The sequence below is a fragment of the Dermacentor silvarum genome, chromosome 8 (genome assembly GCF_013339745.2).
Source record: "Dermacentor silvarum isolate Dsil-2018 chromosome 8, BIME_Dsil_1.4, whole genome shotgun sequence".
Classification (NCBI taxonomy): domain Eukaryota; kingdom Metazoa; phylum Arthropoda; class Arachnida; order Ixodida; family Ixodidae; genus Dermacentor; species Dermacentor silvarum.
The window spans coordinates 21272846-21344402 of record NC_051161.1 but is presented as its reverse complement, the minus strand read 5'-3'; the positions used below and the strand labels follow the sequence as shown (position 1 = coordinate 21344402).

The 71557-nt window shown below is 47.1% G+C and overlaps 4 protein-coding genes and 1 non-coding gene across 5 annotated transcripts in view; 3 read left to right on the top strand and 2 right to left on the bottom strand.

Moving 5' to 3' along the window:
- The first annotated feature begins 9182 nt into the window (after positions 1-9182).
- Positions 9183-14146, top strand: LOC119460772 (cuticle protein 10.9-like). The gene is made up of 3 exons (XM_037721859.2): positions 9183-9357; positions 10886-10918; positions 13058-14146. The coding sequence occupies exons 1-3, from the start codon at positions 9349-9351 to the stop codon at positions 13385-13387; spliced, it is 372 nt and encodes a 123-aa protein (XP_037577787.1). The 5' UTR covers positions 9183-9348; the 3' UTR covers positions 13388-14146.
- Positions 14147-25777: 11631 nt separating this feature from the next.
- Positions 25778-32117, top strand: LOC119460771 (cuticle protein 10.9). The gene is made up of 3 exons (XM_037721858.2): positions 25778-25899; positions 27678-27710; positions 31046-32117. The coding sequence occupies exons 1-3, from the start codon at positions 25891-25893 to the stop codon at positions 31373-31375; spliced, it is 372 nt and encodes a 123-aa protein (XP_037577786.1). The 5' UTR covers positions 25778-25890; the 3' UTR covers positions 31376-32117.
- A 13358-nt stretch (positions 32118-45475) lies between these two features.
- LOC119462972 (U2 spliceosomal RNA) lies at positions 45476-45657 on the top strand. Its single transcript, XR_005194321.1, has one exon. It is a non-coding gene; the product is annotated as a U2 spliceosomal RNA (small nuclear RNA).
- A 5420-nt stretch (positions 45658-51077) lies between these two features.
- LOC125939624 (cuticle protein 10.9-like) lies at positions 51078-53216 on the bottom strand. Its single transcript, XM_049671807.1, has 2 exons — positions 53074-53216; positions 51078-52192 (listed from the first exon to the last, which is right to left on the bottom strand). The coding sequence occupies exons 1-2, from the start codon at positions 53080-53082 to the stop codon at positions 51818-51820; spliced, it is 384 nt and encodes a 127-aa protein (XP_049527764.1). The 5' UTR covers positions 53083-53216; the 3' UTR covers positions 51078-51817.
- A 15549-nt stretch (positions 53217-68765) lies between these two features.
- LOC119460770 (cuticle protein 10.9) overlaps positions 68766-71557 on the bottom strand; it is a 3140-nt gene continuing 348 nt past the window's right edge. The window contains exons 2-3 of the mRNA XM_049671805.1: positions 70980-71057; positions 68766-70202 (exon numbers count right to left, since the gene is read on the bottom strand). Of these exons, the coding sequence (XP_049527762.1) occupies positions 69828-70202; positions 70980-71057 (453 nt within the window). The 3' untranslated portion in view covers positions 68766-69827. The remainder of the gene's footprint in view (positions 70203-70979; positions 71058-71557) is intronic.

Below are 71557 nucleotides of genomic sequence, written 5' to 3'. Positions count from 1 at the left end.
TTAGGGACATCGAAATAAACGGAACATTACATTTTGGCGCAGTCGCACAGTTTTGGACTATGTGGGTGTTGTTCACGATCGCCCAACGCGAAGACGGCCATCTACTCGCCAATACATGCCAGGAAGACGGAGACGTTGCCATCGACCTTCGAGAACAGGTCAGCACTCCGGAGTTCTTGACGTTCCTAGCTCACAACGCTAACATCACCCTTGAAGAAATGGGCTCCAAGGGTTCAGTCAGAGTTGATCTACAGGCGGCCGAGCTTCAACAGTGGGACCATAGATCAAGTAGCCATGACGCAGTGACAACCAAGGAGCTAGGAGTTAGCCTAGTTCTGCAACACCTTTGCGTACACAGGAGCAGCAGATGCAGCAAAGTGAACAACTGTTGAGAGTTTTAAAGTCAGCGTGCAACTCTCCAAGGCATGCAAAGCGAGAAGTGGTTGTTCCTGATTTTTTTGACGATACGCAATCGAGACCCTCGATCTGGCTTCAGTTTTTTGAATATGCATGCTCGGAGGATAAGTGGAATGGTGACTGTTATCGCATCAAGAACATGCGTCGTTTTCTTACGGGAAACGCTAGGAAGCGGTTCGATTTGAGGATACCAAGCCATGCATCGGAGCCATGGGTCGAATGGAAAAACTGTTTAGTTCGTGCATTTGACCACAATTTTGTTGAATGTTGGGACAAGACTATTTTTTTCGAGCATCGAGAAGGAACAGCTGTCGATTACTACTTTGAAAAACGACTACTCTTGCAACTTGCCGACCCGAACCTATCTGAACCATCTGTAGTCGCGCTAATAATTCATGGGATGACGAAGACGTCTCAGCGCGAAGTTATTACTAGACCACATGCGGCATTAGAGCAACTGTTGCATTCCTTGAGGAATATATCCGGCGATGTGTTCTCACCCCACAACCAGTCAAGTAACGCCAATAGTAGATCCTCCACCACGAGCTTAACGTGTAATCAGAGGTGCTCTTGCTGCAACGATTCTTGTGGCCACGCCCCAGAGAAGAATCAGCCTTCAATGGAAATCACGAGCAAAACGACAGGGAAAATCAGGGCGCTTTATTTTACCCGGCAGCGCCGAAAGAAATAGTTCATTTTGGCAAAGTCAGCCGAAGCCGAATTGCTTTATGCCCGAATGACCGTCAACGGAAGGCCAACTGAAGTCTTAGTTGACACCGGGGCGTCGGTCAGCATTGTTAATCCCCGACTGATTTCTCCGGAGAAGAAATTAATCGGCAAGGTTGTTAACGTGTGCAGCTATGATGGCAGTTCTCGAATACTTGATAGATGGGCTAGGATATGCGTCGGATACCTAGGCACCGAGATGGATGTCGAGGCACTCATTGTACAGTATGTCGCATACAGTTTTCTCTTGGCTCGTCCTGACATGAAGAGGACGAAAATAAATATATCGTGACGCGACGATGTAGAAGTGGAGCAATCGGTTGAAACAATACATACAGGTGCTGGAGTGAAAGCGAAGTTGGTAATTGCTTGGGTTGCTTGCCTGGTCTGACTCGTTTTTTTTTTCTTTTTCTTTTTCGTTTTTTTTTTTTTATGTGAGTGCGGTGACGCCGAACCTTTCCGAGGACGCTTCTTACAAGCCAGGATCATGGTCCAACGCGGTGCAGTATCTTCCCTTCAATCTAGTTTGGTTTATCTAAAAACTGTCGGATAAGCACTTTCTCCCCTACTAAGAAGCGGCGTGATTGTCTGAGTGTGTCCTGTCACTCAGGGATCTGTGTCTCCGTCTCCGGCTTGAGTAGGTCGAGAGGGCACAAAAGTTCTCGTCCAAACATCGCTCTCGCAGGTGTCATTTCTGTAGCCGTGTGAACCGTGGTGTGTTGTCGATACAGGAACCTCGCAAGTCGACACTGTATGGACCACAGTGTATCCATGAGGAGCGCTCTCTTTAGTTCTGCCGCATAGCGTTCTGCCTGGCCATTTGTTGCAGGGTGATACGCTGGTGATGTGGTGGCCTGTATGCCGTTTGACGCATAGAACTGCTTTATCTCGCTAGAAATAAAGGTTCTTCCGTTGTCGGAGATGACTTTTCGGGGTATGCCTAACGTAGCTAAGAGACGTCGGAGTACATCGATGACCACTGCGGATGTTGGTTGTGTCACGTGACGGATTTCCACCCACTTTGTGTACGCGTCCACAGCAACTAAGTAGGTATGCCCGTATAGTGGCCCCGCGACATCAATGTGCTCTGTGTTCCATGGTGTCTCGGGACGGTCGCAGGTGGGAATAGGAACGTTGGGTAGACTCTATATACTGCGTTGACTGGCATTCACGGCACTGTCGCACCGTTTCTTTGATAACCGGCCTTGTCAATTCCGGGCCACCATACGTAGCTTCTTGCGCACTTCTTCATGGTTGCCATGCCTCTGTGACCAGCATGTAGAAGTTCCAAAACGTGAGGCCATGCTGAGCTTGGTATAATCACCCGTGATCCACGCGTGAGGCACTCACGATGCCAGTGCATTCGCTCTTTGTCGGTAAGGAGTGAACTCATCTCCAGTGAGTTTCTCCACTGTGCCATCCTGTACTGATTTGTACAGCCTTTGCAGGATCTTGTCTTGCTGAGTCAGACGTGCTATCTCTGTAGCGGTAAACTGAGGTCTCGACAATGCTTCAAACAATAGTACGTCGCCTGGTGGCTCGGCTCGTCGGTACGTTCTGGTAATGGCAATCGGCTCAGCGCATCTGCGTTTGGATGGTTCTTATCATTCCTGTAGACAATGATGTAGTCATACGCAGATAACTGATGCACCATCTGGTCATTCGCAGTGAGAGGACTTGAGCCGTTGGTTTCTCCGGACCCAGGATGCCGAGCAGCGGTTGATGGTCAATGACGAAAATTACCTTTCGTCCCGCAATATATTTGCTGCAAACACTACAGCAAGGCTTCTCTGTCCAACTGTGCATAGTTTCGTACCGCAGGCCCTAGTGTCCTAAATGCAAAAGCGATCGGTGCCTCTCTATTCTGGTCATCACATTGAGACAGAACAGCTCATATGCCCTATGGTGAAGCGTCACAAGAAACAAGCTCCTTCCGTTCGTCGTAGTGTGCCAGTACGGTCTGACTGAGAAGCAATCTCTTAAGTTCGTCAAAAGCTTCTTGATGCTGGATTTCCCATCTCCACGTGGCGTCCTTCTGAAGGAGCTGGTAAAGACAGCTGGCAATTGTTGCCTTGTTTCTCAGGAATCTGTCGTAGAAAGCCAGCATTCCGAAAAATGACAGTAGCGCTTGCTTGCAGTTTGGTGCTGGAGCCTCCGTAATAGCTCCAACTTTCTCTTCACTGGTGTGAACTCCTTTTTCATCAATTCGGTGTCCCAGAAAAGAAACTTGTCTCACTGCAAAACAGCACTTTTTTTTGCCGAGGCGCAGATTTCACTTGCGCAGCCTCTGAAGGACTTCTACCAATCTGTCGGCATGTTCCGCGGCGTCCTTTCCACTGATGATCATGTCATCTAAGTACGCACAAACGCCTGTGATGCCAGACAGTATAGTCTCCATGAAGCGTTGAAAAATAGCTGGCGCTGCAGAGATTCCAAAGGGTAACCGTTTGACCTTGTAGAGTACTCAGCATGTTCAGGGTCAATATCTCGGCTGTCTCCGGTCTTACGTGCAGTTGCTGGTAAGCCTGTGCTAAATCCAGTGTGCTGAAGACCTTGCAGCGCATTAAGTGGCTGAGAACCTCATCTGTTGTGGGAAGTGGATAATCTGCCTTCTTCGATACTTGATTCACTGTACAACGGTAGTCGCCACATATTCGTAACGAGCCGTTCTTCTTTCTAATGAATACGAGAGGTGTGGCCCAATCCGAATGCTGCGCAGGCTCGATTATGTCTTGATTTTCGAGTCGATCCAGTTCAGCCTCTACAGCTGACCGCAGGGCGAAGGGAACCAGCCGTGCTTTTATAAACTTTCGCTTTGCTCCTTCCGCAAGTTCGATTTGTACCGCAGGACCAACGTGTCCTGAGATGTCGTCATCGAACACATACTGATACTTGTCCAGAAGATTGGAAACGAGTTCGCCGTCTGATACGTCATTGATGCCTGTTATCTGTATACCCAGATGAGGAAACCAATTTCGTCCGAGGAGGTTACGCCCAGTTCCCTCGATAACGACAAGCGGTAACGTAAACGTATTGTCCCTGTACGTTACTTCCACCGTTGCACAACCAAGAACTCGAAGGACCTGACCTGACCATGTGAATAGGAGAATGTTGTTCGTATGAAGTCGTGGTGGGTCATGTGTCCACGTGGCTTCGAACGTGGCCTCACTGATCAGAGTGCAGGCTGCACCTGAGTCGACCTCGAAATCCAAGGGATTGCCATGTATGCGTAGCTGAATGATGAGCTTCTGCGTGCTAGACGCGTCCCCTAAGGAGTTGAGCTCGTAAAGTGCCACGTCTGGTGTTGAGGCAGCTGGCGAAATTCCTTGTCGTGGATTTTCGATATTGTTGTTCCTCTTCGTTCTTGCTTCTTTACGCTTCTTTATGCACGCTTTTTCAATGTGTCCGCGTTTCTTGCAGTAGTTGCAGAAGGCTGTCTGAAACTCACAAGTGTCCGGACTATGTAGCGCGTCACAACGCCAATAGCGTTGATTCTTCTTTGGGGCATAGGTATTGGAGCTACCTTGATTTTCTGTCTTGAAGATGCTTGTACTGGCTCCGTGAATGTCTTTAAATTCCGCCTTCACGTTTTTCTGATCTTCAACGGCGTTTTCAGCTCGCAGTGCAAAGTCAAACGCTTTCTTGAGCGTTAAGTCCTTTGCTGCGAACTACGGTTGCTGCCCTTGCTTGTTCCGGAGACCACAAACAAAATCATCCGGCAACATTACGTCAATAGGCAGCATTGCCGGATTCGCATCCATGTCTGCGCTGGTTCCGAAAATTACAATCAGCTGCTAGTTTCTTAAGCGCTGTCGCGTAATCACTGACCGTTTCGCCGTGCAGTTGGTCACGTCGTTGAAACGGTCCCCTGCTGAAGACTTCAGAAGGTCATGGTTTAAAATGAGCCGTGAGCCTCTCTATTATGTCCTCGTAGCTAACTTGGCAGGGCTGCTTGGTTTGAACGAGAGCGCACACAATGTCATAAGTCTGTTCCCCGCACAACGTGAGCAGATGAGCATGTTTCTTGGAAGTGCCCGAAATTTCATTAGCTTCGAAAAAATTGAAGCCTCCCATACCAGGATCTCCATGAGTCGGAGCTGCCATTGAATTCGGGTAGCCGACCAAAGCCCGCCGTCGCCATGTTGTTCCTTCGGCGAAGTGCCGGTGAGTCCAGGGTCTTCCTCGTCGCCAATTGTTGCGTCTCTACAGCCGTAGTTGGCTGCCGACGACTTATTAAACGCAAGGAAACAGAAACACACTAGGAGACAGTAGTCCAGGCGTAGGAGAAAACACTGGCGAGGCGTTGCGCCAAGCACTGCCAAGCAGATGCGTGTGACGTCGCTCGAAACTTTGAATTCCGATCGATTATTTCTGTTTCAAATAAAAATACGCGATTGGAGAATTAAATATATTTCTTCGGATACTCAGCTGTTCACAACAAATTTAGGCCTTAAGTTTAGCACAGAGAAATCGGAAATTATGATCTTTAATGAAGAGACGAGTAATTACGTCGTGTCAGTTCAACAGCAAGTCATACCCATAGTCAAGCTATATAAATACCTCGGCGTATACATAAACGAAGGAAATACTTATTCAAGCACCCACCAATACAATCTGAAAATAAAGGGACGCGGAATACAAAGGGATGCGGAATATAAAGGAATGCGGAATATAAAGGAATGCGGAATATAAAGGGAAGCACAATTAGGTGGTGCGTGTAATCTGGGAAGGATTGCTCCTTTCCAGATTACACGCACCACCAGATTACAGTGCCAGCGCTAACGTTCGAAAATGCCATTCTGTGCTTAAAATCAGATATCTTGTCGGGGTTAGAATTTAACCATAGATGGGGAAGCCGGTTGGCTTTGGGAGCCCACGGTAAAACCACAAATGAGGCAGTGCCGTATGACATGGGTTGGGCCTCTTTTGAAGTCAGAGAAGCGCAGAGAAAAATTAGTGTTGAAGAAGGCATGAGGAACATGGATCAAAATAAAAGCGTGGACAGAGAATAGAGGAAGAGAACAAGAAAATTGGCAGCAAAGTACAGGGTAAATGAAAGCTTAAATAGACAACCAGGAGTCATCAGAAACGAAGTGAGAGAAACAGAGACAGCGAATTGGATGCAAACCATGGAACCAAAAAAGCCCATGAACATTTACAAGAATGGGAAGGATGGAATTAGAAGGAAAATCTGTACGACAACATAAAGGGCAGTGCCTCGCTTATTGAGGCTCGAGCCGGTTGCCTATAAGGACAAAAACATACCGGAGCAAATATTCGCAACAAGACGATGCATGTGTATACTGCAGCAAAAATCCGGAGACTACTCAGCACATCCTAATGGAATGCGAAGAGATTCACCCAGAGAGATCCGCAGGTAACGTGCAGCTTCCAGAAGCGCTTGGACTTAAAGTGGAGGGAAGCACCAACCGCTGAGCAGTCGAGATAAGCGAGAGATGTTTACAGTACTGGTGGAAGAAAAGCATTGAAGAGATTGATACGACCGGATCCATTACGGGCGTAGGTAGCGTTGCAAGATAGATAACTTTTAGGAAGAGAAAAAAAAATATCAAGGAGATGCATACAAAAATGCTAGAATGAAAAAAAAATGCTGCATAAATTAAGAGAATTGTCTATTAATGCGTAAGCATTCTTTGGCCCGGCTGTTACTTCACTTTTGCTCACTTATATTGCTAGCTTATGCATGTCTACCCATCTCTTTTTTCCGGAGCGAAATAATGCTTACGCATGAGTGGACAATTCTCAGAAGTTCTGTACCATGTTTTTTTTTTTTTTTTTTTGCTTATCATTTCTATCCTGCTTAGACCATATCATAACGTTCCAAGCACAATTTCATTCCATACAATCGCGGCAATTATAACGTTCTTTTGCTGCGTTCTGCACAAAGTCTTAATCTGATTCTGACAATCTGATTCTTCTCTGGAGGCTGGGAACCAGTTTCTCCGTCGATTTGAATATCTTGTTGTTCCAGGCATCGCCGTAGCTGCTTGTTCTTCATCTGCGTCATCTTCTTTCTTTCACTTCTCGATTCTAGGCTGAGCTAGGCATCCGCGTACTGAACGGTGTGGAGATGAGTTGCCAGGAAGCTGCATAGATTCTACTTTCTGAACACGTGTCTCTGTGCAGTCGCGAAGACATCTTTCTTCATTGATTCCTTCATTCCTGGTGAGGTGACCAGTTTTCTTTTTAATATTTTTGTTACATCAAATCACTACATCGAGGCGAAGGTGGCGTGACCACTTTTCGTTTAATCGATTCTAAAGCTACCAGTCAGCTACAGTTACACTATTATAACCATCAAAAGTCTTAACTTGACCAATTAAGCACTTATTTCCCAGTTACAATGCATTACGGGACAGACACGGTTTCTCCAAGGCAATCGCCAAGGAATGCTTATGCATTAAAACATGTTAGAATACCTGATTAAATGAAGCGGGCTAGGTGAAAATTTGTCACCACCCCGTTTAAAAGAGGATGCCAATAACTCATCATCATATTGTTCTTCTTTTTCTTGGCCATTCCTTGTCAATCCAATCCCACTGTGACGCAAAAAGCACAGAATCGCTAAATATTGCTTTATATGCGCTGTAGTTTTATGCGCATACACCCGTCATCCGCATTTTCCTCTCGACAAGCATTTTAGATCGCCTTCGTCCTTGTAACATCGCTGCTTATGCATGTCGCATTGTGCATTTGTATTTCGGCATAGCTTGTGAGCGATGTAGTGCATAAACATAAAAGATTGCTTGAGAATAAAGTTGTGAACATTGTGATGGATGAATATTACCCTCCATGAGATTACGCGTTGCATATAGCATAAAAGAAAACAAAATAGTACGCATCGCCGTTAGTTGAAAGAGAGAGAGAAAGAGAGGTAAGCCAGTGATGACAGACTGGCTACTCTGTGCTGGGGTGAGGGGGTAAAGGGAATTAAAGATGATAGAAAGAGAGAAAAAGTAATAATATTATAAAGTATTCAATTGACCTCTTCACTAAATCTTCGCTTCACATATATTCCATGGAACATGTGTTGGATATGCATATTTTTTCGTGTATATCTATCTTTTGAATCTTCTACATTGATTTCAATAGCGATATGGGAGGGGTGGCATCAGAGCTGAACCAGCTTGGCGAAGATATCTAAGGGCTCCTTTAAGGGTCGAGAGGGGCCCGACCCCTGCAGTTCTGAAGCGAGCGACGCACTGTAGTATGCCGCGAGGAGGTAATCGTGCCAATGAGTTACAGCGAAGCTTAAACCCAAAGTTGTCGTGGCACAGATTAAAACATTCCGCGCGATAAAAAAGGAAAGAGAATGAACGCGGTGTAAGCTGCACATAAGGATAAACTGTGCCCGAGTGGATCGGATTGCCGATAGTGTAAATATTACACTTCTGCCCTAGCTAGGGTTGCATCCTTGACCATGCTCTGACATGATGAGTTACCCGCCCCAGGCTGCGCACCGGGGCAGAAGAAGACGCCGCCGCTCTGGTTAGCACTCCGCGTCCATCCGCAACCTCCTCTCCCTTCCTCCGTGGCGGCGCGGCTGGAATCAGGTAAGCACCGTGCGATCGCGTCGAAAGCAAGACGCAAAAGCTGCAGTGAGCGGAGGTTGTTTAAGCGGGAGGAGGGATTGCATCGGAGGAACGGTCAATGATGGAGCGTCCCTCGGCTAGCCTTGTCGGCTACTCGCCAGCAATACGTCGAAGCAGCCGCTGGCTGTTGCGACGGCCGCAGAAGAAGAAACGCGTTTATAGTGGATGGTGGCGGTATGTCGCTTCGCTCGCCGCCGAAAGGAGGATGAGTTGCGGCAGCGGCGGAGAAAGGGCTTTTCCGCGGAGAAAGGTGAAGTGAGCGCAGCGGGCGTGAGGGAGGAAGCGAGGGGTGGTGGTTTGTGGTGGCGGGTGGAGGGAGGGGGTGGGGGGGACGCCTAAGGTTAGCGGCTCTCTGCACGCGGTCGTGTAACGTCTGTGCTGGCTTGCGCGCTCGGTCTAAGGCCGGCGACGCAGGTGTAGCGCGATGTAGGACAGCGGAAGCTGATTGGCGGTGGAAAGGGCGACGGCTGGCCGGCTGAGAGTGCTATAAGAACGGAGATGAGCCAGGCTGGGAGACCCATCCGCGACTTGCGTCCCAGCAGTAGTGCCCGCCAACAAGTGCTCCGGACAACTTCACCCACTAACCACCATCATGCAAAAGGTGAGTGCATGCTGGGCAGGACACCACACTACACTCGTGGCGGCTTCAGGCACGGTTCCATGGATTTCCCGCGCCTTGCGTCTTGTGATTCCACTTTTCTGCGTGACCGGCCGGATATGTTTGGGAGTGCGGACCAACTTTTCTTGCCAGCCCAATCCTCCTCTCCCTCTCAATATCCTCACGTGCCCATTGTCACGAGCCGCGCAAGAGAAGCTGCCGGTCAATTAAGCCCTTTGTCATGAAATTCGCTTACGGTTGTATTCGCTTCTAATTGTCTCTAACCCCCACGCCTCTTTTGACCTCCGTGTTTAATTAACTCATTCCGAACACTTCGGTTCAAGTGTCAATACAGCAATGTCTCAGAGTATTTCTTTTTACCCGATTCAGCTTCCCATCTCGCCATCGGCAATATAAAGCACTGTAGTTTACTATGCGTTACGTCCTCTATTTTATTAGTCAGTCTTTTGAACTCAATTTTACAGTAGGGATAGACCCAATGCCTAAAGCTTCGCTTTTATAACCCCAGTTATGATGAAATTGAATGAGTTGAGTTCCAGTTTATCATCTGTTTATTTTCCTGGCATATATTCTTCTTTTTTTTTGGAATAGGAAAGTTCTCACGTTGTCTCTTACATTTGCAACGTGCTATATCTATTGACGACACCGTCTACCCTCTTTATAACGACTGCGGTGCTACATTTAACTACTGTGGCACACCTCTTGTGGATATTGTGGCTTCATATTTTCCTTCAATAGCAATTTGCAATGGTACGATTCTCGGCATCTCGTTTTCTTGCTATTATATTACCCGCTCAGAACTTGCCCATTATCGAGAACCGCTTTGGAGAGTTAGACGTATGCTCATTACAAGTTATGTAAGCATTATTAAATGCTAAGAAAAGTCAATTCAAACCTCAATGTTCTTTGAAGAAGCACTACAGTGGATTATGAAGATATTTGTTTTAGTTAATTACTCTTTTGTAGGTAGTAAAATAGGGAAAGGAGGTTTGTTGAGCTAGAAAAGGAAGCAAAAACGATACACGGATGGCCGCGCGGCTCCGAAGTTTTCTCAACAACTCATCGTGACGTCTTAAATTTTAGCATCGTCTACTCAGGTCTAGACAACTTCCTATCGGTAAAGAAGGACTATATTGCATGCTAAAGGAACGTAGAAAATTAGGAGAACTTTTGTTATGCCAAAACGCCCCAAGTACAAGAAAATACCTTGAAATCGGTGACATAACACTGACGTGCCGCGGCGTAGATATTGGCGCGAAATTCAAGGTGCTGAATAGCGGCCTTCCTTTTGTCCGGGAGTAATCAAACTTTCTGCGTCAAACGTACAAATACAGGGCCCAAGTTAAATAGTTTACATCTACGAAATAATTTAGCATCTGTTTAACACTTTGGCGTTAAACTTTTCTAGCATAAAGAATTTAGTGTCCCTTTGACGCTCTAGGGACATTCTTGTGCGAAAATTCGTGCACGTGTTTTTCTAACATTCTCACCCTTTCTTTCTTTTTTTCAGTTCGTTATCCTTCTGGCCTGCATCTGCGTTGCCGTAAGTTCTCTCTCAATGCTCTTCGTGATGCGCTCATCCCAGAAAGCCATGAGATTCAATGAAACTGAAATATGCCATAAAACAATTGACACACACACACAAAAATTACACCCTTCAAGCGAATGCGAAGTCTATAAGCCCAACAGTTTAGAGTATGCGGCGGTACAGTTCAAGAAACATAAGCTGAAGCCGATGATAATATATTTTTCAGCAAGAGGGCTGGTGCACTTTGCTGCTATACTTTTCAATTCTCTAAATGCGCAGCTTGATACAAGGAATGCACCACTGCGGCTTGTTATGAGCAAGCTTTAACTCAGTGGAAACTAATATTTCTATATTAATTTAGAAGTGAAACAACAAACAGAGGTTACCTAGGCAGCAGATGAACCAGTTTAACCTAAATTTGTTGCCTTTAACGGAGAATTCGAACTTCTGTGGTCTTTTGTGAGCAGACTTATGTTTTACTACTCGAACTGCTCTCTAAAAATTTGCTGTTATTTCGTGAATTCTAAGAACGTTGAACCACCTGGTTTAGAAGTCCACGTCGAAAACGATATCGCGATTCTCTAAGATTTATCAGTTAGATCGCTTGAAGCGCACAACTATGATATTCTACAGCTCACGTGAAAACGTTACACTGCTTACACACGTTTTGCAAAAGCCCAACTCACAAATTGGTGGCATGTTTAATTGCAGTGCATAATATTCTCATGTTGTGGGCTTGTACGTCCTCATTGGCACATCCTACAGTATCCTGATGTATGTTATCATTACAGAGTTACGGAGTTACAGGCTGATGCTTCATATTTATAAAATGTTCTGACTTTCAGCATTTCTTTTGAAACTTCGAAGGCTTCATTAAATAATCTGCTCCCAACAGTCGATAGACACTAACTTTACTTTTAAATTGAAGTAAGCTCACGGAAAACAGCTCGTTAGAATCCACGAAATCCTTTTTTTTTTCTTTTTCCATAAGCTTAAATAGGGTCTGGTGCGGTCCGTTTTCCCCTTTTTTTGAGGTACACTTCAACGTATGCCACTTTTTGACATTAAACTGTGTTAAACGATGGGTGTATAAACTCAATAGATAGGAGTTTCAAATAAAGGCGTGTAAAAGAAGAATAGACCGAGACGATGCTCAGCAGGAACGACACAACGTATAAGCAGTGGCACCCACTTAAATAATAGTGCGAAGCTGTTCGAAAGCAACCAATATGATTTCGCTTTGCCACGCCCCAATTAGTGAAACCTTGCTAGTCAGTGCAGCAACGTCTTATTGAGCAATGCTGAGAATTATTCCGATCTCATTTCTATACTCTACAGTACATGCGCCTCAAACTAGGCGCAAAAGCCTAATACGAAGACAAGAAAGCGAAAGACTTACGTCAGCAGTAAATCTGGGAAGTTATGCGCTTTCTAGCAGTAACAGTCTCACGCATGCCATACCAGTGACTGCCGCGGCATTAATATGGAACAGCGTGAATATGCAAGAGTCATGAAACCGGCTGCAGCATTCGTGACGGTATTAACCAGTGGATTTTCTCGGTTACGGCATGTAAGACGGCGCCGCCTTGTGTATGCAATCATGGCCGAAGAACTGGAAAAAAAGGAGTTGCAAGCTACGTAAAGCTTATAACCGTATAATGAAACTGCGCGTCATTACAGAAACCAAGCAAATTTCGGCGTCGGCTTTCAACACCAAGTAACTTCAGAATAAACCGGATCTAACACAAGCTTGATCATATACTCAGTTGAGAATACTGTGCTTATAAACGAGCTCGAACGTGGTTGTCTTGTCATCTGCTGAACTATATACAAGAACTTCTCAGAAATTATAATTTCAGGGCTCTGGCCAAAACCGGTGTCCACGTAAGCGACACTAAAGGTGCGGCTGCATTCTTTTAGGGCTTTATCCTTCTTCCCCATCTCCGTTTTTTTTTCTCCTCACCTTTCTTACCCTTTCCCACAGTACAAGGCAGTCAACCGAGCCACTTGTTCTGGCTAACCTCTCCGCCATTCTCGTACCGCATTATATATCTCTCCTAAACAAGACGAAGCGAGGATTCGGTTCGATGCGAGCGCGATGTTAACGAATCCTGTAAGGGGCTCTTCGCCTCACACTTCCTCCTCTGAACGCAGGCCGCACAGCGGGGCTTCACGCCGGTGGAGAACTACCCGCCGATCCCGTACTCCTTCAACTACGCCAACCAGGACGCCGAGGGCTCGCATACGCACGAAGAGAGCGGCGACGGCAACGGACGAGTCCAGGGCCGCTACACCCTCTCGCTGGCCGACGGCCGCACACGTACCGTCACCTACACGGCCGACGAGAACGGCTACCGCGCCGAGGTCGTCACCAACGAGCAGGGCACCGAGTCCAAGAACCCCGCCGACGTCGTGATCCAGTCGAGCGCCCTGCCGGGACCCGAGGCCGCCATCGCCAACGAGCCCAACCGCCTGAGGGGCTAGGCTGCCTCGAGCGAGCTTCCCCGCTGACCACCACTGCTTCCTGTGTGTGACTGCGTGTACAACGGTTACGGAAAAAAAGAAAAAAAAAAGATACCCCGACGCCCGTGTTCTGGCTTGCACGCGGCGCGCCGAGCGGGCGTTGTAAATTTTTCTTCCTCCTTCCCTGTCGACCCCCTCCTGCTGTGTCTCTTCGTCTCTGTGCTTTGTTCGTGTTCGTTGTGGTCGTCTATGTGTGTCTGTTGCGTCGGGTCGGTATTCGTCATGTCCCTGTTGGTCCCTCTGTTTCCCACTGTTGCGTCTCTCCTTGTGCGAGTCGATACCGCCTCGTTGAGATTAAAGTTGCCGCTGCCTCAAGTGACACCACAGGGTAATCGTCTTCTGTGATGGGTGCCTTGCTTTTTTTATGTTTTTTATTTCTCCTTCGCTATGGAAGCTGGTCGCTGCAGCCGCTGGTCTACGGCTTCTCGTCTGGGAAGTGTATCTGCTCTTCTTAGCGAGATCTCTTGTAGCATCTCCCTTCCGTTCCTAGTTCAGAACCTCATCAGCTCGCATGCTTGGCGCACTCAATGCTGCGCCCGCGAGTCGCCCATGAGTGTTTGTCCCGACTTGCCGAGTCACCTTGTCATCGCCACCCACTAAGCGCCTTGCTCCAACTAAGCGCTCTTGCTATGGAAAAAAGCAACAGCTTTCCGGTGTTGTGGACCTTGGTTGTATTTTTGTTTTGTTTTGACGTGTGCTCAATAAACAACGTCATTCGTACATGAGTTATGGTTTCCTCAATAGGAAAATGAGTGGTTGTTTTTTACACAACTACCGATGCCTCTTCTCAGACACAACATGGGAGGTGACAACTAGAGCGTTCTATCAAGAACAGAGGTACACAATTTACGCAGAGTGAGGATGAGACAGTTAACTACAACCTTATTCGGTGGGAATATCTAATATCAATGAAAAGAAGCAGCATGATTATAACATGCGGCACAAAGTACACCGAATTTATTACTGTTTAAGCACATAATCTACAAAAAAGCACGAAGGGACACAAACGGGATAGCATCTGTCCCGTTCGTGTCGCTTTGTGCTTTCTTGTAGATTATGCGCTAAAACAGTAATATGTATGGATTACCAACTAGCCCAAATCAACGCTTTTGTCTGGTAAACAGAATGATCTAAGGCCATTTGTATTTATGCATACCATGGCTGCCGATTTCTTAGTTGTTGTTTTTTTCCGCTAGTGGTTTCCAACCCCTCAAAAGACATTTCAGTGCGGCATGACCTACACGTACGATTCACAGTTATCAAATAGTGATTTCGGATTTTGCGGTAATAAGCGGAGGGCAACAACGCGAAACTAAGCTCGTATCTGAAAGTGTTGTCAAGCGTTCTTCCATAGATGCTTTCCGATCAGTGACAGTTTTTGCGCGTAATGTGGAAACAACCGTTCATGAGCGAATAGCTCTCGTTCTTTCTCCGTCGCCAGTTTCTGCTCGCTACGCAGTTTTGTGTGATATTCCTAAGCTCTTTTTCACATTTTATTTTCATTCTTTCTGCATATTTCACAGGCTTAAACGCTTGAAACTGGGTCACTGTCACTTTAGTTACGCCATGATTGTCCGTTCACCTCCTAATTTTCGAGCTCACTTTCAGCATATCATTACCTGGTGAAGAAAAAGAAAAAAAATCATTTTCCACTACTGTCACTACTGGGCCTTGTGCAGACAAAGCACCGCGTCACTAACTTCGGCAATGTGTAGCTCCGTTCCGGAGGTGCTGTCCACTGAGCCACTTCGCAACAGGCGCGCGAAGTTTTGTGCGCCATGCAGGCTCTGAGAGTGGCGCCGCCTGTGCGTGTATTAAGGCGAAAGTGGGCGCATTGAAAGGAAGTTGATCATGAGAAGCTGGCATTGTGTTCTGCGAGAACCTGCTGCTGTTCACAGCCGGATGGTCAGTTGAAGTCTGCTCGTTTTTGCGTCACTGCTCTAGCGTACACCCGCTCAGGCGGCTCCTCTAGATAAGTGTCACAGCTACCTCAACAGCCTCAAGTAAGACTGGAAAGGATAGATGGGAGAATAGGAGAGTTTGTGTGCACAGAGTGAATTCGTACAGGATAATGGTGAGGAGATTGCTTGGTTACACGTCTAACATATTATTCTAACAGATAAGGATGAAACATAGTTGACTTGCTGCTTTTACAAGATCGGCATCTGTGAAACGAGGTAGGCTTCGGTAGTAGTGTAACCACGCATGCAAGCAAATAAATTATTCTAGCGGACATTTCGCTTCCCACGGGCCCATGAAAGGAAGCGTGATTCATTCACGATCAAAGAGGCTATGGGCATCATTATGTGCGTTGTTGTTGATGGACCCGCGATAGGAAGGGAGCCAATGCCGGGGTATTGTTTTCCTCTAGAAGGTTATAAATGTGCGCTGCTAAAAGTCAGCGGCTTACATATTTGCTTGCCGGTAGCAGTGGTGAATGACTGTGCACGGCGAGGTATCGGGACTACACTGTCAGTGTGCAATGCACACATGTCATCGTGACTGTGCGGGACGCGAGAGGCGGTCAAATGATTGTGGCATGATTTAAACAACGACAGAGTTGCCTACGTCAATGGAAAGACATTGCGACTTGATAACCTTATGCATGATTATTTACAATTCATAGATTGATTAAGAGCAAAGGCATCATTTTCTAATTAATTACTAAATATATAAATGTCACCTTAATTGTTGTACGCGTTAAGAAGCAGTGATATACAAGATCGACGAGCTAATGTTAGCGCAATTCTCTCCTTAGGCTATTATAGAACCAGACCCGGAAACCAAAGAAAAAAAATTTACCTTACAATGTTATGGCGTGCTGTACCGAATGATCGAATTCCCTTGCTTGCAATGCAGCGAACTTGAAAAACATATACGCGCTTCGTGCCAAAATTCCCTTTATTATAGCTACTATTATCATTTTCCAAAAGCTTTTTGCTGTAGTACACAAAGAAACGCAGTAGCTGAGGTACATTACTTCAATCTTTTCATACAAACCCAATTATGACAGAACAGAAAAGAACAGCATGGAAAATTAAATCAGCCTCGAACACTCGACTAGACCATATTGTTCATAAGCTGGTGAACTATAAGCAAATAAATTATTCTGTATAAGCAAACCTTAGGCCCAGTAGTAAAAGCGACAAGTATGATATGCAAATTGTCGCAACGCGCATGCTTCTGGTGTACTTGTTACATTTGTTTATATCAGTACGACGCTCTACGTTAACTCATTCTGCAACAAACATCTATAATTGGTAGCGTGCAGCGATAATGGCGATGGTTTTCCTTCCTCCTTACTTTTAAGTATTGTGGACACTCAGCTTATCTATCAACCTGTACAGACAACAGACATGAAAGTGATGCGCCACCGCAAATCCTAGCTCCCCTGCCAATCTTAATGCAGTATGCGTTTTAAGCCTACACTCACGATAGCTGTCAAACGTCCATTGTGTATCGAGCGTAATGCACACCGTGGTGGCCACAGGAAGAATCCTTTATTCACAACAACGTAACATATTTATAGCCGCGCTTGCGCGCAGCGCTCTCTTAGTTGCGCACAGTGTTGCTCTCTTGGTTGCTCAGAGAGTGTTGCTCTCTTGGTTGCTCAGAGTGTTGCTCCCTGGGTTGCCCATTGCACATTGACACCTCGGTACTGCCCGCAAATAATGCAGCGCATCTGAAGAAAAAATAAATACTCGAATCACAAAAAAACGTGGATTTGTAATAATGTTACGGGAAGGAAGAAGCGTACTAGTATTTACAGATGGGTTTTAATGGCTGCGTCGAGAAGCGAAAAACCAGAATCTTCTTCGTCGTCCCCCAGGGCACCAACCATGTCCTCTTCTTTCCACATTACATACTGTGACATTACCCCCGTCGGAAGAAGCAGGCTGCGGGTGCGACTCACTGGTTCCATAAAGGGACGGTTTGAGGCGGCTGACGTGGATGATGTCAGATAGAGGTAAAGGCACGGTAGCATCCAGTGGAGACACTTGATATGTGACAGGCGTCACCTGGCGGAGGATGCGATAAGGGCCGAAGTATCGCGAGAGGAGTTTCTCCGAAAGACTGACACAGGGCACCAACCATGTCCTCTTCTTTCCACATTACATACTGTGACAATATGAAACCGCTTTTCGGTACCCCTAGCTCCGCACGGTACTGCTTTGGTTGCCATGCGATCATACTGATATATTTCGCAAGCAATTTCTCGCGCCTCGCTGTGGGATGTAGCGCACGGTTCCACGAACTCTAGGATATGTCGCAATGGGAAATCTATTTGATAGCAAGCAAATAGGCGATTGCCTTTTTTCTAACCTTCTACGTTATAAAGTGATTTGAGGGGATAAATAAATTATGTGAAGACGCCGTATAGTTTACCAAGCGCCAGAGAACGTCCTAATCACGACTAAAGAAAAGAAACTAGAAAATAGCATGACGTCACAGAGCCAGCCTTCGCAAACAATTTCACTGCGAAGACCCCGCTTTGCTTCTCTCCCGTGCTTCCAAAATACATGACCTCCGAGTCTCGGCTGTGCTCGGCCGAATATGTTTGGTTCCCGGTAGGTTTCAATCGACGCGTACTTGTTCGGGTGCTTTGCCAGTCGCTCTGTGCACATTTTCGCCCCATAGGCTTCCGCAACTTGAGTCGTTTCTTGCAACGTTACATGTTTATATTCGTTGTTGAAACAGTCACAAAGTGCCGTGGCACCCGTTGTCTTTTCGGAAGTACGCGCGCAAAGCGCGACGGTGGGAGACACTAGTGATTACGTGCTAGGCCGACTTTCTTTCGCAGCAGTCTTTATACCGTGACGCTCCCTCCTAGTCTCCCGTAGCCTACAGACACCTGGAGCGAAAGCGACGCTGCCCACCTTGCGCCTGTCCGTGTCTGTCACTTGGCTCGCTGATGTCTATGTTGCGCTATCTCTTTCCTCCAGCCTAATGAACCGATTATAGCTTAACAAGAAGACTTATCAAGTTGCCAGCTGCGTACTTCTCCGATACTTCGTTTGAGCACCCTTTCTCGGCACTAAGAGGGATCAGGATCGATGCCCTCTGATGAGCCTTTGTTCATAGACCATTAAAAAAAGGCGCAGTTTCGCCCGAAAGGCGAAGCATCGATTGCGATAGCAAATTAGTAGACAACTATACGAAGCAAGAATAGTAGTTTTATCGGCCGTGTAAATTTGGAAATATACGCATACTAACTAAAGTAAGAAGCATGGTGTCAGCGCGCACAGGAAACATGAACACAACACATTCGATGATCGCGGACACTCGCTGTCAAAACGCTGGCGTCAGGAAGCGCGGCTGCAGCAGCGAGCGAAGTGACCTTCATGTTGTTTATCGCTTCAACACAAACTGAGCGACGAGAACACCGCACGCACAAAGGTATGAACCGCCTGCAGACCACTTTGAAGATGAGGCGTGCGCGACCGTGCTAAGTGCGCAGCTGGTGCCGGAGTAGAACGCCACCCCGACGATCGTGGTTCATTCTCGCGCGCGCGAAGGAGGAAGGCGGGGTAGAAGCGCGCTGTCTTCTTTCGCGCACGAGGCCCAGGGGGATGGAGGGGGACGAGGGAGAGGGGAGCGTTCCTACCGGCCGCTGCTGCTTACAGCGCGGCCGCGCGGGCGCCATATCTTGAAAGCGATCTGCGATGTAGACAAAGTGCATGCTCCGAGTGCCGGTAGCCTCGTATGCGCTGTGCTTTCGACGCTTAGTTCGCGTTGAAGTGAGAGACAGCACGAACGTCAATTCCCTCTCTGCTTCTGCCGCGCTTTTTGACTCCAGCGTTTTGGCAGCGAGTTTCCGCGGTCGTCGAGCGAGATGTATTCATGTTTACCAGATCGTGCTTGACACCGTGCTTGTTTAATTTGTTAGTAAGCGAATATTTACATCTTTACACGACCGATAAAACTACTATCCTTACCTCGCATAGCTGTCTACTAATTTGCCATCGAAATCAATGCTTTGCCTTTCGGCCGAAATTTCGACTATTCTTTAAGCTCTGAATCGGCTGGAACACGGCAATAGATCACTACTTATTATCATGCCGACGATATTCAAACCAGAGAAAGATATTACTCGAAGCTTCACTCTGCAAAATTGGATTAGGTATACCGTATTTTCTCGCATATAACCCGCACCAAAAATTTAAATAAAGTGCTTAAAAAGTGGGGGTGTGGGTTATCTGCGAATATTCGCGAAGGGAGAAGTGCACCGGTTTAAGAGACCGCCTATAGTGTCCCTGTACATCGTCCCACGTGTACTCAGTGCTCATTCTCTGCCTATTTTTCTCTTTGTATTTCCCCTTTCCCTTACCCCTTGTGCAGGGTGGCAAACCGGATGCTCTTCTGGTTGACCTCCCTGCCTTTCCTCTCCTTGCTCTCTCTCTCTCGCGCGCGAAGTGAGGGGGTGGCGGTTGGCTTCACTGCAACGCGCGGCCTGCCATGCAGAGTCCGCATTGTCCGCATGCCTATCGACATCGGCGTGTGTTAAGCCAATAAGAGGCCAACACAGGCTATTGCCTGATCCACATTCATAGTCTGGTTATAGAGGCTAGAAGGGTCCTTCTAGCCTCTATAGTCTGGTTAGACGCTTTTCGGCACGGAGGAAGAAAAAATGCTTTTCGGTATGGGTGTTCTGTGCTTTTCGCACGCGTTTCGCACGAGTCAGGTGCTGTTTCTTGTACGCCCAGTTTGCACAGTTGGCCAACCTTAGGCATCATGAATGTGTCTCGGCGGCAGTCTGTCACTGTGAAACTGAAGATGATAGCTGCTGCTGAAGAAATCGGCAACAGAGCTGCTGCGAGATGGTTCCGAAGACGATTACGTCTTCGAGAGCGGCGACGAAGCCTCGGATGGCAGCAGTGAATCGGACGACACCGCTGACAACGTTGCGGCGGTCGTTTTGAAATATATTTGTTTTGAAAACGAAATGATGGCTGCGCATAGTTGTAACTTCGTAGTCCTCATTTTTTCGGATATGCGTGCGGGTTATACGCGAGGTTATTTTTTTCTTTTTCGTGGAGTTCAAAGTTAGGGGTGCGGGTTATATGGAAGGGTGGGTTATATGCGCGAAAATACGGAAAGTTTACCGGCTAATATTATCATTTGGGGCCTCGACCCTGGGCTACAGTAACAGAGACGTTCGTTGCGCAGTGTTTGATTTTTTAACTGAAACAACACGAATAGCCTGCTAATTATTGCAGCTTCATTCTATGTATCAGATCAGCATTCATTTAACTGAAATTGGATTCTCCAAAATCGTTATTACATTGTATTTATTCTCTCCTTGACGGAAACCTCTTAAAATTCACCCTTCAGTTAGTCTGACTGCTCGCTCGCATACTAGTCCAGTTATTCCAATATCTTCTTTGGCTTTTTCTTTTACATTGCGTTTCTCATTTTAAAATAAGCATTTTGTTGACCTACCTGAACCGCCCAATTGTTGGCTTATCCCTCTTAGTGGATACGAACCATGACAGAGGTTCATCATCATGATCATCAATTGAACTTCTCCCCATAACGCCCGTTAATGTGGAGAAGCCAACTTTGACGGACACTTTCTTTTGTATGAAGCGAAGGAAACACTGCAATTGGGCTTCTCCCCGTGAAGACCCTTAGTGCGGAAAAGCCTACTTTGACGAACCGCTTTTCTTTGTATGAAGTGAAGGGAACGCAAGTATAATGACTTCTCCCCACATGGCCTACTAATGTGGAGAAGCCAGCTTTGACGAGCACTCTTTAGCGCACGATGCATGTACATACCCGCGTAAGTGCACGGGTAAAAATCCTAAGGCGCTTCGCAAGTACTATATGGGGTGTCCCACGTAACTTGAGCTAAACTTCAAAAATATGCATGCGCCACGTAGCTGGACAGAACCAAGGTAATGGTTGTTTGCCATTGCCCCGAGATACTCAGATTATATTTTGCATTCCGCCTAATTACATAATTAGTCTTAATTAATTAATCAACTTCTAAAATATTGTATTTAGATGATAAGTGTCAATGAGGAAATTGTAGAGCAACATGAAAAAGTCCCGATACAGCTTTCAGGTGCTCAATACGTGCTAGATAAAAGTGTTTTTCCAAGCATGATATTATTATTATTATTTGATTTGTACACATATACACACAAGGACACAAAGGGATTACGGAGGGAGCAAGCTGACAACTGCCACCGAGAGGGTCACAACGCCTGCCTACTCCTATAGGAGGAGGGAATACAGGAAATGGAAATATGAGAAAAGAAAAGAGGAAATAAAGAAATGATGGAGACACAGACAGAACAAAACAAAACAAAACAAAAACAAAACAAAAATACAAATAATGTCTATAAACGGGAGGCCAAGTCAGTGCCCTTCAGAAAACTTAGCAGGGCTCGATGGGCCTGGTCCCGTCTTGCAGCGCTCCCCCTTGGAAACAGACAATCGTCAAGGGTCGCACATTGCAGCCCCATAAGTCTATACTCCTTAATTAGTAATGCGCGCTGCGCAACGAATGCGGGACACTCTAAAATGATATGTTCAAGTGTCTTACAGGAGCCACAAAACGTACACGACGGGCGGTCCACACGTCCTTGTCGGTATAGGCGTTCGCGCACCAACACAGACCCAACCCTTAACTTGTATAACAGTGCTCTAGCACGACGGGGCAAGCCTCGACCACGAACGCGGGGAGGGAACGATCCGTCTGCCACACGCCGGTCTGGGTACTGCTTTAGGAGGTGTCGGCGTATCAGGAGACGGGCATTTTCAAAAGTGCACGAAATATCAGGGCAGTCACATTCATGGTGGGCACAGCTTGAAGCGAGGCGATCAGCCTCTTCATTTCCAGCGATGCCCACGTGCGAGGGTACCCACTGGGCAATGAGCCAAGCATGATAGAAGCCCGCGAATGCAAGCAAGATTGCCACGCAACTGGCCGCTCGAGGCACACGTCAGAAAATGCTAGGATTGATGTCACAGTTGTTAGGGAAGCTCCTGTAAACAAAGTGAGTGAATGGACTTGAAAAGAAAATTTGGTACATTTCGGTCTGGGTAGAGTCGAACCCGGGCCTTCGGGGTTGCGAGACGAGCACGCTTACCCGATGCCACTGCGGCTCTACGGTTCTGGCCTACTAAAGGTGTACCTAGTGCGTGCGTGATTGCACACGTCATGTCGCAGCCATCTCGCTGACTAAAGGTATGGCCTAGTGCACGCATCATTGGGCACGTGATGGAGCAGACGATAGGGGAGGAAGTCGCCCCACTTCACGAGTGTATAAAATGAGCGCGTTCATGACGTTCCGAGGTCTACAAACGGTATGATGCTTTCGCATTCCCACACGTAAGCAGTCTAAGTGTCTCTGCTGAATTTCTTCTATATTTGGTGTATATTTGTTTTATGTGAAAATGAGTAGCGGCAACGTCTAAAGGTGTCAACATCTCTTAAATATTATAGATTTAAAAAAAAGTAATTTATACGCGTGAGCCATGGTGCAGTCACCACCATCGTCGGTCAACATCACGGTAGTACCATTGTCTCAGTCATAAGGTTGTCCTCATCATCATCGTCGTATGGTGCTCTCTTTCCTCCCGCCTCTCTCTATTCGTCCCTATATCCCCTTCCCCCCAGCGCAGGGCAGCAAACTGAACAAGCGTCTGGTTATCCTCTCTGCATTTCCTCTCCTCTCCCTCGTCGTAGTCGTTCTCATCGAAAATGCCGTGCTCAGTCCTCTGAACGGCTTTCCTTTCGTTACCGCTCTAACTGTTACTACCATGTTCATTTAGTCCGTTCACCGTGGACTCACAAAGGTATGAACCTTGTGAATGAAGAGAGTAAGGAGCTTGATTTTAGCACTCTACAGTTTAAATAAAAGAGGGACTTGGTACTAACGAGCTACGGTAGCTCAGTGGCCATACGAAGTTGTGCTGCTGAGCACTAGGTGGCACGCTCGACGCCGGCCGCAGGCGGCCGCATTCCTATGGGAGCGGAATGTAAGAACGCTCGAGTACCATTGGATGGCTCGGAGTCCTCCATTAAGGCGTGCCTCATAATCAGATCGTGGTTTAGGCCCGTAATAACACTAGAATATAAAACTTATTGTTAGCCCTGGCAGCGTGAATCATAGGGTCATTAGGTTCCTCCGATCAGCTGGCACAAAACAATTCTTGCGGTAAAGAAATAAGCCGTAAGTGAGCGAGACCGAAGCTAAAAGTCAGTGCAAGAGTCACGTGTGAAAAAGATAAAGAAAAAATCCTCGGGGCGCTAAGGGCAATGACTGGCTTCCAAACGGACTCGGAGACTAAGCCATCCCAAGAGTGCAACAGGCAGTCGGACAAGCTGCCTGTACACCTGCCGCCAATCGTGGTGCATTGTTCGCGTTCGTGCCTGTTCTTTTGCAAACGTAGGTTTGTCAGCGGTGACACCATAGGAAATGTAAGACCGTGTAATAGAACGGGGGCATCCTATTAAGCTAATTCGCGAAGGTCCACTGTGTGAACTGTAAATACATCAAGGCCACTCGTGTATGAGTATGTTTCGAAGAACGTCATGCAGAATGTGAGCGCCTTAATACAATGTTCAGAGAAAGACCGAATTCATAAAAACCGTTCTTATTGTTGCACGGAAGTTCGTTTACAGAAGGCGCATTTGCTATAAAGAACTTTACAGCGTGTTGGTAGACTCCCGTTTTGAATTCTCTAAGCTATTGCATATTGGTTTTTACCTCTGTCCGCTGAATGTGAATCGCTAATGCGTCTGCGCCTTCCGCGAGAGAAAATGGTAGTGCGCTACGTGTCACGAAAGAAGATATAGAGCATTTTATTGCCATTATTACTTCCACAGTGCCCTGTGAGATTTTGTAACACGCAAAGTGAGAAAGTAGAAAGAGGCAAGACAGGGATCTGGACCAGAAAAAGCATCTTGCTAACAAATGGTCAGACATCTACATGGGAACATTCCCATTTATCAACGTTACGCAGAACTCGACGAAAGGAATAGCGCCAGGATGATATGGAGAAATTCAAGCCAGCTATCTGATTTTTATATGGCACCGTCCGCTTATTTAGAATCACGCGGCGGCAAGCATTCTTTTCTTGGCTCTCGGTAGTCCCGCCAGGACTAGGTAATTATGGGAACGTAACCAAGAAATTACCATAGACATATGGATGAAACACGTGACAACAAGTGAACACAACTCGTAAAGCGAAAGGGAGGAAACTCTGGCTGTCTGTAATTATGCGCTTTAAGCAGTGTTTTTTTTTTTTTTTTTTTGCTTTCGATGTTGCATAAGCATATGGTTTTCTTATCTGAAGACAGGCGTCGCTAATGAGCGGACATATCATACGTATGTAATCCTTGTGTCTTGCTTACGTCATAACTTTCAGACATGCTTTCATTAGAGCCGTCACACTTTTTCTTCGTCTCCTTTTGAAAAGAGCAAGTACTAGCTCGCAGGTGCGCACGATCTTGATCAGGATAATTCATCACACCTTTCGTGGAAGCGCGAGAGACTTCACAACGTTTCTAAGTACACGAGGGAGCGCGGACGAGTGAAGCAGGAAAGAGAGTGGCACTTGTGAGTAGATGGCTGATACAACATCCCGTCCAAGTACAATCCGTCTCCCATTGTGTTTCACCCAGGACTTCTCGGCCGTGGACAAGGACAAGCGAAAATGTGCCCGAGGCAGGAGATTCCCGTCAACGCCAGCGGAGAGCCGGCGGATAATGTGAAAATCACGGCCGTGCGTCTCGCGGTCTCCCATGCGTGATCGCTCTCCGCTCCAACGGGTTGCGTGTATACCGGTGGGACTCACGTTCGTCAACGCCTCCAGCGATGACCCTCGCCCCCCACCGATTTTACCCGCTCCCTCCCGCGCGACCAACGGCGGCCGTGGCCATCTGCGCCGGAACGAAGCATGTGCCGTGATCACTTAGAACACGAGTACACCGAGGTAAGAGGGGGGAGGGCTTGCCGTCGTTTGAATCTGGAGCATTCCTCTGCTAAAGCCGCGCGTGCGTGCATGCCGCATGCCGTTCCCGTAGTATCTCGCCACTGGTCCGCACAGCCGCTCTCTCTCACGTGGTAGTGGTGGCCGGACCTCGTTGTTTTCGGCTCGCCGAGAAAACGAGAGTGAAACGGAGAAAGGGCACTCGAGCGGTGAAAGGTGAAGCGAAATCACCGCCCGGCCGAGAGGAGGAAGGGCGGCCAGGGTTAGAGGCCCTCCACACACGATTGTCCGCGAGCGCGCTTGCTGCTCGTGTGCACGGTCTAACGCTGGCGACGCCGAGGCGTTGCGCAATGTAGGTCGGCTGCACCTGATTGGCGGTGGAAGAGCGCGTCGATGCCCGGGCGTAGCTCTATAAAAACGGAGATGAGTCGCGGACGGAACTCATCCTCCGACACTTGCCCGAAGTGCCCAACCGGTCATCACCAAGTGCGAGTGCCAACCGACGCCCGACCCGTAACACCATGCACAAGGTGAGTTCGCGATGGGCCGAAAGGGGCGGCCGTGGTGGAGGCGGAGGCGGTGGCACGCTCCCTGGATTTGTGCCCCGTCTTCAGACTCCGTGGTTCGGGCCTGCTTCTCAGTCCGCGGATATAAGGGATTACAGCAGCGGACCACCCGTCGCGTTCGGCGAATGCTGCAAAGGCGCACTGGCTTAGTTGATTTAGCCCGTTTGTTCCTTCGATGGTGCTGAATTAATTCCGCATTTGTTCCTTTCATCCGTCGGCGTTCAATGCTAACGACGTACACGTCTGACAAGCCCATTGATTAGATACATAATGGATGCAGTATGTCGACTGGCGTTCCTGTTTAGGTTTCGGACTCCTAAAGAACTGTCTTCTCTAAGCCGTTTAAGATACTCTTTCTGATAATGTTGCTAATTCACCTATGACATCAGCTTCTCGACGATCACATTACCTTTCCAAATCCTTTTCGTTTATGCTGGGAGACTTTTGGAGTAGTGTTTTCTGTAAGCACACGATTTAAGAAAACTTGGCGCAAAAAGACGTGCGAGATAGCTAGCCTAAAGACGTTTGTCGTCATCTTGCCGTTCACTACAGACGATGTGTCTTGCATCGTTTTCGCATCATATATGCGCGACTACATGCCCAAACATCGGCACGATTGCTTGAGCAGCACATAGTTAACGTACGACGTATGACGGTTCTGCATTTCTCCCAGCAACATCATGCTCCGTTTGTGCTCTGGCAGTTGTGAAACTGAACGATAGACATGAGAGCTCCACAACACGTCGCATAAACTTCCGATCGGCAGTCGTGACTTGCTAAAAACAGGTTTTTTTTTTCTAAGTTTTAGTAGTAGGCAGATACGTTTTCTTTTTTTTTTCTGACGGCTCATGGCAGTGAGTACCTCAATATTGCATTCTCAAGAGGAAGATTGCTTCACAGCCAACATTATGACCCGTTCAGACCCGCACACGCTAAAAGGAGAGGTTTGGGCGAAACAGTTGCCGGCATGCCTCTGTAAGGCCAGATGAGCTTGTAGCTAACACCATCGTACTTCCCCTACTTGTCTTCTTCTTGTGTCACTGGAGCTGCTGTAACATTTGATGTTCGTGAATGAAACTTCACTGCGAAATAGTGATCAATGGCTAGGAAAGGCACGATATTTGTAAGCTGAAAGCTGCTGTTGCGCTCGTCAGAGACTGGAAGGCAGTGCGCATTACGTGCTTTAAGAACAAAGCATAGATAATTTCACCCTGCCTCACATATGCGTAAGCCACGTGAAGTGTGCTCAGTGCAGACCGAAAGTCACGTACAGCCTAATGACGCTTTTTAGAGGTTGCAGCGGTTTGAGGGCCAATGGCGCTGCAGCAGCGCCACCTCACGGTAAAGCGAATCTCCTTGTAGTCAGCCGGCATTGAGTACATTGAGGAGTAAATGTGCTTGTGCATTAGGAATCCCTAAAGAAACTCCGAGCCCCATTTTCCGCCTTTCTTGCAGGATCAGCTATTTTCTCGTAAGTGCTATGTTCACTAACAGTTAACCGAATAGCGCCCAGCTGAACAACGTGAAATTTGTTTTCAGCGAGTTCACAATAGCTGTTTCTGAGCTGTGATGCGCAAAAGAGATAAAAATTAGGCTTCCTACCGGGTCACGTTTATGTTTTTATCAATGCCGTCCACTCGGAATGAAAGCACGGCAGCTCTTGCGTGCTTCGCAATTACGTTTCATTTGTTCGAGCAGAGCGCCTGATATTCACCGTCTAAAATATTGTCTTTCCTTTTCAGCTCGTTATCCTCTTCGCCTGCATCTGCGTTGTCGTAAGTTACCTTTCATCAAATTATTTAGCCATTAGCGTCTGTTCTTAAACAGGGTGAGCTTTAAACCATATGCCACCGAACACAATTCTCTGACGGTTATTTTATAAATAACACGTCATGCTGTCACAAAAAACGTCAATGTGATAAAAATGAGGCTAACGGATGTTGCTAAGGGTGAAAAGATGGTGTGCAAGGGCCCTTCTACTAAACCTAGACATCTTTCTAGGAACCAATATGTCTTAGCTGTTAGAAAGAGAGAACTGATGATTGAAGTGCGAGCTGTAGAAAGCATCTGTTTTTATGCAAGAGTGGACATGATGCGTTTACTGCTATTGGACAACGCTGACGCAGATATAAAAATTTACACTGCAGAAAAAGCTAACTACATCAAGAAAGCTTCGCCACCCCAAAAAAAAGAAGAAATGAAGAAGAACAATTTAATATGTCAAGGTTAGGTACAAAACGTAAAGAGGACACCGAATTGAGCAGTTTTTGGCCCCCTGATATAACTCACTTAATACCTGAAGATGGAAGAACAAACATTTGTCATTTAATCAGAAGCAGCCATTCTTGCATCTCGAAGAAGAGAAGAAGACAATGTGTCTAAGCTAACAACGAGTAAGTCAAAAAAAGAAAAAAAAAAGAAGTCTTCGGGGCAGATGAAGCCACCTGTATGTTGTTCGCTACCTCTTAAAGAAGCCTCCAGCATTTATTGTGTTCTTATTATTGAGGTGAAAGGTAGCTATGATTTAAATATATATTTAATTATTGACTTTAGACAGACATGCAGAGAAGGACAGGCAAGACGAGAGCCATTCTCGGTGTGTTTGTAAATTTGTGCTCCTCTTCTAATCGCTATGTTGCGCCAATTAGCCATACAAGAAATACTTTGCACCGCTCTTCTTCTGCACTTAAATTAAAGCCATTGTGGCGTGACCGGCGGACCGTGGCGGCTTTTGAAATGTTTTGAGGGCTTCTTTTTTTTTTTTTTTTTTTGAAGCGTGGAGAAAAAAGCGACGTCAAAGGTAGCTCACCGGAAGCAACAGAATGTGTGGTTTTTAAATGTGTTCTAGAAATCTTGTATGGACATTGCAACCATAAAGTGAATAATTTAAATGTGAACTAAATTACCAATTGGCAAATAATTAGAAACTGAAGATTATTGGAGGCTTCTTTAGGAGATCACTCCCAATATATTGAATGCGGAGGGGGGGGGGGGGGGGGGGGGAGGAGGTTTCATCTGCCAATAAAGTTTCGCTTCCGTTTGAAACGTCTTCCGTGTTAGCTGGGACACCCCGTATAAACTGAAAGCCATAAAAAAGGAAGCGCTTCGATAGGTTTGCGTGAAAGCAAATGAAGTTGGCCACACACAGAAAAGTGGAAAGTTTAAAACTAAAGTGTTCGCGCCATTAGCTAAAGTAAACATTTAAATAAACTCGCATTGCGTTTAATTCCCACGTACCTCAGTGTGGCTTCTTCTTCTTCTTTCTGGGGTTTTACGTGCCAAAACCAATTCTCATTATGAGGCACGCCGTAGTGGAGGGCTCCAAATAAAGTTTGACCACCTGGGCTTCTTTAGTGTGCACTACAACGCAAGCACACGGGCGTTTTTGCATTTCGCCTCCATCGAAATGCGGCCGGGATTCGATCCCGCGACGTCGTGCTCAGCAGCGCAACGCCTTAGCTAACTGAGCCACCGCGGCGGGTTCCTCAGTGTGGCGACAGCGCGCGAGTGACCCTTCCAGTCATTAAAATTTAATGCCCAGCATGCTTGAATTCACCGTTCTTTGTGTTTCCCGCAAGTTTTTACATTGTCCCAGCTTAATCACGCAAGCCTCCTTTATCTTGTGATTGGTCGGCAGTGTTGCGTATGAATGAGTTCGTAAACATAGGTCGTGATAGAGGCCTCGCTGATAGTCTCGTGTTTACGCGTGTACTCTAATAAAGGGATCCTCGGTTCGCTACTCTAAAGCATTTGTGCCACAGGCTTTCGAGTCCTGAACCCTAAAACAAAAAGAGTTAGTGCGCTCAAGTGGTTCGTCAGAACAGGCACTCAACAAGTTCGCACCTTAAAACCTGAAAGTGATAGAAAATGTATTAAAGGTGGCATCCAGTCAATGACAGGCAGTTCTTCCGAACGCAAAATGCTTGGCTCCACGCTTCCAGTGTGAGGGCCGTTGACACTGGCTGTATTTTACAGCGATAGCAGTTATGGGCTCGCTCCCCTAGTTCTTTTGATGTCTGTCGTTGTTCATCGCAGAAATCACAGATTGTCTTGCAAGTTTATAAAGAAATCAATAAAAAATGCTATGTTACCTTTGTCGATTCGAATCCCGGCCCCACGCAGTAGCAACTTTCACCTTTCAACCATTCTGCCAATGCTATAGACAAGGAAAATGCTGAGCCTGGAGAGCGCGCTCACTCCGCTAGTTGCTATGACGACTGACGCCGAGCTTTGCAGCTACCTCTAAACCAGAATCGAGGTGAAACAGCCTAAATGAATCCAGTGGTAAAATTTGAAAGGCGGGACAGAAAGGAGAAGCAAGAAGCCGTGTGTCTCCAGTTGTTTACCACAAGGGGCCGGCACGCTCCACAATGGAAAACGACTTGGGCTAGAGCCGACATTGGAGAAAGCTTTCTTCTTATCGAAAACAGATTTCTCGCACCCTTTTGCTTTGGACGTCTGAATGTCTTTGAATGTTTGCTCGAACCATGCGATCCGAACAGATACCAGATAAAACAGCGCAAGGCTAAATGGGTATAATATTGCACTTACTATTGCGTCACTGCTTCGACGTATGAGCGAAAGTGCAGTTTCTTTCTTTCTTCTCTAAATACCTTTTTGCAGTCTTTTTCTTGTAGCGCAAATAGCGCACGTACGTAGAAAGAGAACAAAGACACACGCAAGGCGCTAGCGCCTTGCGTTTGTCTCTGTTCATTTTTTACATCCTTGTAATATTTGTGCTAAAAGGAGAAGACTTCGAAATGTTACACCAACAAGCCCAACTTTCTACGCCGATGGTCTCCAGATCCCGTCTTTCTATGCCACTTCTCCCGATCCTCGCACAGGGTAGCAAACCAGAAACTCGGAACTTGCCATTCCTCCCTCTCCTCTCGCAGTTCTATTAACAAAAGTCATTCTGAATTCGGCGCCACATCGTTGCCTGTATTTAATTACAAAGCAACTTGTAAGCTGGAGTGGTTCATAAAGAACGTCACTGGTCAGTTCTGACAACGAATTTCCGATAGGATAGGCGGCTGACCGCAGAGAAAATGAATGAGAAAGGTTTGTGAATGTGGCGCCTGTTTGCTTACAACGACCTTCTCATACGCAGGCCGCACAGCGGGGCTTCGCGCCGGTGGAGAACTACCCACCGATCCCGTACTCCTTCAACTACGCGAGCCAGGACGCCGAGGGCTCTCACACCCACGAGCAGAGCGGCGACGGCTCCGGACGCGTCACGGGACGTTACACCATCCAGCTGGCCGACGGCCGCACACGTACCGTCACTTACACGGCCGACGAGAACGGATACCGTGCCGAGGTCGTCACCAACGAGCTGGGCACCGAGTCCAAGAACCCCGCCGACGTCGTCTTCCAGTCGAGCGCCCCGACCGGTCCTGAGGCCGCCATCGCCAACGAGTCCAACCGACTCAGGGGCTAGGCAGCTACTTTGAGAAAGATTCCATTGCCGATTGCGTCCGCTTGCCTTTTGTATGTGACGTCATGTTCCTTCCACGGATATCTCCAAGCCTATAGCGCCTGGAGTTACAGTGCGTCACAAGGCGTTGTAAATTGTTCCTCTTCCTCTTTTCGTCTCAGATTCTTTCTTATCGTACTTCTCGTATTCGTACTGTTCAACGTATTCCTCTACGGTCCCTGTGTGGAGCTCTTTGTCTATGTGTTATACAGTTATCTGTGCTCTTGTGTGACTATCAATCCCCGTTTTCCCCTGTTCGTAGATGTAGAGACTCCTTTCCTGACACGGAACCTCGTAGCTTGCATTTTACGCAGACGGTCCCTGCGTGAAGCTCGGGGTTGGTTCTCTCCGGTGTGGGTACATCGTTGGGGCTTTGCATTAAAAGCGGGTCGTGGCAGCCGCTGGTGATCGGCTTTGCATGAGGTACATGTATTTACTTTCTGAAGCGGGATCTTCCTATTCCTCACTCGTAGTTCCGGTTGTAGTTCTGCCCTCGTTTACAGGTGCCAAGTAGCGCGATGCGGCCCATGTGCTGCTGCCTCAAGTGAATGTCCTGTGTGTGTGTTTGTCCTGACGTCTCGTCGTCGTTGTCGCTACCTCCCCGTTCTGCACCTGCCTCTTCACTACCGTGGGGAAAATGTTTGTCCGGTGTTGTGACTTTGGTGTAGACGTGTGCATAATAAAGAGTGATACTCATATCCTGGCATCGATTGATTTCTCGGTGAATTTGCCGTGCTTCGTTGAGCGTGGAATGGCTACAGATTATCCGGGAGAAGAAAAAAAAGTTGACACGGTTACGGAGTTGCTAAATAGCGACATTAGAAATTCTCTCTGAGAAGCAAACTCCTAGGATTTAGGCATGCCTCTTTCGGTAGCATTTAAAAGCATACACGTGTCTAGATGCACATATGCACGTGTCTAGATGCACTTAACGGGCTATTTGACCCTACATCTGGAGTCACGTGATAGGCAAGCATCTCCAGTTTCCATCACAAGTATTTCGCTCCCTTTCGATTCTTTTTGTAAATGATTGTGTAAGGATTGAGTAAAGTGCTGAAGAAGCACCCACCCAGCTACATCTTTAACGTTTCACGTAGTGCTGACCACAATGACATATCGAGTCTGACGATGCATAAACATAAGTCAATAGCGTGGATAACACAAGTTTTTCTTGGAATCTAGTATAAGCGCTTAAGTGCTACTAAGGGAAGCATAGCTATTAGTGTACTAGTAACAACAACACATGTGACAGTAACTTGTAAAACTGTGCACCACAAATACTTATAGGTAAAACCACAATTCTTCTGTCCGTCCTCACTCTGTCACTGAGCGCTCAACTAAATTGATTTCCCTGCAATTACAAAACTAATAAACAAACACTCGATAGCAGCGCTACTTATATATTGCCTTGAGCAACCTTCGGCATTGCTATGCTTGCCTTGTGTGTTCTTCACCCAAAATTTCTGTAGCGTTTGACAACGCCTGTGAAAAGGAAGAGAAACATTCACGAAATGTTTTCGTCGCTTCAACATAACGTTTAACCAAACATGTTCCATGGAAAGAAACATTATGTTAAAACGGAAACTTTATCGGTGGCCATCACATGTTGCCCTCGGGAACGATTGTCAAATTGCACTGATGCATGACAGTCAGCCATGTCAAGCTGAATCCTCCGCTTGTTGTAAGGTCAACGCAATGGGCTAAGTACTTCGGAGTGAGGCCACCTGGAAAATCCGAAGGCTGATAGTTGTCTCTTTGCCGCAGAATAGTCCAGCAGTCGAATCGAGGAGGTTAATTCACAAATATTATCACTCGTAAGTGTTCTCTGTCTTTGGCCGGCCGCCTTCGGTAATAATATGTCCAATACAAAGACAGGCTGTAGTTTTCTCTTATGAACAATTTCATCACAAAAGCTTATCGTGAATACGGCCCAGGTGCCCGCCTTGAGCGAGAAAGTGACGGTGTCAGCTGCAAGAAATCACTCCTATACACTCTTCGTATCAACATCCATAACACCTACTCAACATGATGACCGATTATATTTGCTCGTTCCGATTTCTACAAACTACTGACACTTCTTGAGCATCAACCATAGGGAAAGTAGTTCCAATATTGGAGTATTTCCAATACCACGCAATTGGATAACATAACGAGGCAACTGCACAGATAGCACATTTTAATCGTTGTTACAACGTGTCCACCATGGAGTGGGAAATGGATGTATGAAACCCTTCAGAAAATACATCGCAAATATGTTCCAGAGTGTTGCCGCTTTATGCTTTGTCGACTTCAGAAAAGAACATCTTGCTCTTTCAACTAAAAGGGATTATACTTCATATACCACGACATAGCTAAATGAAAAGCAGCCGTCTCATCAAGCATTGCATTGGGCACTTGAAATCCAAAAGCTCCCGGTGTTTAAGCTTTAGCGAAGTTATAGTTTGCAGTTACATTTCAACCAGCCGCTCATTAAAGGTGGTTAATCGGTAGTATACTTTTTTACTACACACCGTGCTTACATAGTAGAACATCTCAAGTACAGACGTCTGAGAAATAAAGTTGCGGCGTTGGGGTTCCCACCCCTACGCCAGACGTGACTCAACCACTGCATTCTTTCCGACGCTCACGCCCTATAGCGATGATTTGCATGACGGCGCACACAACGAGAGACGAGCGCCCGCGCCCGCACAGGTCACAAAATGCCAACCAAGGACGACGGTGGGATAGACGCCCACATGTCTCTCGTGTGGGAACAACGCATTGTATTTTTCTAAGAGCAATTGTTAAAGAAACAAGGGAATACGCACGCACACACGCACACACACGCACACACAAATATATGCGCACACACAACGGCGGTAGGCAGGTGGCCGAAAGCGAATCCGGCAGGTTTCGTCATGGTAAGTGTGTGCGGACTGATTTCGAGTTCATTTCGTTTAGTTAAACTGATACCCGCTCAGGTGGACAAGTGGCTATGACATTGCGCTTCCGAGCTCGCTGGTTCGACCGCGGCGGTGGCATTCTATTGGAGGCGGAATGCAAACACGCTCGTGTACCATGAGTTGGGTGTGCATTAAAGAACCCCAGGCAGGAGAAATTTATCTGGAGCCTTAACTACAACATGGCTCATAATGAGGCCTCATAAGGAGGCCGTCGTTCTGGCGTGTAAAACTCCTGAATTTAACCATTTTTCTTTAGAAAACTGACTTGAGATGAGATACGGGCATCCTTAATGGATGCAGCCTAATCGATCGTCGACGTATAACAAAGTTGGCTGATGAAATTGTAGAAAACAATAACATGGAGTTTATGATAATTTTTAGGAGATAAAAATGAGAGAGAGAGAGAGAGAGAGATGAATATCCTGTTGATCTTGTGGGTGGTGACTCAAATAAACTGTCCCATTCATTTTGAGTAAGTAGTACATGTATTTTTCGCAGCATTAAGAACACGCAAGTTTGACAGAAGTCGCCATCTGCAAGGACAAGCGAAGACAAAGTGTACATACACAGCAGGGAAATGCCATGTGGCCATAAAGTGTCGCTAGAATTTTCAGTCATGAGCAACAGCACAACAGTCGCGAAAAGTTTGCAAAAAAATTGCACTGCACGCTAGCTGATACCGAAGGAGAAAGCTGACGTGTAGGAATTCCTTGCATGCGTTCCGACCTCCAAATATGCCTGGTTTTACAGTGACCGCTAAAAGTGCACTACCATGAAAATGCTACAACACAAAAAGTAAACGAATAACGTGGCCTACGCGTCGCGTATAAGAACACTATTCAACTAACAGCCCATTTTGCGCGTACGCGAAGTGAAAAACGGTGGCGAAGTTTTCTTTCTTTCTCTCTTTCTTTTTTTAATCCAAAAGCTGTATCGACTGGACCGACGTCTCTTTATGGAGTTTCTAGAAGCGGCAGGGATCAGTACAAAGGATTATTCGGCAGAATTTAAACACCCCAATTGGATCATTCGACATTCATGGCGTACCGTTATACAACGCTAAAGACGAACCAGGGTCCGTATTAACACACACAAAAAAGGCTCTTACGCTACAATTGTTCACAAGAGTTAAACTCTTGTGAACGCTAATCATGATGTTTGACATATTACTAGCAAACGCGGCCGGCCAATGGTAAGGAGCACTTCCGAACTAACAGTTTTGTAAGTTTGAGCCCAGAAAAGAAATGAAGAAACACGAACTGCATGAATGTCCTATAGTTTCTTTTCGTTTCCTGCTTACATTTTCTGCACTCCACCGAGTTACAAATGCAATGACTCCATTTGGTATAAACTTCATAATCCCTAACTATTGATAGATTTTATGTTACTTTATTATTTTTTTGCTAACAAGGAACGAGATGTACAAGACAGGTGACGTAAGATTAGAAAAAAATATTATCCAAGAAAGAGCTACAAAAAAAAAAAAGCATGGCAACCGGAACACTTGGGGCCGACAGCGACGCGGCGAAGGAACGTGAAAAGTAAATATTATCGAGGCAGAGTGCTACAACAACTTCACATTGCATAAGCACTTAGCATATCCTCGCGTTTTGCCTCACACAGCGTAGCGGCTCATGACACGTGGACGGATGTGTGTGGTCTTTTTTTGGCTACCAACAACAGGTGCATACGTACAAGATGGTCGACCTTGGATACGCAGCGCCGACAATGAGTGCATGTCGCGACGCGTAGGTAGTTCTATAGGGTCAACGGAGGGGCAGAGACGCGCTTGAGATAGGATCTGTTGTTGGGGTATCGTGGCGTCGTCACAAAATCTCCATGAGCGTGCCAGAGACGGAAATTGCTAGGTAAGGGTTCTCCGGCGTAACTCCGTGTTGCGCTGGTCCGTTCTTGCGCGCGACTGCGTGCCGACTCGTGAGATATACGAGACGTCGCAAGTGCGTAATGTGCACTCCAGACGCAACGATCTAGGCAAAGTGACGAGATGATTGTTACAATCACCGGCAAGATCATGACGATTGTCTGCCGACTTCATCGTTCTCACAGCTCTGCTCCTGCTAGTTACACGTCTCATTTCATTGTTGGGTCGTTGTTGCTTTCCCTATCTGTCACCCCTATCTTCCTGAGCTTCCGTCATGTAAAATATTTCTTAATGTAGTCCTACCACGTTTCTTCTCACTGCCACAAATTTCCAACACACGTTTCAAATGCTAAACTGCTTACTACCAGTAAGTAGTCATGTGGCTATCTCTATTTCCTGTTCCTTTTTCCCTGATTGTCTTACTTCGTCGGCAGCTTTACAAGGATCACTACAACTAACATGAAGGGGTGAGAATAAGTGTATTCGGCAAGAAATTTTTTACGATTGCTTACAACTTAAGGTGGTGCTGCAGTGCTAGGTGTTGCATGCATGGAAACGCCAGAAAGTTGGAGCTTCTGACTGACTTGTTTTCAAGAAAGCCTCGCATCATAAAGTCGCGTATGGTTGATGACGTTTCGGTTCTCCCAAAGGTTTAGTATTTACAAAAACTACACGTAAGCTGCCGTTACTAGTATAGGTACACAACCAAATACTACTAAAACATCGGCGTTCGTGGTGATACAGTTATATCAAATGCCAGAGTTGATACTTTGGGCTAGCTGCACATTTAAGGACGTGAATGTTCGCATTCTTTCTTAGCCAGTTTCTATCACGCAGTTCTGTTTCCTTAATTCACTTGTAATGTCTTACATGAACAAACATAAATGGAATGCGTTTAGTATGTAAGACCCAACATTTGCCGTTAAGGCTGAATTCCAAGAAAGCGGTATTTGTGTGCAGATAATCATATTTCAAGACAAGCCACGTTCGAGAAAAAACGAATCTTGCCTATCTCCGCGTTTCGCAGTGTCCCCGCATTCTTTGAGAAACTTACGTAGACGCTGGTAGCAGATCTCCCGATGCAGTAACGTATGAAACCTTGTCGACTTAGCAGGACTTTCCATTTACGGGAAATTAACGCTGTCACGTTGTTTTCCTTCAATTGTTCGCCACATCCACCTCCAGTTGTTAGTTAATGGGTTCAGGCTGAAAATATGTACATACGGCAGTCGTCGATCGGCAACTCCACCACCACCTTCACTTGATAAATTGCAGGCACTGGCATAGGTACTACTAAATCGGAAAATGCTACACTTTGTAGTGATTTTATCTTTCGCTCTCTTTTCCTGTTCAAAAGATGCGTTATTCGTTAAAATAATTACGTTGGCGACTGGGTGCCTCGGCGTCACGCACTTCCGACTCGACGTCCTGCCAACGGCGACTCGCATTCCTCGACATAACACGGGGTCGTTCTCACGTTATTAACTCGTACGCATCGCGCACGTCAGGTCAGGAACGCGGCATTGTTCGCGTACGAGGACGGATGCAACGAGAGGGGGGCCCTCCCTGGAGGCCGGCCGTTCCTCAAGCGCGCGCCGTAGATCGTACACCGAAAACTCAAGGGCGAACTCGTTGATGCCGGGAGGAGACGCTATGCCTGCCTCTGAGAAGCGCGCCAAGAACATCATCTTCCTTGAGGCGGGAGCGCTGTGAACGCCGACTGCATCTGTTGCGTGCAGCGTGAACATGTACCACTCCCCACTCTTCCTGCTTTAGAGAAAGTCGAACAGCAGACGGAAGAGCACAAAGCTTCGTATTGGCAGAGCAGAAAAACGGGCAAGTTGGTTTTAATTTCTCAGATTGATTGTCTTATATATAGTTCATTAAATTATCTGGTTTAGTTCATTGGTTTCATTGAATCATTGGTTATTCATTGGCTTAGATTCAGCGCCGTGTCTGTCATTCTTTCGTTCTTCGTCTCCGCCTCTAGCGCTGCCCACAACCGTGAAGCCTCGTCTTATTTTGTGCATGCCACGTGATGAATTCGCTACTAGCCTTAATACATGCACTTACTCGTTGTTTAAATGCAAAATAAGCCAATGGACCAGTTATAAAGCTGCAGTAACATGATGGATGAGGCAATCTACGTTGGTCTTTGTAATGCAGCTTGCACATTTCACCCTATGGAAATCGCAGCCCATGCAGATTCAATACGCTCGGGTACAAACAATCACAGAGGCCAGCATTTAAGAGAGATGAACTTAAATCGTGTACCGTAATATAAATTTAGCATTCCTACTTTTTTTTGTAAATGTTGTCGAAAATTGGTAACCTTAAGAGAATTCAAACGTCAAGATTGCAACTCCTTAACTGCGCGCCAAAAGAAGATTTCTCCATTCCTGTAAACTGTATCTGTCAGAGCGATAAAAGCGAACTAATATGATACATTAGTACATGGCTTACGTGAAAGTATCGCATTGCTTAAATAATTTCTGCAAAAACCGTGTTATTTGTGGTTTGGTACAGAATGGCTTATAAAATATGAATTTTGTACGGTTAGAAAGCAAATAAAATCTAATACATTTAATGCCGATCTATTGGAGATGCTGTCTTACTTTGGCGCTCTACATACATCCAGTAGTTCTCTTCACACATTGTACTAGTCGTGCAGATAAGGAACAACGCGTTGACATATCCATAGAACGTGGCGTAAGGTCGCTTTCCCTACAGAAGAATCCATCCATATTTGATTTGTGTTCGCGTGTCTTTCACTTTGTGTGCGCGCGCGTTGCTTCTGCTGACTTTCGTGATATTGATGGCTCCGGTGCCTCTGCAAAACAAAGATGGATGTACCCACCAATATGGGCATTGCCGTATGCGTCTATATCCGCACGCAGCCTCAGTCATCAGTAATCAAAAGTGTTACCATTCGGGATGCGCGCTGGTATGTCTAATTGTCACGCGTACATTGTTCTGCTTTCTGGCGGTGACCGCTTTTTCACCGGGTTATCACTGTTATCGCTAGGCGCAAGACGCGCCGGCTGTATCTGAAGTTGCCTAATTGTTGTCACCGATTCTATAGCGAAAGAGTCTTCTCTTATTGGACTGCACGCACGACGCAAATAGTTTAGCAGGTTCTCGAACGTGCTTCAATACCAGCGATTACTCTGAAATGTACAGCGATGCATGCGTAAATAGTGGACCTACTTGATTCGTTAGATTCGACGACCGACTACTGTTCTCACCGTTATCGTTGTGATTTCAGTTCTGCTTGTTTTTTCTAAACACAAGTTCGCCCAACAAAGAATCAGAACTCCCAGTTTTGGTAGTGCTTGATTCTTCACCGTTCTTACAACATGTGACAATATCGCATCTTCCTACGGCAGTGGACTAATTCTAACGTTTTGCTTCACTGGGCTATAGCCGGAAAGTATTAGTGACGCCTGCCCACGGTATGGCCGCGTCGTTAGACGCGCGCGTTCGGCCTCCAAGAGGTGTCTTGGATGTGAGTCAAGGTATGTGGGACGTGGGACGCCGGCAATGCTCACTGTTGGCATCGTTCCGATAGCGCGTCTGTCACCGTCCTGAAATTGCGCTGCTGCGCGACACATAGCATTTATAGAAACCGCGTTGTTTGTTGTTTCTGGATGTCTCTGTCAAGGGTGCAAGCACTGGAACGGCCGTCATTGAGCCTGAAAAGTTACGACGTGCACAATAGTATACTGTTGTTCCCGGTCTTGCACGTTTAGAGCGGCAAGTGACGCAAAATGTCAAGAAGAGTAACAACAAACATAAAAACACTATTCATACGTTTCATTTACCGGTAGTGTTGTTTGTTAAAGATGAAGCTTTTGGATAGCCAGCTTCAAGAGAATGCGATGTAAAGGCAGAAACTCGGGGCATAACAACACATCCGAACAAGCAGCTACAAGTGTATGCGTTGGAGTCTGTCCACAAAGGAAAAATTCCCACCTTGGTCGCCTCAACAGCACAAGAGTGATGGCACGTAAAATAAAAAGAGGGATACAATAGATGAGGGTGAGAGTAGTAGGCGCGGGTATGCACGCGCCTGACGGGAAACAGTATAGGCTCCTTGCTGGTGGGAAGATAGGCAAGACCCCTTATCTCACTTGCGAAGCGATATGACACCACGTCATAGTCCACTCTCGCCATGGGTATCTCAGACGCACAGGCGTGGTCCACTCATCCGAAGAAGACAGAAAGATGGACAAATTCACAAAAATAGCACCGCAGGACAGGATACACGCGCAGTGCTCCCAAAAGGAAAGAGAAACTAGAGGAAAGGGAGAGGAGGCGATGAGGAGGCAGGTTGCAACAGATGGAGGTGTGTTACGTGGTGCCCTCTTCCGACCTCTCGTTATATACGACCAGAGAAGAGACACGCGCAGCTGCGGTCTCGGTTTCTTCTCCGCAATGTGCCTTCTTCCCGCTCCGCCGCCTCCCTTCCTCGCAAGAACGTGGAACGCGCGTGTGTGCGTGCGTTGTCGTCTCCTTCTCCGTGATCTTTGACACCGCCGCTTCTTTTATTTTACTCCGCACCTTTCTTTTTCAACATTCGGCTAGACTTCCAGTTCCTCCTAGAACCGTAGGAGGCACGCCGCCGCCACCGACGTTCCTTCCGCCGCCACGCGCAGCCGCTTGTCGTATTGAGGTCGCTCTCACTGCGAGACTCCCGCGCTGGACGGAAGCTGGCGCCAGTAGGCGTGCGCCTGCAGTCGGCATGCGGTCGCTACATTCTTTTTTAATTTTTCTTTATTTGCTCTCTCACTCTTTCTCGTTTCCTTTTCAAAGAAAGGTCTTTCCCTTAGGCCGTCGGAAAAGAAAAATACGCGCCGTGTGCGCTGATTTGTGCAAACTATGATATGTGATCCGGGTTTTTCGGAGGTGATACGCGTTGTGTATGCTGTGTTATTACTGACATCCCCTCCTCTCTTTCTTCTTAGTCACTCTGCAAGCAAAGACGCGTACCCAAATCCCTTTGGCTGTCTCGAGGTGGCACCAGTTACCGTACATGGTGCTTAACAACCAGCACGCTTTGCACAAGTCTTCTGCGATTTTCCCGGCTCTTGCTAGTCACATTTGCGAGTAGTGGTAGACCAATAAATCGATCACCACGCTAAACAACCACGCGAAAAACGGCCGTTTGGAGGGAGGAAGGGGCTGGACTTACTCCTGGTGATACCCACGCAGACATCAGGCGAAGCTCCTCTCGCTCAACTTTGTACGCAAGCGCAGCCTCTTTTTTTCCCCTTAGGTGACCAAGGTCAGTCTGATTCTTTCTCTTATATTTCTTCGAAACGACATTACAGAAGCACGTTTTAATGATTGGCTAAGGCCGAAAGCTGGGCTGATTGGTTTGAGTATTCTGACATGCTTAAAAACAACATTCTACAGATTTACGTGCCATGATTTAATTATGAAGTACGCCGCAGTAGGGGTACTCGAATTAATTTTGGCCAGCTGTTTTTTTTTTTTTTTTTTTTATCGTGCACCAAATGCATGGTACAAGGTCATTCTTGCATATCGCACACATCGAAATGCGGCCGGCCGCGGCGGGGATTTGAACCCGCGACCTCGTGCTTAGCAGTGCAACGCCATAGCCACTAGGCCACCACTGCGGGTGACATATTACAACGCTAAAGAAGCGGACAGACGACACGAAAAATGGACGGGGGCGAAATTATCTTCGGCGGAGTTCTCTTCTGGCAAGAGCTCATTGCACGAAAGAATCTATATCTGAAGCTCAGTGCGCAAGAAGACGTTCGCTTGTTTTATTCAATTGGCTCTTGGAATTAATCTTAACTTACAACGTTCTGGAACGTTAACCAAAGTTTAAGCATGAGGTCATGTATGCTATATGCTCTGCGACGATTACCTAATTACGCCCAGAACCCTCACATAACGACGCTCATCTTCGTATAGCTAAGAAAATTTGTCCGTTCTTCACCCCATGTTGTTCCAGTATGTCAGACGAACTCTGTCGAATGCTATGAGCTGTCGTTGCATATTGCGAATTCATTTATGTATACATCCCGGAGAAATTCCTATCACTAAAATTTCATTTTTTACAACTCACGTAAATAAGTAGAACGTCATATATATATTCGCAATGTCATAAAGTCTAAAATATGTCTAAAAGGGCAGCCTGTGGATCGCATATTTTGGCCTAATCTTCTGGCCTACCCACCGTCATAAAGATTTCGTCTTCCCGTCCATATGCTATGTACTGACTGATCGGACTGGCCTGGACAACCTTGCCTATGAAACATACCGCAGTGAATCGCTCCGAATTACATAAGGCACCAGACATAAGAACTCCCTCCTTAATTTAAGTATAGACGACCATAGGAATGGTCACCGCCACAGCAAGGTATCGAACCTGTAAGCTCGCGTTTACCGGGGCCGGGATAATGTAACGATTCAACTGCGCTTGCACACCCTCCGAAACGTTTGCACCTTCTGAAACGTATCTTGGCCCCAAACGATAATCATCGTCGACCTTGCGTGTCTTTCATTTTCTCGACGCTGCGCGCCCGGTACTTTCAGGTCACGAACGGCATGCGCATTATCAGCGTGACATAACATCCTTGACAGGAAAATAGCGAGTCCAGAGTTTGTTAAGAAAGGAAGCGCAAGCCATTCAGATGACGAATATTGTTGGGGTACGATATTGTTCGGGGACGAAATACAACTCAGAGGTTGTAAATTTCTTTTTTAGAGCTGATTCCTTTTCGCGCGTCGTCACACGCACCGTGACGACGCGCGAAGGTTATCATCATATTACACTCTAAAGCAAATTTACACCCTCTGAGGTATATCTCGTCCCCAAACAGTAATGGACATCTGTACGGCTTGCGTTTCCTTTCTTGAAAACTCTGCGCTCGCTACTTTCCTGTCAAGAACGCTATGTGACGCTGATAATGCGCATGCCGTTCGTGACTTCAAAGTGCCGGGCACGCAGCGTTGAGGAAAGGAATGACACGCAAGATAGGCAATGATTATTGTTTGGGGACAAGATAAGTCTCAAAGGGTGCAAAACTTTTCGCAGGGTGTAGAAGTGGAGCTGAATCGTTACATTATCCCGACCCCGGAAAGCGTGAGCTTGCCGGTTCGATTCCTCGCGGTGGCGGTCGCCATTCCGATGGTCGTGTTCTTAAATTGCGATACGGGTTCTTAGCCCAGGTGGCTAATGTGATTCGGAGCCATCCACTGCGACAAGCCCCAAATGGTGCAACTCTTTCGTAGAGTGTAAGAACGCGATAAGATCGAGCGGGAGGAAAACTTACACTGTACCGTCCCAGCAGGACGCTAAACGGGCGCCGAGCAATAGCAGCGAGCGTCCCTTCAGCATGTAAATTCTCACTTTCAATGCAATCAATGTTCTCTGATGCGCATTTCTTTATGCCGTGCGGCACCATGTGGTAGTGATCCCTATGAGAATTTTCCATTTCCTTCCTATTTAGTTAAAAAAAAAATGTTTTCCTCGTAATACTTCCTGTTTCGTCCTTTATCAAATGCGTAAGCACACCCCAAAACGTACCCGAATACGTTTCTCGAGAGACCGCAGGACGCCTCTTCCGGGACATAGCTTTGTTTGGTCCGTGATGCTGGCTTTGTGTTTCCACACCCAGCTAGAAAAAAAAAATTGTTCAGGAGTAATGAAACAGGCAAGCTAGGCAAGCTCGGCTTTCTTTTTTGGTAACGGAATGGGTCTCGCTTGCTGGATGTCCGTTGTGGTTAGAGCACGTCGCTTTTTTTCACAAGCGTTGCCCTCCAACCCCGGAAGAAGGCAGCGCCGTCAGCAGCAAGGCTGACGCCTCCCTGCCTACGACGTCAATAGAAGGCGCCACGTACCTACTGGCGCCACTCAAGTCGCGCTCCTCTTACGTGACATTGCCAAGGAAGATTTCGTGTACAAGAGCGGACGTACGCGGTCTTACACAAAGCTGAATTCTGAAGTATTACATACACCAGGTGTTTCCATGAACTTGGGCCAAACATTAAAAATATGCAAATGCTACGTAGCTGGACAGAACCAAGGTAATTTTGTTTGCCGTCGCTTGGAGATACTCAAATGGTTTTTTTTTCATACCGCCTAACTACATAATTAGTCTTAATTATTTAATAAACTTCTCAATTACTATAGTTACATGAAAAGTGTCAATGAGAAAATTGTGAGCAACATGAAAAACTCCCAATACAGCTTTCTGTTGCTCAATACTTGCTCCATAAAAGTGTTTTTCCGAGCGTGAAAGATGCCTGCGAATACACGGAAAGCGAATACACGGAAAAAGAGTTAACGTAGAGTGTCAGATACCACATTGAAATTGCAAGTAGGCTGGTATGGATGTGAACGGAGATTCATCAAGCCAGAAATAACGCAAGGATAAAGGACGGGTGACATTGCCATGTTGAAATTTCGGCGTCAGCTCCAGACATGACGCCACTGATTTGGCCCCGTAAGGTAAGCTTATATCGCGAATAAAAAATAAATAAGTAAGATGCGTTGCGTTCATAAGTAGACTTGTACGAAACCAATTACATGGCATTACCTGAAATCAATTACATTTTTGGTAGTTTCGTGATTTCACGATCCTGCTTGTTTACTTGGTAACGCTACTGTAATTTAAGTGATTTTATGAAGTAACCAATTGCATATGTAATCAGTTACTTTATTGTAACCACAATCTTTTGCGCAATATGTTCGTACGTTGCAAGGCCAGCAAGCGAGCTTCACGCCTTCTCTTTACATTTCTAAGAGACACTAACCTATCCGACAGGTAGTAAAGAATTCGTGTCCATTCCACTCTGTGAAGGTGGATGACCAGCGAAGCTGTGTATGTGGGGATTGACCGTTGCTCCGGTGAAACGTTCCAAGTTTGCGGGATCGGGGCCACATGGACGATTCGCGTTTCTTTTCGCCCCGCGGTCCTGGCGGGCATCACGCTTGGCGACCGCGGCCCGCTCATCGTCGGTGGTCTCCTTCCGCTGCCGCCGCGCCCATTCCCTTTTCTATTCTCGCCGTCGTTCTTGGTAGGCACGCTGTTCTTCTTCAGACCAGTACAACACGCGGCCTACCCATTTCACAGTCAGAGCAGAACTGAGGAAAGGAGCCTACGTAAGGCATGACGTCAGGAGACAGAAGACACTCAGATTGGTAGGCACTATTATAGTTTGAATACGCGAGATGGCGTACACGTGTATGGTGCGAACGTAGACATGGCCGACTGCAGCTCAAAGTGTAGTATCTGTTCTCATCAGCTTAATATCTGACACGGGTTGTCATTTGGACCCAAGATACTAAACTTATTTTTGCAAGCTGCCGGCGTGCTTGAAGCCTGCTTCACCTCCGCCGCGAGTCGGCCCGGTATTGCACTATCTTCGGGATCGGCCCACGGTTTTTGGTCTCCGGACATCGATCCGCTAGAAACTAGCCATATACAGCTTCGCTGCAATACTCCAGTGAGACTGCAAAAGACGCTCAGGCGGAGCCAATTGCCGGCCACGATCGCCAGGCTAAACCCGTCTGCAGCTACAAAGCACCAACACCACCACTATGCCGCCCTTCCTTCCAACGCGCACATATCGAGTTTTCAGTGTCCCTGCTGACGTCTTCACAAGAAAACGACGAAAGGATAACCGACGAAGGCTTTGAAAAGATTATTTGAAAAGAAAAAAATGGATTTGAAAAATTTTTGAAAAAGAAAAAGTTAATGAATATAAACCACGGGTAAAGGGCGGCAGAGTATGCACTGATATAGCCACACCAGTACGTTCTATTTAGTGTATTCGTGCAATTTTAGTAAGACTTGGGAGGGAAGTAACCTTAGAGTCATCGATTGGACTTCAGTAATTGAGCAATTACTTTCATTAGGCAAAATTTAGTCCCCGTTCTCAGTTACATTTTTCAATGAAATAATTGTAATTGTAATCGGTTACTTAGTTTCGGCAACGTCTACAGGTCTGTTCGTAAGTAAGCGATCAACGCATCATTACAGCGATCAGCTCTGAAATCTTTAATAGCCTTCTTTCCTGCAAAATATATTGTATCTATGTTTTAGCAATTCATACGTTAAATTTTTTAAAATTATATTCTGGGGTTTTGCGTGCCAAAACAACGATCTGATTATGAGGCGCGCCGTAGTGGGGGATTAATTTTTACCACCTGGGGTTCTTTAACGTGCACCTAATGCATGCACACGAGCGTTTTTTTGAATTTCGCCCCCATCGAAATGAGGCCGCAGCGGCCGTGATCTGATCCCGCGCCCTGGGGCTTATCAGCGCAACAGCCAAAGCCACTACGCTATCGCGGCGGGTCACTTTGTATGTTCATGTGTGCTATTGTAAAGTTACCGCATGCATTCTGTGTGGGTTATACCTTGATTTGTGAGTTGTTTTCGTTTCTACATTGACTGTTGTTTAAAAGCCTGTTTACGAAATGTGCTTTATTTCCTGACCGTTTGTTTGTTTTTCGTATCACCTCATGTTAGCATCCTTTGGTCATTGGACCATCTATTGTTTGCGGAGAAGCCGGCGACACAACATTTGCCAACATTTCCAATGTCGTCACAATAAATCACTCACTCACCCTGTAAATCACCTGCTTCCTTGCCAAGAACATCAGGGAAACACTGAATTAGAGGTAAACCAGCATAGAGTGTTTCATTTTACTTGGCTCTCTTCAATAGTATTGATCACTGTAGTTCTTACGTTAATGCTATTTTTAACACCATATGAGGGCGGCATTTGGCCTGCCTAGGAAGCTCACTTCCGCGCCCACCTGTGCGCTCGTTCTCGTAGCCATCCCGGACAAATCATAAGAGATACACCACCACCACAAAGAAAACAGTACCCGGAGAAACGGCGACGATAGTATTACCTGACAAGAACGCGCCGATTTCGGCGTCAAAATAGAGCGCGGTAAAAATATCGCGCTTAGAATCTTACGACGAGCGAGCGAGGCGTATGCCCCAGTCGTTCGGACAGGCCCATCACCGCATCGTTCACGGAAGCGGTGCACATACGAGACGGGAGAGAAAGGGTTGTTTAATAGAAGGAGCGGGGGGAAGGGGGGGGGGGGGGGGTTCATACGCAACGCCCAGGCGTCGCGCGGACCACGCACGGCGTCTCGGAATTCGGGCGGCACGCGTCCGCTATTTCGCTCACGTGCTGGACAGCAGTTAGGGAAAAACGGAGAGCGGCCGCTGGGCGGCGAGACCGGCAGCAGGCGGCCACTTTCACCCTGACCCGGTCTCGGAAATCGTGAACGCACCGCGTGCGGCAGCGACTGCCCGCAGACGCCTTCCCGCCCCTCTTCCCCTCTCTCCTACCTGGGTAACCTCCGGGCGCGCGCTCATCCACTGACCTCCGACCCTACGCTTGCGATGCACACTCCGACCGACATACACGGATGCGAGACCGTAATCTCCTCGCAAGGGCGACCGGATGGCCGGTTCGGCGTTCGGCCTGCAAAGGCGCACCGAACGACGACGACCGCCCGGCCTGCAATTGGTTGCTTACCCCTGGTGCGTACGGCGCACTGCATGTTCGATCGTTTAGCTTGTACCGCCCCGCTGCAACGACGACTTCCACAAACTCGCCGTGCAGCGCTTTTTTTTTTTTTTTTTTTCTTGTTTAGTAAATAAAGCGGCGGCGTCAGTTTGGAAAGCAAACCACGCGCAGGAATGCGCAGAGAGAGAGAGAGAGAGCAAGGAGAGGAAAGGCAGGGAGGCGAACCAGACGAGCGTCCGGTTTGCTACCCTACACGGGGGTAAGGGAAAGGGAGAATAGACAGAGGGAGAGAGGGATGACTGAGTGCACGTGGGATGATGCACAGGGACACTATAAGCCCTTTCTTAAACCGGTGCACTCCAAGTAGTGTACTAGTGCCCGAATCGCTTTTTGTGCCAGTGACGGGTGTAGCCACGGTCCTAGTATCTTTGACTCAGGGAACGGTTCTGAGTCCAGTCGGTTTAAAGTTGTCCTAGGAGAGAGAGGCGTTGTGTGTGTATCTGTGTGTGTACCTGTGCCTATTGTGTACCTGAGGACAGGTACGCAATAGGCGTCTGATGGTTTTCTCGCACCTGCAGGAGTCGCACATCAGGCTCTTGGCCATTCCCATACGATAGGAGTAAGCAATATGTTCGTTCTGGTATACGGTGCGTTGCGGGGGGAACTCACCTATGCTTAATATATGTTCGTTCTAAACTATAGTTGTTCGAAGGAATGATTAAGACTTCCGCACTGCATCCCTTCTTTATTCAATGTACGTGATTTAGAATTACATTTAGGCATTCATAGAGGAAGCAGGGCTGCCCGCGCGAAAAAGGCAAGCTGTCCAGTGGGGCAGCCACGGTAGCGCAGACCGTTCAGCGCAGTTTCCTTCCAATAGTTTAGCGTAAACCAGATATGAACGATTCAAGATCTCCACCCAAACGATTAAATATTTTGGTTGCAGCGGGCACGCACGGTCCATATAATTTCATCTGAAAGGCAGCTTTTACAGTAAGCAATAGTTCCCCAGCTAAACACCGCAAGTATAACTCAATTTTGTCTTTCCGTACACATACATAGAGCGCCAATGCGCGCATTTCCCATGGGCGTTCTGTATTCCTGAGCTAACGCTCATAACATTCCTTCATGTAGTATGCTGTTCGTATCTATACTATATTCGCCTATTATGCTAACAGACGAATCTTCAGCCCGCTTTGTGAAAACGCCGTCCCTCGTGGAGCTGTTCAAACAGGCCTTCTAAAGAATCGCAGGAAGCGAAGGAAAGCAGATCAAAGCACAGTATGTTCAAATGCTTTCGAACGCTGGTTTGCCTTTGCTTACGTTGTTTACCAGTAAATAAGGCAGAAAAAAAAGCGAACGCACCCCTGAGTGGAGCAGAACCGGCGACCTATATATGCAAAGTGCGTGTGACGCTCTAATACATGGGAGACAACCAGGGCTACCGGTTCCACTGCTAGTGCCGTGTAGGCGCTGTGAACTATTATAGCCCTATGTATGTGACCGATGAGTGTCGATGTGGTGGCGGATGTGGAACGATGCGTTAGATCGCAGGAAGCGCGCAGAATGATTTCGAAGTTAGTCGCAAGTTTGAATTCAAGGACACAGAAAGCCCAAAGCGATACTGCACCTTGTGATCGAGAACACCACTACGCTTCTGAGATTTCAAGGGTTGTTCTAACAGTTACAGCTATCGCGCTTGGCACGTTTTCACATACGCGTATTGTTGCGATTCACGTCAATACCAATCTCAATACCATTGTCAAGAACGGATGCAGCGCGGCACCTCAGCAGTCTTTCCCATAGTATAACTCTAAGAAAGTGGAATACACCAGAGTTTACCAACCGGCGCCTATATGCCATGGACCCACGGATGCAATTACAACTTTTACCCGGTTTTAAACGACTAGAAGAAACCTTACTGTGCCGCCTGCGAATAGGAGTTTATTTTACAAACTCCTATTAATTCCTAATTGGAATGGCGGAGAGTGCCAACTGCAGCACATGTGGTGCTGAGGAAACCACCAGACATCTCTTATGTGACTGCCCCAGATACGAAGAAGAGAGGATTGCCCTTCGGACTGCTTTGGGGCACTTAGACGACAGGCCTTTTACAGAGAAGATCTTGGGCCCGTGGCCTCGTGCGTCTGCTATGTACAAAGCTACAAAGGCGCTGCTGCGTTTTTTGAGGTGCACTGGCCTGTATGACCGCCTGTGACGAAACTCAGCGATGAACGCTTGACTGTGTAAATGAGCAAGGTGTGAACTTCTCTCTTCCTTCTCCTCTTTCAGTCCCTTCTCCCCCTTCCCCAGTGCACGGTAGCCTATCGGGCTCAGCCTGGTTAACCTCCCTGCCTTTCCCTTATGACTTTTATCCCTCTCTCTCTCTCTCTCTCTCTCACGTGTCAGAAATAGATTCAGTATGACATAAGAAAAACTGTCCTGCTCAGTGAACAGTTGTGGACTTGGAGTGTGTGTGTGTGAGAGAGAGAGAGAGTAGCGGTATTTCTTGCTATAGACACTGATTGCTCTTTAAACAGCTGCAATAAAATTTTACGGATACCTGACACCGGCAAACTGTTTGAATGTAAAGTTTGAATTCTTTTCTTCTCACAAGCCGGAATGACATTGATACTCTCTGCAAGTATATTCAGGCGCTGTATACAACACGAGTCATTTTTGCTCGTAAACGCAGAAGAAATGTGCAAGCTGCAAAACTCTTGCTTTGCTTTCATATTTTTCAAATTACCGTTTACTGTACTTGCTTGATCAAATAGCATTCTGATGCTATCTGTCCTGTTTAAAGAATTAAGTCGCCGTGCTTTACCTTGAGCGCTATCTAAGAACAAAGAACCGGTGCCTTATCAACTACTGACGAAGTCCTTGAGTGTTAATGGCACTGTAGATAAAGAAAACGGTACTGATTTAAAAACATCGAAGCTCTATAATCGCCAAACAAGGGGAATGTATTCAGCATTTAGCATGTTTAGGCCTCAGTCAGATCTTTTTGTGTCCTTTTGCCTATGCTCATTGACATTATTGTCGTCTATGCCTGATATTTAAAAATACAGGTGACTGATTTTGATGTGGAATCAGCCTAAATTTACAGGCACAATGGTCCTCCTAATCAAAAATAGGTCGTGCGATTCCTAATTTCGGCCTTGGAGAATGCCATAGTTCATGTGTTTCCGAGACCTTTAAGAAAGACTAAGAACATACCTTCTTCTGCCAGTCCATAATATGGGCACCAGCACGGAAGAATCGAGTTTGCTTTTTCAAAACAGGTGTCGTTTTCTCGTCGTCAAGTCGATATATAACGGGATCGATCCAGCGATTACTCTTCCAGGCCACACTTTATTGCACGAAGAGAGGTGGGTATTAGACGAACAAGTTTTTTTCAACAGAAAACAAGAATAAACAAGAAAGGAAACAAACCCTGCAGGCACATCACATCAACAAGCAAATCTCTATATATGCGAATACGGGGCAAATAAATAGTATCATCACATATACGACAAACGAGACAACACACAAAAGCAGGCACATAAACGAAACAAACCAAAAAACAATAAAAGAAAGAGTACGGGAGTAATATAGACACGGAAGTTCCGCACATAAATACATGGCTGCAAAGAATAAAACGATCTCTAGTGAAAAGTGGACAGGGTCGATAAGGGGAAGCGTAATCTAAGAGGAAACACAGAGCGAGGAACGATAATTGGATGAGATGCGCACCAGCACCGGTGCGTGATCACCATACAGTGTAATACAGGAGAGGCCTACAAAGTATAGAGACGGAAGTAGAACAGGAACACGTAAAACGAGAGAAAAAAAAAAGGGAACGGGCAGCACAATACCCTCATGGTTAGAAGAGAAGTAACGCAGGACCTCGTGTACAGTCTGAGGGTGCGAACTAAGGCAGCGGGGCTGTCCGGGTAGGGAATTTCATGCCCAGCAGTGAAGGCGTAGAGCGGTGGTCAACAGAAGACAAGGAAGTCGTGAAAGTTCGAAGGAACAGTGTGGCTTGAAGAAGATTTCCCGCTTCCCTCTTTAGGCCCTGAAGGGAGCGCCGAGGAGCGTGCCCTCGGCGGCGTGGGCCGCATCGGGTCCGGATAGGGCGCTCGACGTGAAGGTGGTGTCGGCGGCTGGCCTGGACTCGGTGCCGGGCTCGTTGGTGACCACGTCGGCCCTGTAGCCGAACTCGTCAGCCACGTAGGTGACCACACGGGTGCGCCCGTCACCGAGGCTCAGGGAGTAACGGCCGGACACGCGGCCGCTGCCGTCACCGGTCTCCTCGTGGCCGTGGCTGCCCTCGATGTCGTTGGAGACGTAGCCGAAGGAGTACGGCTGGGGCACCTCCACGGGGGCGGCGATCAGCTGGCAGCTGACGGTTAGGGCGCAGGCGGCCAGCACGGCGATGGTAAGCTGGGTAAATGGTGGGGAGGGCAGGGAAATCATATATTATACGAGTACTTTTACGGTATGTCAAAGAGTCATTGAACGGGGCTCGAATGTAAGCGCTCGAACGATACGACGCGGTGGCGTCACGTTAGATGGGACACGCCCACTTTTGAATCCCAATATTGGCACTACACGCTACTTCTTCCGTGTGGAGTGTAGACGTAACGGATCTATTGTATCGGAGCCTGCCCATGCCAATAACTTCACGAGCTATATAGTTGCTAGAGAATTAACGAGACTCAAACGAGGTTCATTGAAAAACTCACGATATACATTAACTGACGTGAATAAGCCACATTTACGGGTGAAATGTCGAAGCAACAAGCCGGGCAAGTTGGTTTCTAAGCTTGCGTGGCACATTTGCAGCTCCAAAGACGGGCATGCAACATGAAATAAGAATGATGAGAGTCCGTATTGTCAACTTCGCCTTGCGGTCTTAAGAACATGTGGAACAAGCCTTCGCACGAAGGCTCTCTCGAGGTAGGTCTGAATGCTTCGAAGGTTTTTGATCGTGTCTGAGTGCGGTGGTCATACCGATGACACTTCGCAAGAATCGGCGTGCACCTTCCCCATGAGCTGATTTCTCAACTTATATGTCAAGTGGCTCCTTCCAGCACCCCCCCCCCCCCCCCCCCCTTCGAGACTCTAGCCGAGCAGTTGTTGGTGTAATCCCGTTGCAGGAACTGTCAAGAGGCGTAAATGAGCTTTCCGGTGTGAAGGTATATCCGTTTGTGCGGTGAATGGTTCTTGGCTGCGCGAAGGAGCGTAGCTGTGTAGTTTTCCACTGCAGGAGGCAGCAATCGTCGCTTCCGTCTTTTCCAAGTCGTGGACGCGAGCACGCTTACCGTGTTCATGGCTGCTGCTGCCGCTGTGGTGGCGGGTAGAAGACCGAGAGTGGGACCCTCACTCTGCCAACCAGGCTTTTATATTCTGTCAGCGGGGCGCCAGTTCGGCGCGCTTATCGATGACAAAGGCTATAAAGCGCTCCCTCTCCTTGTCGTAATCGTCCTTTGGTCTTCTCGGCATTATTCGCGTCCTTTATTTTCACAAAACCTCTCGCCTCGCCTTGTCGAGCACATGCGGAGTCGTTGTCGTGGAGCGCTTGGAAAAAACAAATACTAAAAAAAAATAAAGAACGAGATCAGATTTCTTTTTCGTTCGTGTCGCCCAACAAATGCAGCGGCAGCGAGGGAGGGTAGAAGGGGCTTAGCGGGCGCGCGGAATCACTTCTCTGCAAGGCGCGCGGCGACTGAGTGCTATCCGCACCGGGAGGGCGAAAGTGTATCGCGTCCCATCGACAGAATCCGAAAGAACGGCGCTTCGGCGCACAAGGCGCGCGACGGCGTCTCTCTTTCCTCCTCGTCGGGAGGCATAACGGCCCGCTTTCTCCAATGAAGAAAGGGGGTGTGTGATGCGAAGCAGGGTTGGTGCGGGGAGGGTTGGAATCAGTTGTTTTTCAAGGATGTCTGTGGCGGGCTATGCCGCCGCCGCCACGTATACAACAGCACAGTCTCGTATCCGGCCGAGGGCGTGCACCGAAGAGAAGCGGCGGCGGCTGCACTTCGCCGCGGAGCGGCATCGGGGGCCTCCGGGGGCTCAGGAAGCCCTGCGGTAGCCCCCTCCTCCCCCCCCCCCCCCCTTCGCCACCGTCCTGACAACGGAACCCCGATAGGATAGCGTCTCGCTTTGTCCGCAGGAGGAGATGGCTAGCAGAGATACGGGTCGAAGCGTGCACGAAGCGCTTCTCTCTTCGCCTACGGCGAATTGCGCAACCCGGTATGCTCCTGAGCCTTCTGCTGTTTATGAGTCGCAGATGCGTTTTGTGGGTGCCTGTGTTTGACTCCCTTCGGCGGTGTCATTGGGGATGCGCGGCACGAAAAGAGTTCGAGGCCGCGGCTATGCGCGAGACACCCGGAGGCGGGTTCGAACGCTGTTGTATTTCGGGCTGCTGCATGCTACTGTTGCTGCTGATGCTGCCGATGCATGCTGTTGGAGGGCGTCATCCTAGACGTCTTTGTTGTTTCGCAGGTTGCTATAGGAGGAAGGCCGACATTGGATATCAAGATATAAGGTATAAAGATATATATAGTTGATGCCGCATCAAAATATAAAAGCTGCGGCATCAGCCACGCGGCGAAGGCTCGCCTAACAAAAGAACGCACGACGTTGTGGCTGCATGCGTGGCAGATTAGCCCCGTCGTCGCATCGGCGCGATTAGCGTCGACGGACGTTGCTCGGCGATAAGGGATACGGAAGCTGGAGAATGTTTGATCACTGCCAAATGACAACAGCGGAGAATAGAGGGAGTGTATGGAGGGGCGATATGGCCGGGACTGTTTCAAACGTGGCGCCGGCGGCCTTCTAGGGGCTCGAACCAAATCGCAACCAAATGCTCAAATACCACGTGTATTTGATTTGGCTTAAATGCAGATATCAGGCAAGGAGAAAGAGGCAGAAATAAACAAGAACGAATTAGTGCGGCTGAGTACAAGGCATTGAAATTGTTCGATAGATCCTGCAGGAAACATTGCCATTTTAGTGAGCTTCAGAACGTGAGCAAGAAGAGGCCATATATTCCATCATATATCATTTCAAAATGTTGACCGGCATAATAGACAGTGGTATATAGCTGTTCGGTGATTCACATGGCGGCAGCAGTAGTGTAGCTACATATTAGCCTGCTACGAAGGATGCGCGAATATTTCGCATAAGTATCTACGGCACGTGACAATCATATGACACATGAAGTTATATAATGTAGGTAAAGCGCAAAGAAAACACGGACAGCGGAAAGAATGAGGACTTAAAGAGCGCATATGTAAGTCCTCATTCATTCCGCTGTCTGTGTTTTATTTACACTTTGCCTGCCTTAAAATGTCGCCGTACCAACTAGCTCGGATACTGAACCTAGGGAAGTTATACAACTACACCAAATCCCTTGATGATATCGCACCTAGCGCACATTCAACTTCCCCTATGATTTCTCTGGTTTCATTGTAAGGTGACTAGCGAAAAATGTAGCCCCTCGGATCCCTTTATTCTCTCTAGCGCAAAAGGTTCATTAAGCACATGCGTGAGGAAAAAAAAACAGAAGAAAGAATAGTTGAACGACTTCTTTTGATCATTTGCGTCATTCCTCCGTTTGACTTAATACCGTCTCAATTTCATCCAGCCCAGAGTCGGTTTCCACTATTTGAGAGAGCTGCTACTTTCTTCTGACTTGCCTACCTCTCTCCCCCACCTTCCCCGTAGTAGGATAGCAAACCGTATTTTCCGTTTTGGTTAACCTCCCTGCCCTTCTCCTTCCTTTTGTCTCGCTGCGTCTCTTGAGGGAGGCCTGTTGTCTTTTTCTTCTTGTTTTCTTGTGTTTTCGTTTTGCGAGACAAAGCCGCTGCATCGAGGTATTGAGAAGTGGCCTTCTGGCGCTCCTTCCTGGTGGCGCTATTTCTCGCTTATTGTGTTAGCAAGGGTAACTACCCCGCTATCTTGGATCGAATGGTAGGCTGAGCGTCATTTTCTATTTGCTAGCGCTTGCGCTCACTCATCTATCTCGCACAGGCGGTATGTAACCAAGGTTACGCGTGTCAAAGAGCAAGTATTCGTACATTGTTAAGCTTCTGTAAGTGAGATATCTGGCGAATTTAACAATGGAAGGCGAAGAAGTTAACCAGGGATCTTAATCTGCTCCGCTAATCTGCATGCACTGATGCATAACGTGACGGGAGAGAAATGACAAGCGGACTAGGAGGAGAGAAAGTTGGCTGCTCTGTACTGAAGGGAGGGGAAAGACTGGAAGAACGAGGGGAATGGTAGTGAAGACGCGAAAGAAGAAATTACTCATGCACACGCGATCAAACGCCTAGTGACTTTCACATTATATCGCTCATTTCGTATGCATGCAAAGTGAAAGAAAGACAAACGGCGCAGTGCGAGCGTTGAAAGAAACTGGTGAAAAAACTGACAAGTGCAAACTTCTGCGAGTATAAGCCGAAGCATCGGATTATTTCAACGGGCACCATTCATTGCGGCTAACGCACGTATTCCTTTAAGTGCGGAGTGCGGGAACTCGACGAACTCGCAGCTGTTGAATATAACGAAATATTAAATACGTATTCACAGAGACGCGTTACTGGAACAACCAGATAGATACGCAGAACAGGACCTAGTAAAAATTTGTATTTTTCACGTGTACTCGGTCAGTTGGAGAGCGACAGACACTGGCCTCGTCTCTGGTATGCAGCATCAACCGATTCCTCTGAAGGGCGTCTACCTGGATACACCGCACCATGCAAAAAGTGCCTTGTAAAGCCATCTCGCAGCTTTTCATGTGACACGGTACGGCCGCCGAGCCTACAGCACTGAATCACTGTTTTGCGCCTGCATGTCCGTATTTTTCATCCCTGCCCATCGGCATTATAATAATAATCACCATTACTCTTACCGCTGACTTCCCCTCCTTTTCTCCTTGTACAGAGTACAAGAGTAGCCGGTACCCGCCGCGCTAGCCCTGAGCCTACGGTGTTGCTTTGCTGAGCTCGGGGCCACGTGTTCGATACTGGACGTGGCGGCCGCGTTTCCATGAGAGCGAAATGCAAACACACTTGTGTACGTCAAAGAAGCCAGCTGGTAAAAACTAATCCGGAATGCCCCACAACGGCGCGCCTCACAAACAGATCGTGATCTTGGCTTGTAAAACCCCAAAATTTCATTCTTCGAATAGCCAGTAAGAGTGAGCTACCCCAAGCTGACATTTCTCTCTGCCTGAGAATGCACGCACCTCGTTCTTTTGTTTACCGTCTAGGCCAGTCACGGATGCTGTTGGAGTTGTGCAACGCTTGGAGCTCGCGTTACCTGGGAGTTTGATCTCGGGTGAAAGTTTACTAGGAGCAGCCTGTGAGAAGAAAAAAAAAGTACATGCATTGACGTAAATTTTGAGAGGTTGTTTGCAAGAATATTCTAGCCATAGCCAAAGTTATGACAAGTAGCTTAATGATGAATTCTTTTGGGGCAATAAACCGAGCTTAACGGATTTAGCACTAATTGGTGTTAATTGAGATCTTACGCCGTGATCGTGTGCGGTGTTCGTGACCGGTTGTGATAATGTGCCTGTGATCTGTCTCTATTTCCTTATTTTGTTCTTATCCTTCCACCCTCATCCCGCCACCAATGTAAGGTAGCAAACCGGGTTTTATATTGCGGTTAACCTCTTTGCCTTTCTGTTTTCTTTCATCTCTGTAGTGCTACTGTCCGTCCATTGAAAATGAAAGGCTTGAACTCCGCACAGCTCTAAACCAACTAGACGGAAGACATTTGTCGTTGGACAAGATCTTGGGACCACGACCTCACCTATCACAGCTGCAGGAGGCCACAAAAGCGCTGCTGCGCTTTCTGAAGACTGCCGGACTGAGCGACCGTCTATGATACAGAGTACATAACTCTCACTACGTCAGCGACATCAACACTGAACTTCCTCTCCTCTTCGTAATCTTTTACTCCCCTTCCCCCAGTGCAAGGTAGCCAACCGGGCTGATTGCTGGTTAGAGTCTTTCATTTATCCTTATCGTTTTCTATTAGATTAAATTATGGGGTTTTACGTGCCAGAACCACGATCTGATTAAGAGGCACGCCGTAGTGGGGGACTCCGGAAATTTGGACCACCTGTGGTTCTTTAACGTGCACCTAAATCTAAGTACACCGGCGTTTTCGCATTTCGCCCCCATCGAAATGCGGCCGCCGTGGCCGGGATTCGATCCCGCGACCTCGCGTTTGCTCTCGTCTCTATATCTCACTATTTGTGTTGCAGCACAGGACATACACGGAAACAAGAACGCAAAACACGGCCCACGATGGATTTACGTCCTCTTTCCGGGGGCGCAACGGAAAGACTGCTCAACGAATAATAACACCACAAAGGTGTGCTAGGGGGGAAGCCGGCACTTTAGAGAAAAAGAAAATAGGAGCCACTCTTACTCATGTTGGCAAAACTCGCGTCTCTCGTCCAGCGTACTGCCTATATGTTTAATACGTAAGCTCTGCGCACGCAGCAGCAAGCTCAGATAGAAAAAAGAATTTGTTGTGCTTGGAGACGACCAGCGATGTCCTTTGACAATGTCGGTGGAAAAATAGGAATCTTTAGCTCCTCGCTCATATGAAGGCTTACTCAGAGTTTGGCGTTGAAGTCTACGACCACAGCACAAAAGTGAAACTAGTATAGTAGAATACTGCTTATTGTCAAGTTTTTTTTATTGCCCTTTGTATATCGGTACATTCAACTTTTTTTTTCTTTTTTTTTCTTTTTTTTTTGGCGCAGCAGCCTGTGGCCAATGCGGCGACGAGGAAACAATCCGTCATGTTCTGCGCCAGTGCCCGCAGTACAGTCTGCCGAGACAATTGATTCCGTCGTGCTCAACCAGTTGGACGACCGGCCTCTGTCGGAAGAAAGAATTTTGCAACATCGACGAGACTTAACATTGCATCAGAAGGCCGTACATTGCATCCACCGGCCTGTGTGAACGTCTCTAATTGGAATGTTCTTCTGTTAATTTGTTTCTCTTGTTCTTCTCTCTCTCTCTCTCTCTATTTTCTTGCTTTCCAACCCCTATTTCCCCCACCACAGTGCAGGGTAGCAAACCGGAAACTCGTATCTGGTTAACCTCCCTGCCTTTCCTTTCCCTCTCTCTCACTGAATTATTTTTTAATTTTTTTACGTCCGTATTGAATATCGTTCAGCAAACTGGTGGAGATCGGTTGCTACCGTTACCATGGCTTCATGTCTGAAACCTATTTGCGATTGCCGCCTCGTTCTTGGTACATGCTTTGTAATATGCACTGGGAGGTTTCATTTTCGTTCTTCTGAAGTATGTCATAAGAATATATTTGTAGTGAACATATGGTATAGTTTCTGACTAAACATCAGTATAATCGCAACTTTTTGAAAAAAAAAAGTCAACCTTTTCGTAACGTTTATTTGCGCATGGTAGATGGGAGCAGCCAGAGGCAACCCGTTCTCAATATGAAACGTCCAGTTTGAGATTTGATCTTGTACCTGGAGAGTTGAGTTGACGCTATCCGCATTTGTCTCAGAGATTATACTTTTTCATTCTCTATCAAAACAGAAGACGACAGCCTCATCGGAGCGTAATTTTTCATACGTGAGCATGAGGTGTGTCAAAATTGAAAGAAGATATATATATATATATATATATATATATATATAGATTTTTAGACATTCGACTACAATAGGAAATCAATATTTCAGTCTTGCCATAAGTGTAGCACTCCCCTATAGACGACTTGGGTATCGTGAGTTGACGCTCCCTGTACGTTCATTTGCACAGCCTCACTGATTCCTGTCTCTCTAGCAATAATTGGAAAGTCTGTGGTGCAAGTTGAATACGAGAACACTGATAAGAACATGATGCTCATCAATCTCCTCTGAACCACACTCCTCGAGGACACCAAGATTCGACATCAATCGCTCGCAAATTTAGACATATACACTATATATCAGACTTGTACGCAACAAAGTACATGTAATTAATTATATGTAATCTATGACATTTTACAGTAATTTTGTAATTTACCAATTACTTTGCTTAATTGGCAACGCTCACTATGATTCTATTATTTTTCAGTAACCAACTACGTCTAACCAGTTACATTACTGACGAGACAAGCTGTAACAGACCATGCAGCTTTGAGAACCTGAATTCGGCAGGAACTACAGTAAAACACCTGAGATTATGCCATGAAGCAGCCATGAAGCTCATGCCATGAAGCAGCGAGAGCTACATTGGCCGTATTCTCGCCGTTTCGCTGTGGCCGGTGGCCGCACCTTGAGCTGAGCCGTTGCCTAGCAGCCGCTGCAGCTGGCAGCGCCGCTCGCCACGCCACCTGGCATGACGTCAGAGGAGGAGCCGGTGAAACCGCGTTGCAACAACAGAGGAGAAGCAGGCGTTGCATCGTATATATAGAAGGCGCGGCTCGGTGGGATTCGTCGGCAGATATGAAAAGTGAGTCGGAGTGACTGAAAGAAGCCAGGCTTCGTCGTCGGAACGAAACCAAGAGGAGGCAGCGAGCCGAGGAGACGGAGGAAGAACGAGCCGCACGCCTCGAGAAGCATCGTAAGTACGAAGCGGCCAGGCGAGTGGATTCAGATGAGAATAGCACCCGAAACGTGTTCGTCACTGGACGACAACCTCTTATCCTCCCGCCTCACCGACCATCGGGCCGTCCTTTGTGGCAATTGAGAAACAACAAGATGAAGACTTTCAAAATAAATGCGTTACACTTTCAAAATGTCTAGTCTTTAATGTAACCATAGCTTAACGAGAGGTAACAACCAAACATAAACACTCAGACGTACGAAGCTAAACGATAAAGATGTAACCGTGGAGAGAACCAAGCTAAAGAGTAAGATTAACCGTACCTTTCGCTACGCAGGCATAACTGAGTTATGCCACAGGCAATTTTTTTAGACAGGCAAACCGAAGAGCTCAGTATTTATTTCCTCATCTTAATGCTCCACCAGATGTAGATACGACGAGCACAAACACATCTGATATATATATATATATATATATATATATATATATATATATATATATATATATATATATATATCAGATGTGTTTGTGCTCGTCGTATCTACATACGACGAGTACAAACAGTCTGGTGTATAAAAAGTCTGGTGTACGAACAAAGTAAATTACATGTTCCTGCGCTGTGGCTAGTAAAGGGAATCGATGTTTGTTTGCTTTTTTAATTTTTTGAGTGATAGGTTGCTTACACGTTTGTAGTTTCGAAGAACACGTGGCGGGGCAAGGCTGTATCCTTACGTGGAGTTTCTATATATATACCTGATTAAGCAGAATTAAAAAAAAACAATCCCTAATCATTTTACAGAACCGTTTAGGTACCGCCATATTGGGCTGATAACGCTTCCGTTTTCTGTCTTTAACAATGAAGATTACGGTACTACAGTCGATTCGCAAGCATGAAAACAGTTGTGAGTGAGTGAGTGAGTGAGTGAGTGAGTGAGTGAGTGAGTGAGTGAGTGAGTGAGTGAGTGAGTGAGTGAGTGAGTGAGTGAGTGAGTGAGTGAGTGAGTGAGTGAGTGAGTGAGTGAGTGAGTGAGTGAGTGAGTGAGTGAGTGAGTGAGTGAGTGAGTGAGTGAGTGAGTGAGTGAGTGAGTGAGTGAGTGAGTGAGTGAGTGAGTGAGTGAGTGAGTGAGTGAGTGAGTGAGTGAGTGAGTGAGTGAGTGAGTGAGAGCACATCATGGCTCAAAGCGTTTTGTGTCAGGGTTGCCTCCCATTATACACCACCCAGAAGGGACGCATAGTGTCGCTATCACCCATCGGCAGCGGCACTGTGACTGCTGGCATACTGCACGGCGTGCCAAAGGAAAACGTTCTCGGTCTCCAAGGGCGGCTCGAACGAAGACTGCGCACGCCCTGAACTCGATTTGCATGCATCTCAGCGATTCGATCACTGCGGATGCAGCTCCACCCTATCCTATACAACCGCGACGGCGATCGGGACGATTGATGGCGGGGTGGTTTCACACCTCCACACGATTTCTGGCATTTCGCCCAGGCGTTGGGTGTGCTACATTTTGTTTTCTTTGTGTTGTCACTAGAACAAAGCATTCTCCAGATAACGAAGCATCACTTCGCTGGCTAGAGGGTCATTTGTCATCGATGGTTTCCGGCGCGGTCGCACGGTGTCATCTTAATATGTATGAGGGTTACGGACTATCTGACCACACTGTCCGTTTTCACCGACCTTACTAAAGCATTCGACTCAATCAGCCACATTATCTTATTAGCCAAATTGTCTGCAACCGGCAGTTGTTAGCCCTGCCTTAACACTCATTGAAAGCTATTTATCTTACAGGCAACAAGCCTTGTACGTTAATCCACCGCTTTGTGAATTCATTAAAACTAACAAAGGAGTGCCTCAATGCTCAATACTTGGCTCTCCCATTATTCTTACTTTATATATAAATTACTTCCCCAACTGCCTTACTGAAACTGAAGCTTTCTAATACGCAGATGACAATCCGAATGTCATAACGCTCGCGTACCATGCATTGGGCGCCGGCTTAAAAAAAAAAAAACCCAGGTGGTCAAAATTATTCTTGAGCCCCCACTATCACGTGCCTCACAACCAGATTGTGGTTTTGCCACGCCACGAGTACCGCCATAATCATTGAGAAACCTACTAAGGTCACGCAGTTACCACGTGACGCCTGCACTTTCCCAATTAAACGCTCCTTTATTTAAAGCGAGGGGCAGAGGTATTGCGTGAACGACGACTGCGCACTTGCGGCTGCTGGCGACGCATGCAAATCTCGTGTTTGTTTGCATTAGGCTGTAAGCTATACCTGGCTTTTTTGCAACCGCGATCACTCTATAGCGAACAATTGCAATTCGCCGCGCGTCGTCGCTGTTTACATTCGGGCCACATCCGTTTCTCCGGCACAAACGAAAAGTCTTTTGAAACGAGCACTTGGCCGCCGGGCAGCTCGTCGACCAGCGTTTGGATCTCCCGCGGCGATAAAAACGATGGCAACGGTCCAGCGGACACAATGCTCCGCTGTAACGCCATTTGTCTCGCTAAAGCCCACCATCAGCAACTGCGAGCATAGAAGTAGTTTGCCCCCATATTTGCATTGTTTGGCCAATAAAACAGGATTAACAGTTGTTACCGGCTTGTACGTTATTGAGAACGCATGCATTCGTTAGCCAAAGAAATTGGTAGTAATTGGTGAAACTAACTAAGAAATATTGAGGCTTGTTTCTGCTCAGTGCGGAAAGTAAGCAAGAAAATATATATTCTAAGTCCCCTGATGCGCTCATTTATCTGTGGATACATTCGCCTATAATTGATTTCTGTACGCTGTCACTATTTATTGAGCTTCTTTCAGATTACGCTGTCATTTACCCATTCTTTGTTCAGCTTCTTGGAATCAACGTCGCAGAGTGACAATATGATATATCTGAAACACTGGTGTGTATCGCCGCTCGTTTCATGTGTACGTATATCGCAAAAGTTGTGCGAGGCGTACAATGTATCGCAAATGTGCACACTTTGTGTAACGAGTGGCTACAATTTTGCTTTTACAACGTGTCTTCCGAAACTTTCCGTGATTTTCAGTTAATTATTTGCATTCATATGTGGTTATAACACAGATCCTCACGTTCACCGCCACAAATGACTGGTTGACGTAAATTGTAGCTTCAGCTTCCCTCTATTCACTACCACCCGAAGATCTTCGCTGAAACATCCGGCTGTGTGACAAGCCTACTGCATTACAGATGTCGCAGCTAACTGAACTTGAAATGCCGGCAACGATAATGAAAAAGCTTTTATTGGTTTTTATATAGGCCAGAAGGAACATACGCCCTTAAGAAGTAAAAGCTTATACTCTGACAGTTTACGCTGGTTACTGCCTGCGTAAAATAAAATCATTAAATAAGACAAGAAGAAACAAGTATCAGTAGAAATAAATTTGCAGTAACGCGTACGAAGAAAAAGAAATGTCGTTTAAGAAACGGCGCGGTAGCTCTCCACAAACAGAAGCGCTTACGCGATCATAGTTCAATTCCGCTGTTCTAGCTATCTCCACTTCTTTCGCTGGCAGCCGACAAACTGTTGAGAGCGCGCTTAGGGAAGCGCGAAATGTAGCAAATATTAATCACAGATGCGACGCCTTTCGTGAGTGTCGGAATAATACCGAAGGCACACCATGGTACATAATGCGGAAGCGCAACGAATGAATGAATGAAAAGGGAGAGGAAGGTCCGCTCCAGCTGCGTTAACAAGTAAGCAAACGCTTTCAGCGGTACTCTTTTACGCAAGTGCTTTCACATCCTAATGATAGCTGGAAATTGAGGGTTGTTTTCACTTCATAGCTTAAAAAAACATGAAAACGAGAAGAAAGTGAGGCAGAGAAATAAACAAATAAGTGACGCAAATGAAAGCGTGCCATTACGTTTCCCAATGCTTTCGAAACAGTCGGCATGCACGTACACGGTGCGTACGCACTCGTACAGCTTTGCATGGATAGCGGTCCGCTTGCACCTCCTCCTCGCTAACTCGTTCAAATACTGCGAAACCGCACGGGATTCGCAGCGCATACCAGTACGCGCCCTAGATCCCTGCGCAGAATCCACGTACTTTACGGTTTCGTTGCGTGCTGTGAGCACAGGCTCGTTTTGACGTATGGGGGATTAGTCTCCCCGCTTATCGACTGCTCTCGAAGCTTGGGTGTCGCATTTCTTTCAGTGGAAGATAGGCCAGTGCGCGCATTTTGAATAATTGCGCTGGCGGGGATAGAGTGCGTGGGTATCGTCAGATTTCGCTCGCGAATTCGAGGGAGATGCCTGAGGGGCGGGAATCGACGCTTTGCCAGCCCATAAAAGCGAAGCACTTTGGTTCTTACTGAGGCGGGGGATCGAACACACCGAGTTAAAGAGACGCGCGCGGTACTGTCTTGAAGAATGGGAAACGAAACGCGACGGTCAAAAAAAAAAAAAAAAAAAAGACGAGCTCAGGCCAAGGATACAATGCCTGGGGACCTTGCGGGTCAGGCAGTTAACTGATAGCGTTCCTTGTGGTTTGCGTCAAAATGGCAATGACGAAGCCGTGGTGCTCTGACGAGTTGTAAATGAAATGGAAAGCGGTCCGCAAGTAAGAACCTTTGTAATATTCACGTACAGTCGCGAGCAAAAGTTTGGAGACCACGGCATCAGCAAAAAATTTAAATATGTTCAAGCACAGCTCCGCGGCCTCGAATTGGCTTAATACGTTGTATTGGTCAAACACGTGCACGTAGGCGTGCGCTCTTGATTTCAGCCGGAATGCCCACGCTGCAAAGAAAAAATAAAATCGTGGCACCTTTGGTCCACAAAGTTTTGCTCGCGACTGTACGTACACGTACGCTCATTCATGGCAGTCGATGGCATCTGGTTCGACGTGACCATAGCCATATACAGAACACAATCACGCTTTAGTAGCCATATCATAGATTAGTAACCTTTTCGATGGGCAGTGGTATTTACACACGTAAATACCTAATACATAGTGTACTTAACATGCGAACTTATGTGCCTGGGCCCACACTTAAGAGGCACGCAAGCCAACCATAAGAAAAATGCGCAGATGCCACGCTCTGTGGGAATCGGTTTAAGCATTTTTTTTTCATTTTTGTTTCACTAAATGTTTGGATTTTCTTTGACCATCAATACTGGCTATCACCATTATCGGCACCTAGACCTCAACTCCAGATGCAAAGCAACTGGGTTCCTCATACCAGCTCAAACTGCTCCAGTTTGATGCCTCGCAGCAGTCGAAGAGATACTAGCACGGAGGAATTACTCGCGGATGGTCACAGTTCACACTAAGGAATCCTAATCAACCTCCTGTTTGCAAGAGCCCAGGCTTTATCACAAGGGTGGCTCTAACCATCACTTTTATGGCGCCAAGTCTATCGGACAAGGCACTTTTAACGCGATAGCGTTAAGGACCCCGTGTCGCACAAAATCCGGTGTAGGCAAACGGCGTCGGCGTGCGATGTCGGCGGGTGGCGGATAAAGTCATCCCCAACCACCCCGACCGCGCAGGCCCTCCACGTGGTCCAAGGTTTTGGTGAACAAAAATTGAATTTCTCACAGTGAAATCCGTCAGAGAAATGGTAAAGAACGATTTTACCATTCAGCGTCGGATTCGCCGTCGGATTGTTTACCAATCGGCGTCGGATTGTAATTTGAATGTACGAGAAAACCTAATTCTGCTACGAAGAAACTGATACACAAACCCTTATTCTTCTGTGACTGTCTCTGCGGATGACTGACTGTATTTTTTAATTTTCTCTCCTTATCTATTCTTCCCCTTTCTCCCTCCCCAAGTGCAGGGTAGCCAACCGGGCACGTCCTTGGTTAACCTCCCTACCTTTCCCTCTTCGTTTCTCTCTCTCTCCTTTTCCAGCATTTCTACCAGACCTACAGCCGCGCGTTCGGGTACTTGCGACAGTGATATCCAGATGGCGCTCGCATCCTAGGCAGGTTAAATTGGGACATCGCCTGCTAATTCGTTTTGGACACGCAAGCGCGTTGGGGCAATAGCAAACAATTAATAAAATAATAAAAAAGTGCTAGGGCCTTCACATTTTAATATAAGACCACTTATATTGCCCCTGGAAAAACATCTTTCCAGCAATGCATTTCTGTTTAAAAGTGAAGCCGACTTTAGGGGATCGGTGTAAGCTTGGTCTTTGTAAGCTGGCTTTCCCACGTCCAGTGTTGCAGTGAATGAAGCCTACTTGCCGTATGCGAACGATGCGATGCGAACGGGTTCCGATAACGCTATCGCGTTCCACTCTCTAAGGCGAAGCTTAAGCGTACTCCAAGTTTTTTTTAAGAACGCACTAAAGATGTTACGTTGGATACTGACAGCCGTATCCCCCGACTCGACTCTCTACCATCAGTCAAGTAAGTGGACTGCAGCGATGCCTCCCTGCTGGAGTCGTGGATAAAGGGTAAAAGTAAGTTTCTCCCGAAAGGCGAAGCATTCATTTATCTTGCGGAAGCAGTTTTAACTTGCTAAATAAATTAAAAAGCATTGTGTCACATGAGCACTGAGAAACATGAATCGATCTCACTCGATGACCACGAACGCTCGTTGTCACTACGCTGGCGTGATGAATACCGCATGCACCGGGAGTGAACGCCTCGTGCTGCCTCTCTCTGCAACGAGACCCCGAAACTTAAAATTACGCAACCTCCAACACTATGGGGAAGACAGCGCCAATTAGAGGTACTGTATACGGCTCCAAATGGGACCACTATATCGGCGCGCCGAGTTTTTGAGCACGCCGCAGATTACCTCCCAGATAGGTCGCGCGGGTCCGCGTATACGCCGAGTCGCGCCATGCACAGCCGCGGCAGGGCTAGAGGAGCCCCCCCCCCCCCCCTATCTCTCTTGCGCGCCGGAGACGGCGCGCATCAAGCCAGCACCCTTCTCGGCTCATGCCAGCACGCTTTTCCTCGTACCCACAGCATACGGCGCGAGGGGCACGATGGAATCTTATCGCACTTGGACTGTATATGGAACATCACGGCGACGGCGACGTGCGACGGAGCAAATTCGCCGAGAGTGTCCCTATAATTGCTCTCGCAATAAAAGACTATAGGAGGGAACATAACATCATGCAGCTAGCCTTGTCAAGGTAACCTCATCTGGCGGCGTCCCTCTCTTTCTTTGGTGCCCATCTGCGCATTGCCTCTTTCAAGATAGGCCCTACATGGTTTGCGGACCTTTCAAGGCATTTTTGGCTCATGGTAGCTTTCACTGACGCCTGCACCATGATCACCCCTCGCCAACCACTCTCTGCTCTATACATCTCCATCCTCCAAGCACACGGCGGCTAGAAATTACTACTTGATTATCACGTGACGAGGACATATTTCCAATTTCCCATGATCCTTTCCTTTATATTTTCTATGACTAGGATTCAACACCGTCACGTCTTGCTCCTTCCTAGCTTTTTTCCTTCCTCTTTGGTGAAGTGGTCACTGCGCTTCAGTAGCACTCCAGGCCAATCACAGCGGCAATTATTTTAACCAGATTCTCTCGGTGTATGCCATAATGCGCTGGGCTGAAGGTATACGTTTCCCAAACAACTCCTCGTCATAGGGAATCACCGATGATCTTTACTGAAGGGCAGCGTCTCCTTAAGTCGAGAGGCAGCGCTGTGCGCCTTTCGGTGAAGTTGAGCGAGAGCTTCCAGTCAAGGGCTGTTTCGGAATACGCTGATAATGCATCAACTTTTAAAGAAACTTGGTGGTCTAGCTGTGCTAAACATTGTAAATGGTAGCGATCATGTGCGATGGGATTTACATTGATGAAGGGCTAGAAAGGACAGCGGGAGATTTTTGGACGCAAGCGAAGATAGCGAAATGATCTCACGGCATGGTTTCGGTGGCGACAGACTTCATTAATGTCGTGTGATCAGTCGTTTTGCAAGAAACTTGGAAAGCAACGGAGAAATATAACAAAAGAAAACGAGTAAGATGGCGCCGGAGCTATCAGAAGCAAAAGCTTACGGGCAAAAAGAAGTCCGGTGAAGGCTTATAAGAAAGCCAGCATGGTACAGTGAGATAATCTTGGCTGTCAGGCGTTAGGGTTTATATAAGCCACCTTACATGGTGTTGGCAAGCATGCTAATAAAACCAAACACTATACAGAAAAGCTTAGTCAGAGTTTTGGCCATCGTTGTATGCAACGTCGTCTGCCTATCAATGCTTGAGCCCTGGAAACCATGGGACTCTCGGAGTGCATCGTGAGAAACAGTTTGTTTAGTGTTTGTAACATGTACTGAAGCTCGCTTTCCTATCGTATGAACTGGAAACGTAAATGCCCAAGGTAACTAAAGGGCATGCGCAAGAGAAAGGGCTGAAAAAGACGTCGTCTAGCCTTGGAGCGCAGTGCGTCCTGTATAAGGTAGCGTCAGAAAGAATTGGAATGTCTCAGTGCGTGCTGCTTCATACAGGGCTTGCTTAGCGTTTTATTCTGTAGTTCGTGAAACCAGTACACAGAACTGACAAGGACACACAAACTAGTGAGAGGAACATTGGACAGTGACGTAGACAAACATGCGTAACAAGCAAGGCGTACGTACTAGTTAGGTGCTGCAATGTCTAGTGCCGACTACCCCTTATCACAACCGTCAAGTAGTGGAATGCTTCTGTGTTGTGAAAAAAGTGTTAGAAAAAGAAAAGTAGAAATAGGCAAAAATAAGGAACAAATATTTGTACACTATACGTATATATGTGACCCGCAATTGTTACTTAAAGCTAGCTTGCTAGTTAGCGTTACACCAGAAGGGGCTCTGCGTGGATGTTAAGGAGCCGCTCCTATCACAGCGAGGAAGCGATCGGGCAACATCAGTATGCGGCGGTGTCTGGGGGAACGTGCGCTAACCGTTTCCAGAGCGAGGAAGGAAATAGAGGAACAAAAAAAAAGTGAGGAACGCGGTGGTCTGAACAAAATAAGATTGCACGAGGCCACGGGTCAAAGACAAAAACACACAACGTGAAAAACGACAATCAAGATTCCATGTTCTGGCTTCAGGACATTTACAAACAGAGATGGCAGTTTCTTGTCTTTCTCGATGGGGAGTAACCGGGGACCTTTTCCATTTCTCCTTAACACGCGACCACTTGCCGGCGCCAAGGAAACAGCCAGGTCAGCGCCACCCCATTAGAGGGAACGACGGGGACGTACATACTTTTCTTCTTCAAAAGCCTGCAAGGTCGCGGTGCATCTTGCGCGACGCCTGGTTCGAATGGAAATTGATGAGCTCTTCACAGATGCACGAGGCACTGAAGAACAGTGGCGCAGGTTCTGCCGCCGAGGGGGGAAACATAAATAGGGGGGAGAGAGCATTTTTTGCTTGCTTCTTCGCTTCGTGGTCATCGTCGCTGTCCGTGGGAAGGCGTTGGCGGCGGCGGTTGAGGAAGACCTGCTCCGCTGGCCCTTCCGCACTCGCCGCCGCAGCTAGTTCTCTGGCGTGGGCGAGCGTCCTAGTGGTTCCAGCTTAGGCCTTGGACTTGAAGCCTCCGGAGGCGAGGAGACGGAGACGCTCGGGCTCGGCGGCGTGGGCGGCGTCTGGGCCGGACAGGGCGCTGGAGGTGATGCTAGCGTCAGCTGGGTTGTTGGACTCGGTGCCCTGCTCGTTGGTGACGATCTCGGGGTGGAAACCGGTCTCGTCAGCGGTGTAACGGACAGTCCTCTGGCGGCCGTCGGCGAGAGTAAGGGTGTAGCTGCCGGTCACGCGGCCGTTGCCGTCACCGGACTCCTCGTGGGTGTGGGTGCCCTCCTCGGTGGAAGACTCGTGCTTGAAGGAGTATGGGATTGGCTGGCTCAGTGGGTCGTCAGAGGTGAGGACGGCGCGGGCGAAGGTCTGGGCGGCCTGTCACGTGGAAGGGCAGATGAAGAAAAAAGGAACACATAAGCAACGGTCACTACACAGTTTTATCAGATATTATTGCTTGACTTTAAGAATCGAGGTATACTTCCAGTTTGCTTATTCTCATCATCACTGCCCGCACCCCTCATTTTCTCCACTTCCGCCCACAGTGAGCAGAGTTTCAGGCTAGAGGACATTAGTTCAGGCCACCTTCTGTGAGTTTGCTCAATACATTTTTTAAGACTCTTTCTCTCTGCACTAATCTTTTCCATATTCTCTGCAGCTTGCCTCCGTGCTATGCGCCGCTTTCTCCTATCTTAGCTTCGTTTAGCTGAGTTTCGCGATAACTGCAAAGTGCCAAGCTGTTGGGGGCAGCTGTAGAACTCTATTCAAGATTCGATCGCGTAGCAAGACTACATTGATTAAAATCACACAACACAGGTTTCACTAAACACATTATATTCCACTTATTTCCTACAATAATAGAGTTGTCCTAAAGGTAACTGCAATATCATCACAAAGGAAAGCGAGCGATAGTCACTCGAAGATTCTACCGATCGGATTCAATTGATGCTGCGAAGACGTGGTCCTTCTCAGCATACAAATAATTCCTTTTATGACTTTCACCGAAATTTCGCGGGATGTTTTTTTGGGGAATATTTCTTTTTAGCCGCAACATAAGCTTAACAAAAGCTTTCTGGCCTTCACATAAGTACAATCAGGAATAACGGTCCAATTGTGACAAGAGAGATGCTGCGTGAGAACAGAAGCGGTACTTACGGTGTCGAGGTCGCCTTCGGCGTTGAACCTCACTGGGACAGCCTGGACGGCAACAGCCAGAGCAAGGATGGCGGCGATCTGCAGAATAGTAGTATGATGTTAAGAACTGCAATGGCAAACTCTGTAAACGCAGAAAGTGGCAACTGCTGAGCCTAACGTTGATTATCTAATCGTGGCTGACGTCAACAAATCAACATAGACCGCAATATCCTTTCGGTAAAGTTCTCCAACCCCAGCGTCTACGTTTGCCTTTCATTTCATTACTGTGTATCAGGTTCGATTACCCCCATTGCACTCATTTTGCACGATCAATTCTCTTGGAAATCATCCGCGCACTTGAATCCATGTAAACAACCTCACAACAGACCAAATCCATGGCAGGCGCTGTCAAGAATACCAATTAATATTGCTCACAGCGAAATTGTCAGTTTTTCCGTAGCCAACCATATTTAGACGCTTAATAGTGCAAGTGCCACATCATGCAACGGCTGTCGAGAATCCTTCACCAAGTAACAATTCCCTTGCTTCCTCGTTTTCGGCTGAAGACGCGCATTTGTAAAGCGTAAGGCAAGTAGGCG

Bases quoted from the DNA above. Each gene is read 5' to 3' on its own strand.
- LOC119460771 (XM_037721858.2), top strand. The intron at 27,711-31,045 runs GTAAGTTACCTT...TCTCATACGCAG, and splicing joins TCGCCTGCATCTGCGTTGTC to GCCGCACAGCGGGGCTTCGC.
- LOC119460772 (XM_037721859.2), top strand. The intron at 10,919-13,057 runs GTAAGTTCTCTC...CTCTGAACGCAG, and splicing joins TGGCCTGCATCTGCGTTGCC to GCCGCACAGCGGGGCTTCAC.